This window comes from Dicentrarchus labrax, unplaced genomic scaffold (genome assembly GCF_905237075.1).
Source record: "Dicentrarchus labrax unplaced genomic scaffold, dlabrax2021, whole genome shotgun sequence".
NCBI lineage: Eukaryota > Metazoa > Chordata > Actinopteri > Moronidae > Dicentrarchus > Dicentrarchus labrax.
This window is the reverse complement of record NW_026136840.1, coordinates 1-71,211: the sequence shown is the minus strand read 5'-3', so window position 1 is coordinate 71,211 and position 71,211 is coordinate 1. Positions and strand designations below refer to the sequence as shown.

The window sequence follows — 71,211 nt, the reverse complement described above, 5'->3', positions numbered from 1 at the left end:
CCGTATTGATCCGAATATAAGACGATATTTTTTCCCTTGAAAAATGCCTGAAAATGACGCCTCGTCTCATATTCGGGGTCTAAGGAGTAACCCATGTAAAACAATAGGTAGCGCCATATGAGCGCTTTTCTCTCCGTCAGTGTTTAGTGCAGTGTGACCCTAACGTGATCCTGTAAACAAGCATGTACAGTAAACAAGTCAGCTGGAGTGGGTGTGTTAGCCTGCCGGTGGCAGCGGCAGAGAGCGACAACGAAAGTGCGAGTGAGGAGGAGGAACCCAGTGATACGGAGGATGCAGCTTAATGAAAGAAAGGGAAAAAAAAAACTGTTCGTGGTGTTTTTGGATGTTATTGTTCTCACATTTTGCAGACTGTTCTGACACTGTCAAGAAAATGTGCGCCGTTTATTGCACAAGTTAAGCCAGTAGGCTTATGCTCGTTTAATTGCACTGTTATATGGCATAGAACCGTGAAGTGCGTTCTGCGCTTTGCCTATTTGCGGAGCTATAGAAGATTTTATGATTTTTTTCCACCGCATGATAAACACCAAAGATGTTGAAATGTACAAGGAAAACAATGAATTTTTTTTATGCAAATTAAATTTTGTCCAAATAAAAAGTATTTTTCCAAATATGGGTCTTGAAAAAGAGGGGTCGTCTTATATTTGGGTCAATACGGTAATTAAGTTCTATGACACCTGACGTCTGACTCTTACCCCAACCGACAGTCAGAGTTGGTGTGGATCAGGTCATGCGCACTGATTGTTAGTGTAAGGTTAGCCAGAGCTAGACTAGCAGTCGTAAGATAAAGCCAATAGTCAACCAGTCGTCATGTTTCTGATATTACTGTATTGATTATTATATTATTATTATTATAATCTCTATATGTGAACAGCTAAACTCTAACAGAAACAGCAGTAATGATTGTGAATCAGAACAAACAGCAAGGAGACTGAACCTTTAGTTCATTTATTCCAACAGTGTAACATCACACAGTCTGTCAACACTAACACTAACTTCCAACTTCACTGAAACTGATCCTGACTGATCGATACGATGGATGATGGATAACGTTAAAGTTACTGAGTACAAACTGGCTCCTCTTCCTCCGTTTCATTCCTCTCCTGTCGCTGCCTGAACCTGCGGGTCTTCGTCCCCAGAGTCAGAGTCAGAGTCAGAGTCCTGGTCGGAGCCGCTGGACATCAGCCGGTCCATCCGGCTCTGGTTCTGTGTCTCATTCGGGCCCTGCTGGGTCATACAGCTAATAGGACCGCTAACTAGCTAATAGCAGCTAATACAGTTAGCATATGCAGCAGTAAGAGACTTACTGTGTCCGTACTCGGTATCGGCTGATAGACTAAATCTGTAGAGGTTGTTATAAGTTTTCACTAGTGTCTTGCTCTGGTTGTTGTTATGGTGTTCTTAGTGGGAAAGTTAAGCAGTTTCCAGTGTTTGACGTTCAAAACATTTTAAAATCTGTAATATTTAAATGAACGTGCTGTGCTCTGTTTCTAATGTCTGTTTTATGACAATCACAGAAAACTTCCTACCCAGTGTTGGGGGTAACGCGTTACAAAGTAATACGTTACTGTAATCAGATTACATTTGTCTGTAACGCAGTAATGTAACGCGTTACTGTTGATAACGTCAGTAATCACATTACAGTTACGAATCAAAAATGATCTTGTTACTTGTGCTTCTTTGGGAGGACCGAAAACACAAATTGTAGCAAACCCATTTTGTTTTGTGCTTGCTGTTTCTTGTTTTGTCCACCAGAGGACAGCTTGCATTGTTTGCAAGTTAATCTTGAAAAACAAATATCTGCTTTAGATGCATTTTTTGACATGATTTCTCTGCATATAAATTTCATGATTTGGGGTTATTTCTAAGAAAATGTAATTTCATCTGTTTTTACATATACAGTGGGTACGGAAAGTATTCAGACCCCTTTAAAATTTTCACTATTTGTTTCATTGCAGCCATTTGCTAAAATCAAAAAAGTTCATTTTATTTCTCATGAATGTACACTCAGCACCCCATCTTGACAGAAAAAAACAGAAATGTAGAAATTTTTGCAAATGTATTAAAAAAGAAAAACTGAAATATCACATGGTCATAAGTATTCAGACCCTTTGCTGTGACACTCATATTTAACTCACATGCTGTCCATTTCTTCTGATCCTCCTTGAGATGGTCCTGCTCCTTCATTGGAGTCTAGCTGTGTTTAATTAAACTGATTGGACTTGATTACGAAAGGCACACACCTGTCTATATAAGACCTTACAGCTCACAGTGCATGTGTGGAGAAAACCAGGCACTGCTCATCACCTGCCCAATACAATCCCAACAGTGAAACAAGGTGGTGGCAGCATCAGGCTATGGGGATGTTTTTCAGCTGCAGGGACAGGACGGCTGGTGGCAATTGAAGGAAAGATGAATGCGGCCAAGTACAGAGATATCCTGGAAGAAAACCTCTTCCAGAGTGCTCAGGACCTCAGACTGGGCCGAAGGTTCACCTTCCAACAAGACAATAACCCTAAGCACACAGCTAAAATAACAAAGGAGTGGCTTCGGAACAACTCTGTGACCATTCTTGACTGGCCCAGCCAGAGCCCTGACCTAAACCCAATTGAGCATCTCTGGAGAGATCTGAAAATGGCTGTCCACCAACGTTCACCATCCAACCTGACAGAACTGGAGAGGATCTGCAAGGAAGAATGGCAGAGGATCCCCAAATCCAGGTGTGAACAACTTGTTGCATCATTCCCAAGAAGACTCATGGCTGTAGTAGCTCAAAAGGGTGCTTCTACTCAATACTGAGCAAAGGGTCTGAATACTTATGACCGTGTGATATTTCAGTTTTTTTCTTTTTTAATAAATTTGCAAAAATTTCTGCATTTCTGTTTTTTTCTGTCAAGATGGGGTGCTGAGTGTACATTAATGAGAAATAAAATGAACTTTTTTGATTTTAGCAAATGGCTGCAATGAAACAAAGAGTGAACATTTTTAAGGGGTCTGAATACTTTCCGTACCCACTGTATATATTCTTGCCTGTGTTGAAGGTTAAGGTTTCGTTTTAAATAGTTTATTTTGAAGACCACTACTTCCTACTTCCTTCCTGTGTTGTATTACCGAACAAAACAAAGCCACTTGACAACGGAATGAATGAGCTAACAGTAAAACGGTAAAAGTTTAAGGTAAACTAAGGAGAATAAGGCAACAAAGCAGAAACAGCACCTTAATGATATAAACGTCAAAGGCCAGACATCAATGAAAGTGTTTCAGATCTGTGATCATTTGTTTATTTTGTGTTGCAGATTCGTTCAGAGAAGCCAATATTTTCTTCCAATCCTGAGCTGGATAACTTGGTACGATGCACACTAAAAGAACTAAATAACTTTTTTCACACATGCATTGTGGGATATGTGTCGATAATTAATGCACGTTCTCCTCTTTACAGATGATCCAGGCCATACAGGTTCTTCGCTTTCATTTGCTGGAGTTAGAGAAGGTTGGTGGGAGAGAAGCATGTTTTTATTTGAACTTATTTTATTAAATCTTAATTTTAATGGACGATTTTTAATGGACACTGTGTGTTCAGGTGCTTTAAGGAAGGTCTTAGTCCACAACTATAATCTTACCCTGTTAAGATAACTAGTAGTTAACTAGTATAACTAACAAGAAGATTTGCTATTTTTATATAGTTATTCTTAATACCTGCCAAAGAATCGGGCCGGATTTAGTCCCCTCAATCAATGAAACGGTGGAAACACTAGCGCTGTTGTCCACAGGAGCTGCCAGAATCAATACAAAATTAAAGTTCCTTGTTGTTCCTTGTTAATACTTTAGTTATTATAATTACGCATTTGTTTAAAAGTTTCCAAACCACTTTTGTAGGGAAGGTTTAAGGCAATTTAAGTGTTTTAATTTGGAAAATTTGGTCAGGATGTGAAAGACATTTAAGGAAAGGAAGGTGTTGTACTTCTGGTGCTTATGGTGTTTATTTGATGATTTGTATCAGAAAAACTCTTTTGCCTGCGTGTTTGGTGAATTAGCGGTTTATTGCTAGGTATAATGTTGAGTTGTCTGAGAAAGTACTGTGATTATTTACCATTTATTATGGACAGAAGTGGTAACAGAAATGTGATTGCTTTGTTTTTCTTTGTCAGTTCTCACGTTGGTTTATGGAGCTGATTTTCTGGAACAGCAATAAATGTTAAAACCATCAGTCGAGTCTCTTTCGGAGGGTATGCTACACAAATCAAACGTCCCTTTCTATGCGACCGTGAAATGTAAGCTGTCCCCGGGGCAGAAACAGCTGTCCACCGCTGCCAACACAACCTCTAACCTGACCAAGCACCTGCAGCGGCAACATGCTAGCGTAAAGCTAGGGGCTGCTAAAGATCAGACCGAGAGTGATGCTGAAGAGAAGATGTTGCCGAGTCCGACACCAACAAACCAGGCAAGGCTTGACTTTGAGCAAAAATTAGCAAAAAAAAGCGGAGACTTGTAGTATATTGTGGAATCGCCGCCTTTTCGAAACATACTGAGCAAAATACCCAGAACGCGGAGGAAAGGAAAACCTTTACAAGCTACCTGGACCAGCGTTATGTCAAGATGGAAACTGATCTAAAGAAAACATTGGCAATTAAGGTATGGTGCATCTCAGGTGATGTCATGGAGTAATCCAAAAGTAATGTAACTAGTAGTGTAACAAATTACTTTAAACAGCAAGTAACAAAGTAAAGTAAGGCATTATATATTAGTAACTAGTAATGTGTAATGGATTACTTTTTTTCAGTAACTAGCTTCGGGCAGGTCTTCAGAATGGCATCAGCTGTATTTTTCAGTGATTTGATGGCTTGAGTCACGCGATTCCTCTCGATCAGGTCTATCCAGTTGTCGATCTCCTCAGGAAGTTCAAACGGCAGTCCAACAACTCCTCCCACAAACTGATGATGAATATGAACAATACATGATTCATATTCAGTAATATCAGCCTCAAAGGAAAACAATTATCAAAATCACAAAAACAAAAACAACAAACCAGTAATAAATAATATTAATAATTTTATATAATGTTCTGTGTAATTATCAGACGTGTGTGTATAGTTACTGAATCTTACTTTGTCTCCTCCTTTCAGGTGTCCAGTTTTAGACGGGGGGACACGGTTGAGCATGTGGATGATGATCTGCTCCTCCACTTCACTTCGTCTGGCCATGGCTCTCACAACCTCAGCCATAATGTGTCGGTCCACTTCATCCGGGTCTGTGGAGGAACTCTCCGTCTTCAGTTGCTCGAACAGTTTCTGGATTCTTGTTTCTATTTGGTGGCGCTTCTTTTCTATGGCCTGCTTCACTTCAGTGATCTTACTGGAAAAATTAGCTAATAAATTTCTCATCTTGCGTTTCGTCCCGGGTGGCTCCAACTTCATCTCCAGGGCCAGAGTCGTCAGGTTCTCTGCAAAGAGCTCCTTCAGCTCGATCCAGGAGAACAGCTGCTTCAGCAGCTGGTCAGCGGTGGCCATGATGGAGGTCTCTGATCCCTGATTCTCCAAGCAAAGACCACAAAAGTGAGATCAAGTCTGAAAGAAGTCAGAGCTGCTGATGAAGACCATGAAATTAAAAAAAATCATGTTGATTTTTAGAATTTTCTCTTTTTTTAGATTTCATTGCAAAAAAATGCATAAAAAGCTTTTAACATGCTACTTTTTAAAGGGGACGTATTATGCAAATTATTATTATTTTTGACGGCAACGTCCGGCTAGAGTTGGAAAAAAACAGAACGTGTGTGTGAACCTTTGTGTCGGACTGTTTTCACAACCTCGGTCAGTACAACACCGGACTGGCTGAAAGACTGTTCCTGAAAGAGGGATTGTACCAACTGTCTGTGGAGAGACGGCAGAGGAAGTCACTGGAAGTATTTTAAAGAGTTTATGCTGTTTTTCATTGTTCGTGTAATGCTAGCTCATGCTAACCGCTGTTAGCTGCAGGGGCCTCAGTGATGCTAATGTAGTTATTGTTTGTTAAATGTTAAAAGATGAACATGAAACTTATAAGGTGAAGTTAATTTATTAACCAGCTGGTGCAGGAGTCTCCATATTCTCCCCTGCTGCTGGTTTTTATAGAGATTCACACAAAGTTTATGCCGTCAATCACCAAGCTTCGTGCGGTGGGGGGGGACTCCGTAAAGGTTACTGTTGTGGGTTTTGTGGCGGGGGGAAATTGGCTTTATGTTCGTCTGTATTTTCTTACAGTTTTTTTCCAATAGCTAACACACTAAAATGATATGCATAGCACAATTATTTAAACTGACACACAGAGAAAACTCTAAACACATTTTCTGCTTTACACACTTTTAAATGCACTGAACACAGTTCTCTGCATAAGACACAACAATCTGACATAAAGTCACATGTTTACAATTTCAAAATGACACTACATGAGCTCATTGACCAACAAATGTGCCACCTGGCCAAACAACTCAACGGTTAATGGTTACCACTTCAATCAGGAAGTAAGCACTAGAAAAAGACCAAAGGTAAGCACCTTTTTTTCTCTACACATTTTTTTAAAAGTTTTTTCTGCAAGTTTCTTTTCAGTTTACTGTTTTTGTGAGCATATTTTTGTTCACTCCAATGTAAATATATCTGCTGTGGAGATGTTGCACTGACTTGTTTGGTGAAAAATCAAAAAATAAATGTGTGTGTGTGTACTTGATTAAATAAATTACCGGTTATCATTATAGCACTGTGTGTATCTATCTTTTTTTCAATTCAGTTTTATTTGTATAGCGCCAAGTCTTAACAGAAGTTATCTCAGGACACTTTTCAAATAGAGCAGGTCTAGACCGAACTCTTTAACATTAATTACAGAGACCCAACAGTACCACCATGAGCAAGTATATCAGTATCTGCTGCCATTAGATAGACATTGTGTTGGTAAACTCAGTCTGTTTCAACAACACATCACTACAGTTAGCTGCAACAAGGAACCACCAGACACTGCTTTATTATTTTATTTTATAACATAGGACTACTGCGAGCCACAATGAGCTGTTGTACTTGTATTATATTACACTGTATTATATTATACTGTATTATATTATACTGTATATTATATGCTGTCTTACAAGTAACACTGAATCTTCCATGTCTTACAGGTGACCTGATGAAGCTCAGGTGTTCCTGGACCCATCAGAGGACAGAGACAGCTGCAGCATCAGGACAGTCTGGGTATCCAAAGGAGGACTCATCAAGATGAACACTGACTGCAGAGCTCCATCCTGCAAAACCCCGGCAACGCTGAGGAGGAAGTGGGAGGGGCCGGAGCACCATTCGCTAGGGTTGGGCGTATCGATCCTATTTATTTTACTTTTTGTTTTATTATGTATTGCACATAACACATTTGGGATACATGGCCAGTATTTGTCATGTGATTGTGAAAAATTGCCAATAAGAAATTATCAGTATCTGTATCGATGAAATTGCGAGAAAAAGACTCGGCATTGTATCAAATCCTAAAAGTGTGGTATCGCCCATCCCTACCAACCGCGTCATAATGCCGACCAATCAGAGCAGACTGGGCTTTTTGGGAGGGGGGCCTTAAAGAGACAGGAGCTAAAACCGAGCGTTTCAGACGCAGGCTGAAAAGAGCCCCTGAAGAGGCAGTATGAAAAAAACTAGAAAATTCCTAAAGAGATTTTGAGTGTGCCTGTCTCTGGCCCGTATATTAATACCATGTCTCCCTCTCTAGCACGCTAGCTAGCCAGCGCTAGGACATTGATACTACGTCATCCTCCCTAGCGCTAGCATATTAATACCAGAGAATGTCTAATAATGAGAAGTTCCACTCTCAGTAAACTTCCGGGTTCTGAACTGTTGCAGTTCCCCTCTGGTTCCACATGAGGGCGCTCACAGGATGAGAGCAGAATGAATGGAGCTCTATGGAGCTATACCCTCAAAATCCACTTTTCTCAGGATATCATTTTTGGTCTAGTAATTTGAATGTTGCATTCGAAAGGGGACGCAAAGACATGACACATTGCTGGGTGTTAGATTTTTTAGAGTCACTTATTTTCTTTAAAAAGTCTTTAAAATGTCAGTGACGTCACACACATCGTACGGCCAGAGATACCGCTTTACGGCGAGCCTCGAGTCTCTTTGTGCTTCCGCGCTTTGCACTTCCTTTTCTCTCGAGGCATCGACGACACAGACGTAACGATCGGCAGATAAAAGTACCAGCAACACAAAAAGAAGTTGCTATGTTAAAAAAAAAGAACTTGGGCGAAAAAATCGGCCTTAACATTGTGGTCGGGCTTCGGATGCCACGATGCCATCAAGCGGGATCTCTGGTCGTAATCAGTCCTTCACTGACCAATCAGCGTTCATTAGCAGAATGCTAGCGCGTTATGGGCAACAACAACTCGTCCTGTAAGAAATCTAAAGGACATCAGAACTTGTTCATTCAACTTTCGACCTATAACCCATGTTGAACTTTAAAAACTACAATCACATCTGAGCACGAGCACGTTACAAATGTGAACTCTATCGTATAAATGTAACAGCAGTAATACGAAACGTTTTACTGTCGTCTGATGCATTACTTACATGTCCTCACTGACTGAAGCTGACAGAATCATTTGGCGAGTTAATCAGCGTAACGTTACATGTTAATGCTACCTAGCTACCTCGCTACCCTAACCTGCGTTGGCGTCGGAGGCAACGTAGTTTCCACATGTTGTGAACTGAGCGGTAAATGAACGTGCAGAAGAATTTTTTTAAACAAAAGCCGGCATATATTTTTGGCGGGCTGGAAAATCGCGTTCACGTGTGTTGCGTTCGTCACGCTCATCCCGCTCGCCATTTCAGGTAAGTGTTCTAACATCAGTGTTCCTTTTGGGACAACACTAACCATCGAAAGTGGCACTACGGCAGTAAGTGGTCAGTGCACATTAGCAGTGTACTGACGGAAGTATGCAGAATGAGACACAGCCCAACTCTCTAGCAAGCTGGCTAGCATTAGCATATTAATACCATGTCATTCTTGTTAGCTAGCTAGCTAGCGCTAGCTTATTAATGCCTTAAATACTCCTCTCTGTATGTGTATGTAGTCATGGCGACTCCATGTCGTGTTGCACAACTTCCTCATACCTTACCATCTTAACCTGGGTGTAAACAGGAAGGGCTACAGAATAAAGCTGTGTCATTATACTGAAGATATCATCAATATGTTTTTGTGATCAGTTTATTGAGATTTAAACACATTGATATAGAGATGGAGTTTGTTAAAGCACAGAGAAAGTAAATGAATATCGTCTCAAGAGTCTGTTAACAAATGAAATCCACGAGCAGACAGAAAACGATACATAGGAGTCTTCGTTTCTCAATATCTGTTAAACAGATCAAAGATCTTCACAACCAAAGATCAGAGTCACAATCCAAACATCACAAACTCAGGTGGGTTAAATACACAGAAAGTGTTTTACTTTGAGATTTATTTAGTATAAATGAAGATAAGCAAAGGCAAAGATGTACCTCTTCCTGAATGTTCAGTTGGAATAAAGTTGAATAAAGTTTGTGAATAAAGTAAAGTCTCTTTACTTTATTCTTGAATTTCCCTCTGGATTAATTAAGTATCTATCTAAAGTTTTTTTCGTTGTTTGTTCTTCTGTCACTCGACAGCAGAATTCCTTTTGACCTGCGTGTACCGGGCGATACTTATTTATGTAACATGAACGGGTGTGGCCTTTGATCTCAGTAGGCAATAATCCAATAGTTACAATCCACGAGTAGGTGTGCATCTGTGAGAATCAAGAAATGTGTATCCAACCGGTTTTAGGCTTCAGTATGTCTGCGTCATCCAAGGCTACAACTATTTATTATTTAGTAACGTCTCTGGGCCCAGTCCAGGTGATATCGGGGCCTGATGGCTCTCCTCATAGACACACATCATTTTAAAATAAGATGATCATCTAGTTTCTAAAGTCAAGGTTCAGTTACAGCTCTGTACTGTGAGATATAAAACAGTGAACTGACATTGACTATTAATTAAATACTGAATTTAAAATGTTGATAGCTAGACATATTGATCACATCTCTCAATAAATAAAGTACAAGTACAGTAATATTAATTAATTTATTTAAAGCTGCAGCCTGTAGAATTTACATTGTATAAATAAGCAAACTTTATATTTCAGTTCTTGTTCATTTGTGTTGAAACATCACTTTTATTCATTTAAAACTATTGTTTGAGTATCTGTTGCAGGATTTTCAATAAATATCTTTCTACTTAATAACTTCAATTTATTTTCAGAAACTCGTGAACAATCGATAAATATCAATACTCACACGCTACTCATTTGGCATCGATTTCCTTAAACAAATATCGATATCAACTAACAAATCAGAATTGGGGGTACATGCATCACTTTCAACTGTTTTGGATAGCTTACTTCAATTACTATGTGCCGAGTCGCCCCCGTACCTGGCGGCATATTGAGCTGGCCCGCGTCACGTGACAAGGAAACTATATGAACGTCAAACGTGCGACTCAGCCGGCCCGGTCTTCAGCTGTCAATATCATAAAAGCAATAAAAAGCCCCAAAATACTTAAATTAACTTAAATAAATAAATACATGTAACAAATTTCTACTAACTCTGTTATTACTGTTCTGTTATCTGTTATGTGCTTTACAAAGTTAATGTTAAACACCTCTCTTGTTTCTGCTCTTTGTTACTTCAGTGAAAGGGTACAGTGTTACATGTTTACTTCAACATACAGGGTTTTTTTAAAAATAAGTGAGGAAAGTGCAAATGTGCTTGTTTTTGTTCATATTTAATTTATTTCATTCATAATTATGTTATTTATTTTACTTTTTGTTTTATTATGTATTGCACATAACACATTTGTGATACATGGCCAGTGTTTGTCATGTGATTTGCCTTAAGTGTAATAATATTTTGATTGAAAAAAAATTGCCAATAAGAAATTATCAGTATCTGTATCGAGGAAATTGTGAGAAAAAGACTTGGCATTCTGTCAAATCCTAAAAGTGTGATATCGCCCATCCCTACCATCCACGTCATAATGCGGACCAATCAGAGCAGACTGGGCTTTTCGGGAGGGGGGCCTTAAAGAGACAGGAGCTAAAACCGAGCGTTTCAGACGCAGGCTGAAAAGAGCCCCTGAAGAGGCAGTATGAGAAAAATAATGTGTTTTTTGAACATTAAAACATCTAACCTGTTGTAGTAGAGCCACAAAATACAATTATGAACCTGAAAAGGGACATAATATGACTCCTTTAAATGAAAACTGCTCTGAGAATCCCAAGACATACTTAGATTATCGCCCTGCTGGCACAGCTTCAACCACTGTACAACTGATTATACTCACATTACATTACATGATGTCCAAACAATAAAATCTACTTAGATGTCTTTATGCTGATATCAATGCAGACCACATGTACCAAGGTGTGAGTCCCGATCTTGAAGTCTGAACAGTTTCTTTTATTCATGGTGACTCCATGTCGTGTTGCACAACTTTCTCATACCTTACCATCTTAACCTGGGTGTAAACAGGAAGGGCTACAGAATAAAGCTGTGTCATTTGTGGAGGTGGGCGTGGTTTGCGCTCAGCTGCAGGAGGGAGAGGTGTGGGGAAGGCCTGGGAGAGTGGCACCAGGTGAGTTGATTACCTCACCTGCCAATGATTGTCTGATGACTCTACCTTTTATCTTGGCAGTAGTGTGCTGGATCCGGGGAGACACACGCCGAAAGACAGGCCTCTGGGCGGAAGCTGCCGCAGCGGTACAGCTGCGTTTTGTGCCTCAAATAAAGAGTTGCGTGAACCGACAGTCTGGTCCGGGAGTTTTGTGTGCTGGGAACCCCGTCTGCACGGCTTGCTACACTGGCGCCCAACGTGGGGCAGCACACGGAAATGTCCGATCCACAACCGCCCATGCAGCAGCCTCCACAGCAGCCGCCTCCGCAGCCGGTCCCGCAGCCGCCTACGGAGCAGCCATCACAGCTGATCACACTGCTGGGAGAGATGCTGGGGCAGATCACGGCAATACACAGCCAGCAGACGGCAACAAATAGACGGCATTTGGAGGCACTCCAGAACCAGGCGGGGAAGCAGAACCAGCTGCTGGAGGGGACTGCTGGCCCGGTCGGGGGCACAGTCTCCATCCCCTCCATGCTCCTCCTTTTCCGGCATCACCATGCACCGGATGACAGCGGCGGATGACCCCCAAACCTTCCTCGAAATGTTTGAGGCGACGGCGGAGGCCTGTGGCTGGCCGGCGGCGGAGTGGGCCGTGCGCCTGCTTCCCCTGCTGTCAGGAGAGTCCCAGACTGCGGCGCTCGGCCTGCCAGCTTCTGCTCGGGGGGAGTTCCGGAACGTCAAAAGAGCCATCCTTGACAGGATGGGTTTTTCCCCCGAGGATCACCGCCGCCGGTTCCGGTCCGCCACACTGGGATCCTCTGACCGTCCATTCGTCTTTGCGCAGCAGCTGAAGGACGCTGCCACCAGGTGGCTGCAGCCGGGAGGATCCAGCGGTGAGAGGCTGATGCTGGAGCTGGTGGTGCTGGAGCAGTTTGTGGAGGGGCTCCCGACCGGAACCGCGGAGTGGGTGCGGTGCCACCGACCGGCGGATTTGGAGGCCGCCATCACCCTCGCCGAGGATCATCTGGCTGTCCACGGTGGGGACCGAGCTCCGGGAGAGGCGGCCCTCTGCACCCGCCCGACCCGTGCCGGCGCCCCGCAGGAGACCTCCACCTCCGCTTACCCCCCGACTGGAAACTGTTGCCCGGCCTCTGCCTCTGCCACTCAGTAACCAAACCTCTTCTCTCTCTCCTTCCCAGGGTCCAGCCGCTACGGGTGCCGCTCTCGGCCCACAGAGGGTTCCTCAGGCGTCAGGGCAGGAGTGTTGGCGGTGCGGGCAGCCCGGGCATTTCCGCAGGGAGTGCCCTCTCATGGAGGTCGGACAGGTGGTCCGGGTTGCTGGCCCACCAACACCCTCCCCCGGTCCAGGAGGGACATACAGCGTCCCGGTAAGGATCCAAGGGGGTATACATCAGGCAATGGTGGATTCGGGCTGCACGCAGTCTATAATTCATCAGCACCTGGTTCGACCCGGGGCTTTGGTAGAGGCATCGTGGGTGGACATTAGATGTGTACATGGGGATATTCACAGATACCCGGTTGTACCCGTGGAAATTAGATATATGGGTAAAAAGCATATTGTTAAGGCTGCGGTTAGTTCCCGCCTGACGCACCCCCTGATTTTGGGCACGGATTGGCCTGGGTTTAATCGATTAGTGGGGCAGTGTGCGGGGGGGTGCGTTCACGGCCGGTAGGGACATGGGATATGTGCGCTGTGCTCAGTGGTGACGCGAGGTTGTCCGACGCTGCAGAGGGGGAGGGGGATCTGTGGTGCCTCCGCCAGAGGCTCCACAGGTCCCCATGTTGCGCTCCACGGAAGATTTTCCACTCGAGCAGTCTCGCGACAATACTCTACGCTTTGCCTTTGACCAAGTGATCAAAATTGATGGTCAGTTGGTGCACCCTGACGCAGCGCAGACATATCCGCATTTTGCATTGGTTAGGGACAGGTTATACAGAGTGAGTCGTGACACTCAGTCAGCAGAGGAAATCACCCAGTTGTTGGTGCCGGGAAAGCCGCCGGGAAACAGTTTTCCAGGCGGCTCATTATAACCCAATGGCGGGGCATATGGGGTATGAGAAGACACTTAACCGGATAATGGCCCGATTCTATTGGCCTGGCATTAGGGCAGATGTACGCCGCTGGTGTGCATCTTGCCCGGAATGTCAGTTGGTTAACCAACCGCCATCCCGAGAGCGCCTTTGCGCCCATTACCACTCATGGAGGTTCCATTTGAGCGTATTGGCATGGACCTCATCGGGCCATTTCACCGGAGCGCACGAGGATATCGCTTTGTATTAGTCCTAGTGGATTATGCAACTCGATATCCGGAAGCAGTGCCTCTGCGCACAATCTCTGCAAAGAGTGTGGCACAGGCACTGTTCCAGGTCATCTCCCGAGTTGGGATCCCAAAAGAAATCCTAACGGACCAGGGCACCTCGTTTATGTCACGTACACTCCGGGAACTTTATGGGTTATTGGGCATCAGGTCAATTCGGACTAGTGTGTACCACCCTCAGACCGACGGCCTTGTCGAGCGTCTGAACAAAACCCTGAAGTCCATGATCCGTAAGTTTGTGCACGATGACGGCCGTAATTGGGATAGGTGGCTAGATCCTCTGTTGTTTGCAGTGCGCGAGGTGCCCCAGGCCTCAACGGGATTTTCTCCCTTTGAACTGCTGTTTGGCAGGACACCACGGGGGGTTCTGGACCTTGTTAAAGAAAGCTGGGAGGAAGGTCCAAGCCCAAGTAAAAATGAGGTTCAGTACGTCCTGGACCTGAGAGCAAAACTCCACACATTGGGCCGGTTGTCACGGGAGAATTTGCTCAGGGCCCAGGAGCGTCAACAGCGCCTGTACAACAGAGGAACTAGACTCAGACAATTTGCACCGGGAGACAAAGTACTTGTATTACTCCCTTCTTCCAGCTCCAAATTACTCGCCAAGTGGCAAGGGCCCTTTGTGGTCACACGGCGAGTGGGTGATGTCGATTATGAGGTTGGGCGTTCTGACAGGGGAGGTGCAGCACAGATTTACCATCTCAATCTCCTTAAAGCGTGGAGAGAGGCGGAGCCTGTTTCTCTGGTGACCACGGTGAAAGAGAGAGATGAGTTGGGGCCTGAGGTCCCAAATTCCACCAATCCTGCCTCACTCCATTGTGGTGACCATCTCACACCGTCCCAGAGAGCAGACGTTGCCGCGTTGCAACAGCGTTTTGCTGACGTCTTCTCCCCCCTGCCAGGACGCACAAATCTCATACAGCATCATGTTGAGACTCACCCGGGCGTGACAGTGCGTTCACGGCCCTATCGGTTACCTGAACACAAAAGAAAGGTGGTTCAGAAGGAATTGAAGGCCATGCTGGAGATGGGGGTAATAGAAGAGTCCAACAGTGCCTGGTGTAGCCCCATTGTTCTGGTACTTAAGAAGGATGGGTCTATTCGGTTCTGTGTGGACTATCGCAAGGTGAATGATGTGTCACGGTTTGATGCTTATCCGATGCCTCGGGTCGACGAGCTCCTGGATCGGTTAGGCACTGCTCGCTTTTTCACGACACTGGATTTAACCAAGGGCTATTGGCAGATTCCCTTGTATCCAGAGTCTAAGGAAAAAAACGGCCTTCTCCACTCCGTATGGATTGTACCAATTTGTCACACTTCCTTTCGGGTTGTTTGGGGCCCCAGCCACTTTCCAGCGTCTCATGGACCGGGTCCTGCGTCCGCACTCTGCGTATGCGGCCGCCTACTTGGATGACGTTATCATCCATAGTAACAGCTGGCGGGAGCATGTGCAGAGTGTGGCGGCGGTGCTCGAGTCACTGAGGCAGGCGGGGCTCACTGCCAACCCGAAGAAGTGTGCAGTTGGACGGAGGGAGGTACGGTATTTGGGGTACCACTTGGGCAGTGGGCACGTGCGTCCTCAGGTAGACAAGACAGCAGCAATTGCAGCCAGCCCACGGCCCAAGACCAAAAAGGAGGTGAGGCGGTTCCTGGGGCTGGCAGGTTATTACCGGCGGTTCATTCCGCACTTTGCAGACTTGACCAGCCCCCTGACCGACCTCACTCGAAAGGGTGCCTCAGATCCGGTCCAGTGGACGGAGCAGTGTCAGCTGGCGTTTGAGAAGGTAAAACAAACCCTCTGTGGGAAGCCTCTTCTTCACACACCTAACTTCTCTCTCCCCTTTATCCTGCAGACTGACGCTTCGAACAGAGGGCTGGGGGCCGTTCTGTCCCAGCAGGTGCAGGGTGTCGACCGCCCGGTGTTATACATCAGCCGGAAGCTGTCGGAGAGGGAGTCTCGGTATAGCACGATCGAGAAGGAGTGCTTGGCGATCCGGTGGGCGGTCGAGGCTCTGCGTTATTACCTGCTGGGGCGCTCGTTCACCCTCTGTTCGGACCATGCCCCCCTCCAGTGGCTCCACCGCATGAAAGATGCCAACGCCCGGATCACTCGGTGGTATCTGGCCCTACAGCCATTTAAATTCAGGGTGGTCCATAGACCGGGGGCGCAGATGGCCGTGGCCGACTTTCTCTCCCGCTCCTATGGGGAGGGGGGGAGTAGGTTAGGCCGGATGACGCCCCGGCCTAAATCGGGCGGTGGGGGTATGTGGAGGTGGGCGTGGTTTGCGCTCAGCTGCAGGAGGGAGAGGTGTGGGGAAGGCCTGGGAGAGTGGCACCAGGTGAGTTGATTACCTCACCTGCCAATGATTGTCTGATGACTCTACCTTTTATCTTGGCAGTAGTGTGCTGGATCCGGGGGAGACACACGCCGAAAGACAGGCCTCTGGGCGGAAGCTGCCGCAGCGGTACAGCTGCGTTTTGTGCCTCAAATAAAGAGTTGCGTGAACCGACAGTCTGGTCCGGGAGTTTTGTGTGCTGGGGGAACCCCGTCTGTAGCACGGCTTGCTACATCATTATACTGAAGATATTATCAATTTGTTTTTGTGATCAGTTTATTGAGATTTAAACACATTGATATAGAAATGGAGTTTGTTAAAGCACAGAGAAAGTAAATGAATATCGTCTCAAGAGTCCGTTAACAGAAATGAAATCCACGAGCAGACAGAAAACGATACATAGGAGTCTTCGTTTCTCAATATCTGTTAAACAGATCAAAGATCTTCACAACAAAAAGAGCAGAGTCACAATCCGTACACTTCTCAGGTGGGTTAAATACACAGAAAGTGTTTTACTTTGAGATTTATTTAGTATAAATGAAGATAGGCAAAGGCAAAGATGTACCTCTTCCTGAATGTTCAGTTGGAATAAAGTTGAATAAAGTTTGTGAATAAAGTAAAGTCTCTTTACTTTATTCTTGAATTTCCCTCGGGATTAATAAAGTAACTATCTAAAGTTTTTTCGTAGTTTGTTCTTCTGTCACTCGACAGCAGAATTCCTTTTACCTGCGTGTACAGGGCGATACTTATTTATGAATGGGTGTGGCCTTTGATCTCGCTAGGCAATAATCCAATAGTTACAATCCACGAGTAGGTGTGCATCTGTGAGAATCAAGAAATGTGTATCCAACCGGTTTTAGGCTTCAGTATGTCTGCGTCATCCAAGGCTACAACTATTTATTATTTAGTAACGTCTCTGGGCCCAGTCCAGGTGATATCGGGGCCTGATGGCTCTCCTCATAGACACACATCATTTTAAAATAAGATGATCATCTAGTTTCTAAAGTCAAGGTTCAGTTACAGCTCTGTACTGTGAGATATAAAGCAGTGGACTGACATTGACTATTAATTAAATATTAAATTTAAAATGTTGATAGCTAGACATATTGATCACATCTCTCAGTAAATAAAGTACAAGTACAGTAATATTAATTAATTGGTAACACTTTATAATGAGTACACACTATTAAGCATTAGTTAAGCATGAATAAATACTGAATTCATAATTTATAACGCATGAATAAACATTAGTATGTAGTTTATGAACACAGTTAAAAATGTTTTATTCATCATTGATAAGCACATTAGTTATGGATTAGTAAATACTGAATTCATCATTTATAAAGCATGATTCTGCTGTAAATAGTCATTACTATGTGGTTTATAATCACAGTTATAAATGTTTTACTCTTCATTGTACTGTACATTTCTGCATGCACTTGCACATCCACTATTCAGACATGTATTAATGATTAGTGACTGTGTTAGCAGATGTTCTATAAAACCCACAACAAATTCATTTTTCTAATGATGGCCTATAAACAGTGATTAATGCAGGAATTCACAGTTACAAAGAATTTACTACTCATTAATTAAGTATTTTACGCGAGCTTATCTAAAGTGAGCACTATCTATGGCTTATTAAGCATTTACAAATGAGATATAAAGGCTGACAATGCCTCGAGACTCACAAATTGTTCAGTTATCTTAACAGACGAAGGAGAGAGCACGTCATCAACGTGATGACGTGCTGAGAGCGGGATGTTACGTCATATTTACGTTAACTCTCAGAAGTTTCTGACAGTGCAGCCAAGAGGAGCATGGAGAAGCACATTGGAGTCGGCGGCCGTCAGCGGCACTAGTGGAGAGTATGTGTCTTTGTTTGGTAGCACACATTATGGTTGAAAGATAACGTTAGCTTGTCACTTGACACTAATGACTAACGTTACCGACCCGCCCGCGGTGGCTAAGCCGACCTGCCGCTGCTAGGCCCTCACCTCGCCCGGCTAGACGAGACTAGGCTAGGTCGGCTTAGCCACCGCGGGCGGGTCGGTAACGTTACTAACATTAGTAACGTCAGTAACGTTAGTAACGTTAGTCGGGGAGCGAGGGCAAACACCTGCAGCTGCTGACAAGCTAACGTTATCTTTCAACCATAATGTGTGCTACCAAACAAAGACACATACTCTCCACTAGTGCTGCTGACGGCCGCCGACTCCAATGTGCTCCCTCCATGCTCCCCTTGGCTGCACTGTCAGAAACTTCTGAGAGTTAACGTAAATATGACGTAACATCCCGCTGGGATGCTCAGCGGGAGCTCAACGTACACGTCCCAAACAGATAAGATCACAACAATAGCATGTCTTCATAAACCACCCTTGTTCGTCTTCATACAATATGTTGGGAAGTTGCAATAAATATCAATACAATATGTTCTATATCCCTTTGTGTTGTTTCTCTTCTTCGTCTGTTAAGATAACTGAACATTTTGTGAGTCTCGAGGCATTGTCAGCCTTTATATCTCATTTGTAAATCCTTAATAAGCCATAGATAGTGCTCACTTTAGATAAGCTCGTGCAAAATACTTAATTAACGAGTAGTAAGTGCTTTGTAACTGTGAATTCCTGCATTAATCACTGTTTATAGGCCATCATTAGAAAATGAATTTGTTGTGAGTTTTATAGAACATCTGCTAACACAGTCACTAATCATTAATACATGTCTGAATAGTGGATGTGCAAGTGCATGCAGAAATGTACAGTACAATGAAGAGTAAAACATTTATAACTGTGATTATAAACCACATAGTAATGACTATTTACAGCAAAATCATGCTTTATAAATGATGAATTCAGTATTTACTAATCCATAACTAATGTGCTTATCAATGATAAATAAAACATTTTTAACTGTGTTTATAAACTACGTACTAATGTGTATTCATGCGTTATAAATGATGAATTCAGTATTTATTCATGCTTAACTAATGCTTAATAGTGTGTACTCATTATAAAGTGTTACCAATTAATTTATTTAAAGCTGCAGCCTGTTCTTAAATTTACATTTACATTTAACAAGCAAACTTTATGTCAGTTCTTGTTTATTTGAAACATCACTTTTATTCATTTAAAACTATTGCTTGAGCATCTGTTGCAGGATTTTCAATAAATATTTTTAAATTTTTTATTTTCAGAAATTTGTGAAACAATGAGGTCTCAAAAAAGATCACATATGTTATGACCCGGCTCGTTTTGGAGAGCAGTAACACATAATTGGGATTGGAAATGAGGTGGAATGCGACAACTGGACAGGTTCTGGTTAAAATCAGTTGTTTAATTAACCAAGGAGAGTGCGCTTGCACAAGGAAATATAACAGAAAGAGGCTAAGACACATAAGCTCACAAAATACAATGGACAAAAACAAACTAGCAGTTATTCTGCAACTTAGAGGTCTCAAACAAAAGAGTGTCCAACTCTTGCTACTCTGAATCAAACTAAACAAATTACAAAGATTTCAAAAGCACTGACTGAAACCACTCAGACAGGCAACAGCCAGGCAATACTAAAGAATGTAAACACTCTTAATTCTTTCTAGGCTAACATAATGGTATACAACCAACAGCGAGGCAAAGTGATCACTGGTTCACAGCCACCCTGAACTGTGGGCACACAAACTATTTAAAATGCAGCTGGAGTTGATTGAAGACTCCCGGTTGGTAGGTTTGGTCGAATCACAGCCACACCAATCACAGATGCCAGCGAACAGCAACCAGAAAGTAGGCGGTCTCAGCTCCAGAAAGACCAATCCTCAACAGGGGATCACACAGCTGGATTTGCATAGTTTGCATAGTTTTTTTGTGATTGTTGCAGGCGAAAATCCTTTATTATGCAGCATTTTTTCTTAAACAATGCGATGGAATATGCAGGATATTTATGCAATTTTATGCGATGAAATTGTGGGAACTTGCAAAAACTGCTATTGATGAAAAAGAGATAAAAAAGTGATTCCCCCAACGTCCTGTTCTCACTAGGCTACTACCTTAATGTAAAGAGTCATTTCTTATTACTTCCAATGATAAGCTACATCACAGAAAGTGCTGGGAATATTTGAGTTCTCCTCTTGTTTTATTTCAGACCTTAATAAACACATGGCTCAAACTTACAAAACATTGATGAGTCAAACAAGTTCTGTAGCTTTACAAAAGGAATATGCTACAACTTCTGTAAAAATGAATAAATAAAATATAAAAAAATAAAAAGTGTGCTTCCTGTTTTACAGAGATAGCTATACAAAACAGACAACTTCTGTTAAAATAACTGTAAGGTTTTTGAAACGAGTATGATTTAACCCACTGGTAACAAAAAGTGCAATCTCACAACTGTAAAGTTGCAACTCCTGAATGAAACTACAACAGTCCACTGTGAAAATGAAAGCTATAACTGCGTAGCCTCTAACACTGGCCAATCATTCGCCATCCTCATCCTCCATCCCCTCTCCCTCATCGTCCATCCATCGCGGGGTTTGCAGCTTTTCAATGATGTTCACGTCGCGTAATTACGTCACTTCATAATGTTCCCATGGCAACAGGGGGAAATGGCTGCTCTTGTGTGAAGTAAACGCAACATTCTGCTCTGCTAAGATATATGTGACTTTTTTGCAACGAAAATGCGGGGATTATGAAATCATGCAAGCCCCGCACATTTTGTGCGGAAATTGGCAATTTATGCGGCGAAAGTGCGGCGTATTTAAAAAAATGCAAATATGCGGACTTTGGCTGATTGTGCATTGAATTATGGGATCGCATAATCGTGTTTTTCTGGAGGGACTGTAATACACACTAAACGGCAGCAAGCGGCGGCCGTAACAACATAATGCTGATCTTAAATCAGCCCAGTGTGCTGCAGGCGCATCACGTGCCATCGTAACACGTGCGAACCACATCATGAACATTTCACGTGAATCAGATCAAAATCGCCATGCGGCGCTTTCTTCCTGTTGCCAGTAGGTGGCGCTATCACTATATCTGAATGTTGTATCTGTATTTAATAGACATGTTCAGGGCGGGACTCCTATCAAACGTGAAGTTTCATTGAGATTGGACGTTATGAGGATGTGTTCAGGGCGAGACTGTTATAGAATATATGACATTTATTGGAGATTGGACGTTGCACACTGAAGTTGAGTACTATATGTTCTGCAGGCACACTTTTCGACGTACAGTCACAAATAGCACAATTTTTCATCTACAGTTTGTTTTGACTGTACTGACCAATTTTGAAATTGATCCGATATACTATCTCGGAGGAGTTTGTTCAAATAAAACATGAAATATTGCCAAAAATTACCAAAAAAATTATAAATGGCCGACTTCAACACCACACCACGGACACGCCTCCAATGTACATGCATGGCGTGGCTAAGCCATTTTACAACGGCCATCTACAGGACCAAGGCAATACCTTAGCCTTCGCCACGACTGAATTTTTGCAAAGGTTTATGAGTTTTCTGGCATGTTTAGCCCCGAAAAAGGGTTAAGACAAAAGCAGATATTCGCCTGGATTTTGCTCCATTTGTCCACTGGAGCGAGCTGTACGTGTGAAAGGAGAATCATTTTTGATTAGTTAAAAGTGAATACAGTAAGATCTGTAAGATCTAAGACTGTGAGGGCCGTTCCATAGTTTGCAATGTTATCTTCCTCCTCCATTGATGCCTTTAAAATCTGTCTAAAGACCTTTTTTCTTAAACATCTTAATTACCATCATGAAGACATCCATCACCACAATCTGGTTTTAATTTTTTTATTATTCATTTTTATTGTCTGTGCTGTTTGTGTGATGATTATATTTATATAGTCAGTACATGACTAAAGATTGCTCGAGCAGCGAAGGCAGGACGGAAGGGACCTTGAAACTATTCGGTTAGTCCAAATTTCTTTATTTCCCTTTTTCCCCCAAGCAGTGGATCAGTGCAGCTAGTTTACAGTGAGGATCAGCTCGGCCCAAACCGAAGGAAACAACAAAATAAAAATGAAAAACAAGTAGACACAACTTAGGAAAAAGGTAACTAGAGGTATCAAAAATAACCTCAACTCTGCTCCGGGCCCTTTTAAGCTTGGGGCCCCTGGCAGCTAACAAACTGTCTCCTGCTCACCAACATCCTCAAACGTATTCTCCCCTGGAGAACCCTCAACTCCTGCTTATATGTGCGGTAGCTCCTCCCACCACAGGAAGCAACAATTAATAAAACAATTAACCTTTAGCATTCATTTATCTAAATACCCAATAGTTAAGTTTTATAGGTCAACAGTAGAAATAACTCACTACACATATTAAAAAGTAAAATAGATCCCAACTATTCAATACAACAAATCTCCTAAACACCTCCTAAATCTCCCCCTCATCTATAATACACTTGGCACATATATATAATTCAGTACATAACACATTAAATGACTTTATATTATTATTGTTAGTTTGCCTAAAGAGCTGTGATAAAGGAGTGGAGCAGCTGATTGAATTTGTGATTCTATTAATTACTGTATAACTCTGTGGATTATATTACCATTACCATGTTCAGTACAGTTCTTTTAATATCATTACACACTATTGTCACATATTCTCAAACACTCATGTCTGAATGAAGCTTCAGAGGGTTGTCAGTTTAACAAACACACTGGTGAAGTCTGTGCACGTGACAGAGAGTCTGATAGTTTCCACTGAATAAAGAAATGATCACAATTACTGAATACTAGGAATGTTCTGTGAACAGCATCCAAATTCATTTTCAGAAATTAAACAGCAAACATAACTTTCATTCAGGATGTTTCCAGGCTCACTCAACTAAAACTGACACACATTAAACTAAATATATTTATAGCCTCCTGACAAATACACATAATTTCACCATAAAGACAATCTCTTCATAATCGTAACTTCTCCACAGAAACAGTTACAACAAAAAGTACTGATAGTTGATGCAGACAGAGCTTGGACTCCATTATCCGTTAATGTAGCAGGTGGCTGTGGCTCAGAGGCAGCACACCCAAATGCAGTACCCGTTCACAGGCAGTCAGTTGATAATGACCTTCATCAACAAACAGAGCAGGAAGAGTGTTTAGAGTCTTTTGCAGGAATTGAAGAGCCGGCAGGTGAGTGTGCACACACAATGGTATGTGTGGCAATACACTCAGAGTCTCTGAACCACAGAGACTCACAGGAGAGGAGATGGTCGAACTCACGCTGTGTAGTCGTCGTGGGGAAACACCAGACAGCCCGGGAGAGAGGCAGACGGAAACCAGGAATGGAGAAACCAAGCGTGGGAGGGATGGTCAGAAACAGGCGGGGTCGAAACCGGGAGATCCATCCGAACAATGCTGGAACCTGGCAACGTGTGACTGGTGAGGAGCAGTTTATGAACCCGTTTGATTGGTGGTCAGGAGCAGCTTGCGTACACAGGTGAGCAGATTGGCTGATGTGGAGGCGTGGAGCAGGGGCAGGTTAGTGGAAAATAATTGAGATGGCAGTTGGGAGTTGAACAGGTGATGAGGAAAGCAGACTGTGACTCTCTCACCAGCGTTGTGCTTCTTCATGATGGAGACAAGTTGAATTTAACCTTTTTAAACAAACTGCAGTCAATGACAGAAGTATTCTATATCTTTCTAAACCTGATTCTCTATTCTTCCCCCTTTTTAAATTGTTTTGCCTGTTCATCTTTGACCCTTTTCTTTCTTTCCTCCCTCTGGCCTTGCAATGAAATATACAGTGTAATGATCTGATATTCTGTCGTTCCAGACAACGAGATCAGAGATTTCAACCTTTCTGGTGAGGACCAGATCCAGAGTGTTATCTTTATTGTGTGTCGGCTCCCGTACGTGCTGCTCGAGTTTGTTGTTCTGCAAAATAGGATAAAACTCATCAGTGAAGGACTTCTTTGTCTGATTGACCCAGATATTGAAATCTCCGGTCACAACGATGCTGTTGTAGTTGTTGAAATGTGCCAAGAGATCTTGAAACTCATCCAGGAAGGCTTTAAATTTGTCCCTGTTGTACCCCGGTGGGTGATACACGTTGATGAATGGGACCGGCTGGTTCCACTCATCATGTTCCAGAACTGTGACAACATATTCAAAGGTTGTTATGGAGTCAAACTTATTTTGTTTACTCTTCAGCTGCGGTGAGAACTGAATCGCTACCCCTCCTCCCCCTTTGACCTTCTCTCACCTGATAATAGTGATGGTAATCCGGTGGCGCAGACTTTGACAGGACTCTGTCTGCATTGTCTTCTTGTAACCACGTCTCTGTTGTGAGTAAGACGTCCAGGTTGTTTTTTGTTATGAGCTTTAAGATCTTTTCTGGTCTTCTTTTTTTATTCATTGAGCGAACATTAAGCAGTGCCACTTTTATCGCTCCAGGAGGTCTTTGCATGTTCTGAAAATGTAGTTTAGATATAATGTAGATGATGATATTGTATTGGTCCTCACTCCGCTCATAGTCCCAGTCTTTATCGTCCCTATCTGTCTCCTTATCTCCCTGATCACCCCCTCCCTGCTGATCACTTCCTGTTCCACCTTCTTGTTCATCCTCGTGTCTTTGATCTGTTTGAGCTTCAACAGAAGTCTGCTGGTTTCCACTCTGGTCCCGAGCTGGATTTGAACTCTTGTTTTCCTCGTGTTCTCGTTGACTTTTATCCACCTCTTCAATTATCTTCCTGTGAATAATACAAGTGAGAATACAGCATCAATACCCAAAGATCAATGGTGGCCGAAAAACTAATTTTACTTTATTAATTTAATTAATTAATTTCTATTACAACTGACCTCTGACTCTTACCCCAACCGACAGTCAGAGTTGGAGTGGATCAGGTCATGCGCACTGATTGTTAGTGTAAGGTTAGCCAGAGCTAGACTAGCTATCATTTGATAAAGCCAATAGTCAACTAGTTGTCATATTTCTGATATTACTGTATTGATTATAATATATAGGCACATATATATCTATATGTGAACAGCGGCTTGTTAAACTCTAACAGAAACAGCAGTAATGATTGTGAATCAGAACCAGCAGCAAGGAGACTGAACCTTTAGTTCATTTATTCCAACACAGTGTAACATCACACAGTCTGGTTGTTCAACACTCGGAATAAATAACTTCCAACTTAACTGAAACTGATCCTGACTGATCGATACGATGGGTGATTGATAACATTAACAGTTACTCACTAATTAACTGGATACAAACTGGCTCCTCTTCCTCCTATTCGGGCCCTTCTGGGTCCGCCGTTCCTACACTAGCAGTGCAGTGGTAAGAAACTTCCTGTGTTGGTACTCGGTATCGGCTGATAGACTAAATCTGTAGAGGTTGTTTAAGTTTTCACTAGTGTGTTGCTCTGTGGTTGTTGTGGTGTTCTTAGTGGGGCAGTTAAGCAGTTTCCACTACCAACGTTCAAAACCTTTTTAAATCTGTAATATTTAAATGAACCTGCTGTGCTCTGTTTCTAATGTTTGTTTCATGTAAATGTAACCGGGTTGAAATTATATCTTTACTTTTACGGTTGAAATGTCACCAAATCCTGATAAATATTGTTTTCTATATGTTTAAAATGTGTTTTATTGCCTATATTCATGCTTAAATGTTGTATTCAGACCAAGGTGTTAATACCTGTACTGTCACTTTAAGAGGTCGCAGGCCTTTTGCCGTCATTCAGGTGCTTCTCTCAGTCCGCGCCAGACTAGCTGAGAGGAGGTAATGTATTATTTTGCTCGTCATTTCTGAACATTTATTTCGGTTTTTGGACAATGCAAACTTTGTTTTATGCATGTATAAATGATAGTTTCTAGGTTGTGAACATGCAGTTAATGTGTCAATGGAATATAAACTCTGTAAACAGACTTTTTGCAAGCTTTAAAGTAGACATGTTTCCACATGCTAGTCTACAGGGGTTTCTGTATGTTTATCTGTTAACAGGAGCTTGAGACCTGTGTGCTGTGTGGAGGAGACTGCATGGTACAGAGCCTTATGTGTTTTTCTCTTAATTTGTACAGACAAATCTACCATCCTGCCTTCATTAAAAGAGCAACCAGCAGCTGGTCGTGGTCCGGGTCCTTTCTTCATTCAGCACAACATAGAACACAACGCAGAATATACAAGGGTTAATGGACGTGCATCCAATCTGATATGAACTGTTAAAGACAATGCACGCCCATTACATAAATCACAGAAAACTTCATACCTGATGTTGTCAAACTGTTCTCTCAGTGTCTGGCAGGACTCGAGAGTGGTGTCAGCTGTATCTCTCAATAATTGGCTGGCTTTAGTCACACGATTATTTTCGATCAGGTCTGTCCAGTTGTCGATCTCATGAAATTTAGATACCAGTCCAATAGCTCCTCCTACAAACTGATGATGAATATGATCAATACATGATTCATTTTCAGTAATATCAGCCTCAAAGGAAAACAATTATCAAAATCACAAAAACAACAAACCAGTAATAAAAAATATTAATAATTCTATATAATGTTCTGTGTAATTTTCAGACAAAGTGTGTGTATAGTTACTGAATCTTACTTTGTATTCTCCTTTCAGGAGTCCAGTTTTAGACATTTGTTCAATCAGTTGTTTAAGTCCATCTAACAGTTCGGGCTTCAGGTGGACACTGTTGATCACCAGCGATCGATCGTTATGCATGTGGATGGTGATCTGCCCCTCCACTTTACTTCGTCTGGCCATGGCTTTCAGAACCTCAGCCATAATGTGTCGGTCCACTTTATCCGGGTCTGTGGAGGAACTCTCCGTCTTCAGTTGCTCAAACAGTTTCTGGATTTCTTCTCTTATTCTGTTGCTCTCCTCTTTTGTGTCCTGCATCTCTTTCATGGTGTTGCTGTTAAAACTATCTAACAAACTCCTCGATGACTCCAACTTGTGGGCCAGAGTCGTCAGATTCTCTACACAGAGCTCCTTCTGTTCGATCAAGGAGAACATCTGGTCCAGCAGCTGGTCAGCAGTGGCCATGGTGGAGGTCTCTGATCCCTGATTCTCCATACAGAGAACAGAAAACTGATTAAGTCTGAAAGAAGTCAGTCAGAGGACATTTTGAATTATTTGGTGCAACTAAAAACATCTCCATGACACCTGAGTACACTCATGTCTAAAAAAAAATCATGTCTATTTTTATAATTCTCTTTTTTTAGATTTCATTGCAAAAAAATGCATAAAAAGCTGTTAACATGCAACTTTTTAAAAACTTAAATTTAGGAAATTTACAATCCCAAGACATACCTAGATTATTGAACTGCTGGTACAGCTTCAACCGCTGTACAACTGATTATACTCACATTGATGTCCAAACAATAAAAATCTACTCTGATGTCTTTATGCTGATATCAGTGCAGACCACATGTACTGAGGTGTGAGACCAAACATACAAATTATAGGAAAACATGATGATGATCATATTGTGAGTATTATTCAGTGCCCTGTAAAATCCAGGTCAAATATCAGAGTTTTTAGGAGTCCCGATTTTGAAGACTGAACTGTTTTCTTTTATTCATAGCGACTCCATGTCTGGATTTTTTTGCACCACTTCCTCATACCTTACTGCCTTAACCTTGGTGTAAACAGGAAGGGCAACAGAATAAAGCTGTGTCATTATACTGAAGATATTATGAACATGTTGATCAGTTTATTGAGATTCAAACCCATTGATATAGAGATGGAGTTTGTTAAAGCACAGAGAAAGTATTTATATATGTTAAGAGCAGAGTCACAATCCATACACTCTCAGGTGGGTTAAATACACAGAAAGTGTTTTACTTTGAGATTTATTTAGTATAAATGAAGATAGGCAAAAGCAAAGATGTACCTCTTCCTGAATGTTCAGTTGGAATAAAGTTGAATAAAGTTTGTGAATAAAGTAAAGTCTCTTTACTTTATTCTTGAATTTCCCTCGGGATTAATAAAGTATCTATCTAAAGTTTTTTATCGTTTGTTCTTCTGTCAGTCGACAGCAGAATTCCTTTTACCTGCGTGTACAGGGCGATACTTATTTATGTAACATGAATGGGTGTGGCCTTTGATCTCGGTAGGCAATAATCCAATAGTTACAATCCACGAGTAGGTGTGCATCTGTGAGAAAATCAAGAAATGTGTACCCAACATGTTTTAGGCTTCAGTATGTCTGCGTCATCCAAGGTTACAACTATTTATTATTTAGTAAGGTCTCTGGGCCCAGTCCAGGTGATATCGGGGCCTGATGGCTCTCCTCATAGACACACATCATTTTAAAATAAGATGATCATCTAGTTTCTAAAGTCAAGGTTCAGTTACAGCTCTGTACTGTGAGATATAAAGCAGTGGACTGACATTGACCATTAATTAAATATTGAATTTAAAATGTTGATAGCTGGACATATTGATCACATCTCTCAGTAAATAAAGTACAATTATAGTAATATTTATTTATTTATTTAAAGCTGCAGCCTGTAGACTTAAATTTACATTGTGTAAATACAAAATAAATAAAAAACTTTAAATGTCAGTTCTTGTTTATTTGTGTTGAAACGTCACTTTTATTCATTTAAAACTGCTGCTTGAGCATCTGTTGCAGGATTTTCAATAAATATCTTCAATTTGTGCATTTATTTTAAGAAACTTGTGAAATGTGGTTCAATAAGATCAGATAAAGCTGATCATAAAATCAGCCCTTTCCTGTCTATCTCCAATTGTCACTATCAATTAAAGGCAATAAAAGACCAAAAAAATTAAAGCTGCAAGCAGCAATGAACGGGCCCTCGCACTCGGCGCAGTAGTCTCAAGAGTCTGTTAACAGAAATGAAATCCACGAGTAGACAGAAAACTAAACATACACATTCTGAGCAGAACTACAGGAAGGATTTTAGACTTTTTATGAGCTGAGGAGTCTTCGTTTCTCAATATCTGTTAAACAGATCAAAGATCTTTACAACCAAAGAGCAGAGTCACAATCCGTACACTTCTCAGGTGGGTTAAATACACAGAAAGTGTTTTACTTTGAGATTTATTTAGTATAAATGAAGATAGGCAAAGGCAAAGACTTACCTTTCCTGAATGTTCAGTTGGAATAAAGTTGAAAAAGTTTGTGAATAAAGTAAAGTCTCTTTACTTTATTCTTGAATTTCCCTCTGGATTAATAAAGTATCTATCTTAAGTCTTTTTGTCATCTGTTCTTCTGTCAGTCGGCAGCAGAATTCCTTTTTACCTGCGTGTACAGGGCGATACTTATGTATGTAACTTGAATGGGTGTGGCCTGGGATCGGTATGCGATAATCCAATAGTTACAATCCACGAGTAGGTGTGCATCTGTGAGAATCAAGAAATGTGTACCCAACAGGTTATAGGCTTCAGTATGTCTGCGTCATCCAAGGCTACAACTATTTATTATTTAGTAACGTCTCTGGGCCCAGTCCAGGTGATATCGGGGCCTGATGGCTCTCCTCACAGACACATCATTTTAAAATAAAATGATCATCTAGTTTCTAAAGTCAAGGTTCAGTTACAGCTCTGTACTGTGAGATATAAAGCAGTGGACTGACATTGACTATTAATTAAATATTAAATTTAAAATGTTGATAGCTAGACATATTGATCACATCTCTCAGTAAATAAAGTACAAGTACAGTAATATTAATTCATTTATTTAAAGCTGCAGCCTGTAGAATTTACATTGTATAAATAAGCAAACTTTATATTTCAGTTCTTGTTCATTTGTGCTGAAAAATCACTTTTATTCATTTAAAACTATTGTTTGAGTATCTGTTGCAAGATTTTCAATAAATATCTTTCAACTTAATTACTACTTAAAAACTTCAATTTATTTTCAGAAACTCGTGAACAATCGATAAATATCAATACTCACACGCGACTCATTTGGCATCGATTTCCTTAAACAAATGTCGATATCAACTAACAAATCATAATTGGGGGTACATGCATCACTTTCAACTGTTTTGGATAGCTTACTTCAATTACTATGTGCCGAGTCGCCCCTGTACCTGGCGGCATATTGAGCTGGCCCGCGTCACGTGACAAGGAAACTATTTGAACGTCAAACGTGCGACTCAGCCGGCCCGGTCTTCAGCTGTCAATATCATAAAAGCAATAAAAAGCCCCAAAATACTTAAATTAACTTAAATAAATAAATACATGTAACAAATTTCTACTAACTCTGTTATTACTGTTCTGTTATCTGTTATGTGCTTTACAAAGTTAATGTTAAACACCTCTCTTGTTTCTGCTCTTTGTTACTTCACTGAAAGGGTACAGTGTTACATGTTTACTTCAACATACAGGGTTTTTTTTAAAATAAGTGAGGAAAGTGCAAATGTGCTTGTTTTTGTTCATATTTAATTTATTTCATTCATAATTATGCTATTTATTTTACTTTTTGTTTTATTATGTATTGCATATAACACATTTGTGATACATGGCCAGTATTTGTCATGTGATTTGCCTTAAGTGTAATAATATTTTGATTGAAAAAAATTGCCAATAAGAAATTATCAGTATCTGTATCGATGAAATTGCAAGAAAAAGACTCGGCATTGTGTCAAATCCTAAAAGTGTGATATCGCCCATCCCTACCAACCGCGTCATAATGCCGACCAATCAGAGCAGACTGGGCTTTTCGGGAGGGGGGCCTTAAAGAGACAGGAGCTAAAACCGAGCGTTTCAGACGCAGGCTGAAAAGAGCCCCTGAAGAGGCAGTATGAAAAAAATAATGTGTTTTTTGAACGTTAAAACATCTAACCTGTTGTAGTAGAGCCACAAAATACAATTATGAACCTGAAAAGGGCATAATATGACTCCTTTAAATGAAAACTGCTCTGAGAATCCCAAGACATACTTAGATTATCGCCCTGCTGGCACAGCTTCAACCACTGTACAACTGATTATACTCACATTTACATGATGTCCAAACAATAAAAATCTACTTAGATGTCTTTATGCTGATATCAATGCAGACCACATGTACCAAGGTGTGAGTCCCGATCTTGAAGTCTGAACAGTTTCTTTTATTCATGGCGACTCCATGTCGTGTTGCACAACTTCCTCATACCTTACCATCTTAACCTGGGTGTAAACAGGAAGGGCTACAGAATAAAGCTGTGTCATTATACTGAAGATATCATCAATTTGTTTTTGTGATCAGTTTATTGAGATTTAAACACATTGATATAGAAATGGAGTTTGTTAAAGCACAGAGAAAGTAAATGAATATCGTCTCAAGAGTCCGTTAACAGAAATGAAATCCACGAGCAGACAGAAATCGATACATACGAGTCTTCGTTTCTCAATATATGTTAAACAGAACAAAGATCGTCACAACCAAAGAGCAGAGTCACAATCCGTACACTTCTCAGGTGGGTTAAATACACAGAAAGTGTTTTACTTTGAGATTTATTTAGTATAAATGAAGATAGGCAAAAGCAAAGATGTACCTCTTCCTGAATGTTCAGTTGGAATAAAGTTGAATAAAGTTTGTGAATAAAGTAAAGTCTCTTTACTTTATTCTTGAATTTCCCTCGGGATTAATAAAGTATCTATCTAAAGTTTTTTATCGTTTGTTCTTCTGTCAGTCGACAGCAGAATTCCTTTTACCTGCGTGTACAGGGCGATACTTATTTATGTAACATGAATGGGTGTGGCCTTTGATCTCGGTAGGCAATAATCCAATAGTTACAATCCACGAGTAGGTGTGCATCTGTGAGAAAATCCAGAAATGTGTACCCAACATGTTTTAGGCTTCAGTATGTCTGCGTCATCCAAGGCTACAACTATTTATTATTTAGTAACGTCTCTGGGCCCACTCCAGGTGATATCGGGGCCTGATGGCTCTCCTCATAGACACACATCATTTTAAAATAAGATGATCATCTAGTTTCTAAAGTCAAGGTTCAGTTACAGCTCTGTACTGTGAGATATAAAGCAGTGGACTCACATTGACTATTAATTTAATATTGAATTTAAAATGTTGATAGCTAGACATATTGATCACAATATAACAGAAAGAGGCTAAGAGGCTATGCTGATAAATAACCAATATACAAAATTAAGCTGAATAAATGACAGTTACATAGCTCTTGGCTCAAAAATACACTAAAGAACAAAAAGAGGTCAGCACACATAAGCTCACAAAATACAATGGACAAAAACAAACTAGCAGTTATTCTGCAACTTAGAGGTCTCAAACAAAAGAGTGTCCAACTCTTGATACTCTGAATCAAACTAAATAAATTACAAAGATTTCAAAAGCACTGACTGAAACCACTCAGACAGACAACAGCCAGGCAATACTAAAGAATGTAAACACTCTTAATTCTTTCTAGGCTAACATAATGGTATACAACCAACAGCGAGGCAAAGTGATCACTGGTTCACAGCCACCCTGAACTGTGGGCACACAAACTATTTAAAATGCAGCTGGAGTTGATTGAAGACTCCCGGTTGGTAGGTTCGGTCGAATCACAGCCACACCAATCACAGATGCCAGCGAACAGCAACCAGGAAGTAGGCGGTCTCAGCTCCAGAAAGACCAATCCTCAACAGGGGATCACACAGCTGGATTTGCATAGTTTGCATAGTTTTTTGTGATTGTTGCAGGCGAAAAAATTATGCAGCATTTTTTCTTAAACAATGCGATGGAATATGCGGGATATTTATGCAATTTTATGCGATGAAATTGTGGCAACTTGCAAAAACTGCTATTGATGAAAAAGAGAAAAAAAGTGATTCCCCCAACGTCCTGTTCTCACTAGGCTACTACCTTAATGTAAAGAGTCATTTCTTATTACTTCCAATGATAAGCAAGCATACTACATCACCGAAAGTGCTGGGAATATTTAATATTATGGCTCAAACTTACAAAACATTGATGAGACAAACAAGTTCTGTAGCTTTACAAAAGGAATATGCTACAACTTCTGTAAAAATGAATAAATAAAATATAAAAAAAATAAAAAGTGTGCTTCCTGTTTTACAGAGGTAGCTATACAAAACAGACAACTTCTGTTAAAATAACTGTAAGGTTTTTGAAACGAGTATGATTTAACCCACTGGTAACAAAAAGTGCAATCTCACAACTGTAAAGTTGTAACTCCTGAATGAAACTACAACAGTCCACTGTGAAAATGAAAGCTATAACTGCGTAGCCTCTAACACTGGCCAATCATTCGCCATCCTCATCCTCCATCCCCTCTCCCTCATCGTCGATCCATCGCAGGGTTTGCAGCTTTTCGTTGATGTTCACGTCGCGTAATTACGTCACTTCATAACGTTCCCATGGCAACAGGGGAAAATGGCTGCTCTTGTGTGAAGTAAATGCAACATTTTTCAACTTTCTGCTCTGCTAAGATATATGTGACTTTTTTGCAACGAAAATGCGGGGATTATGAAATCATGCAAGCCCCGCATATTTTGTGCAGAAATCGGCAATTTTTGGCAAATTTATTACGTAATCACACCGGAAACTAAAGCTGCACTCTGATTGGTCAGCGTTGCTAAGATACAATCAATGTTCCGGAACTAGAATCAGCTTGCCTTCAAAATAAGTTACATAGTTAAATTAATTCAATAATTTCTTCATTTTCAATCTTTACTTTCACAAATCTGCTTCAGTTTTAGCTCGATAAAATATTATTTAATTATGGGACGTTCCTAATCAGAAAGGTTTGTACATATTAATTACATTAGGAAATAGCAAAAGCAATTAAAGTGAATGAAAGCGACACTGTAGGTCGATAAGGGACAGTGAATCAACATAAAACCAGACAGAATCAGCCATTTAACTCTTTCATATATTCATTATTACTATAAAGTTCGAATTTCATTCCGAAAGCCTCAAATATATATAGCTATATATTTATATAAAATATAAATACACTAACTGTTACTCACATTATCTGAACTAAATATTGTTTTTGTTACAAAAACTGCAGGTTACCTCCAACATAAATCAAATTACTGCCATAAAAAACACTGCAGATGAAACCTTTTCATATAGAACAGCAGACATTTTAGTTTAAATATATCCAGTGATGCATGAAGTCAATTTGTAATAATTGATTCATTCTAACACTTCAGTCTTTACATCGAGGTCGTACACTATTACTCCAGCAGGTGGTGCTCTAGTGCTGCTGTGGATCCATTAGAGAGACTGTAGCTACAAGCTCTGCACATGTACAGCTCAGAAATAAACAAGCTCTGACATGATCAAGATAACTTTCATCATCTCTCTATCAATCCACAGTTTATATATTGGCCACACAGTGCTCCCTAGCCTGTGTAACCCTTGCTGCTGGTCCAGATTCCCCCTAGGTCTGGTGTCGGTAACACTGGCCAGTGGGTGGCGGCGTATGGGATGATGATAACTGACAACTATACGGCCAAACCCCTCGTATGTACAAGCAAACAGCTTTTGAATAGCTGTCCATTGGAGCGAGCTGTACGTGTGAAAGGAGAATCATTTTTGTTTAGTTAAAAATGAATAAAGTAAGATCTACAGAGGAAATGGACTGCAGGTGTTATTACAAAGGAAGAACTAGGGACCTACAGCTGTATGCAAAGGTTTGGGCACTCCTTGATAAATAACTGATTTAGGTAATTATTTTAATTGAAAAGATGTAAACAACCTCTCTGGATATGGAACATATAATACATTTTACTAGCAGCTAAAAGTCGTCACTTCTTATATTTGGGATTTTTTCACATTAATTGAAAATCTTTTAAGATCTACCATCAGATTTTTAAATGATAAAGTTTAAAGGATTGTGAGGGCCGTTCCATAGTTTGCAATGTTATCTTCCTCCTCCATTGATGTCTTTAAAACCCGTCTAAAGACCTTTTTTCTTAAACATCTTAATTACCACCATGAAGACATGCATGACCACAATCTGGTTTCATTTTTTAATTATTCAATTTTATTGTCTGAGCAGTTTGTTTGATGATTATATTAATATAGTCAGTACATGACTGTAAGATTGCTCGAGCGGTGAGGGCAGGAAGGAAGGGACCTTGAAACTGTTCAGTTAGTCCAAGTTTCTTTATTTCCCTTTTTTCCCCAAAGCAATGGATCAGTGCAGCTTATTTACAGTGAGGATCAGCTCGGTCCAAACCGAAGGAAACAACTATTAAGAGCAACAAGAGAACTGCAACAATTAAGAAAACAATTAACCTTTAGCATTTCATTTATCTAAATACCCAATAGTTAAGTTTTATAGGTCAACAGTAGAAAGAACTCACTACACTATCAAAAGAGTAAAATAGATCCCAACTATTCAAAACAACAAATCTCCTAAACACCTCCTAAACCTCCCCCTCATCTATGCTACATCTATTCCCCCCGGAACCGACCATAATAATAGAAGATGGCAGAAGAGTGCAATCTAGAGTAGAGGTGAGAAACACACTAAATAATCAAATGGAAAACATTAAAACCCAAATATTTTCTTAGGCTTCCTTCCAGATCTAACGTAACTCAAACATAATACAATTTCCCTTTACCATATTTCAACCCAACATCTGTACTAATTACTGAACCCCAGACACCGGCCGGCTAGATTCTATGTTAGTGGCTGAGCTGGACAAGCACTCTATATTGTGTCTCATTTAAGTTACAAGACACGGGGCATCCCCATGACAATGACCTTATAATGCAGTACATTATACATTATATGACTTTATATTATTATTGTTAGTTTGTCTAAAGAGCTGTGATAAAGGAAATAAAGGAGTGGAGCAGCTGATTGAATTTGTGATTCTATTAATTACTGTATAACTCTGTGGATTATATTACCATTACCATGTTCAATACAGTTCATTTACTATCATTACACACTATTGTCAGATATTCTCAAACACTCATGTCTGAATGAAGCTTCAGAGGGTTGTCAGTTTAACAAACACACTGGTGAAGTCTGCGCACGTGACAAAAAGTACTGATAGTTGATGCAGACAGAGCTTGGACTCCATTATCCGTTAATGTAGCAGGTGGCTGTGGCTCAGAGGCAGAGCGCTGCACGTCGAAGTATCCTTGAGCAAGATACTGAACCCTAACTTGCTGTGCATCGGTGTGTGACGATGAAGAGGAGAAAGGCACGATACAAGTTTGGTCCATTAACCATCAGCAAACACCTCTGTCTGTAACCGGTCGGTTTAGGACCCAATTGCAGCACACTTAGGCAGGTAGTCAGTTGAGCTTGTGTGTACAGGTGAGCAGATTGGCTGATGAGGAGGCGTGGCTGACTGGCAGAGTAGAAAGGAACTGAGATGGCAGTTGGGAGGTGAACAGGTGATGAGGAAGACAGACTGTGACACCCTCACCTACTTCAGACTTACTTTCTCTTTTCCCCGACTTATTTCAATAAATCTTTGAAAATAAAATCACCAGCGTTGTGCTTCTTGATGACGGAGTCAAGTTTAATTTAAATTTTTTAAACAAACTGCAGTTAATGTAATTCTGTTCTTCCCCCTTTTTGAATTGTTTTGCCTGTTCATCTTGATCCTTTTCTTTCTTAGTTTCCTCCCTCTGGCCTTGCATTGAAATATACGGTGTAATGATCTGATATTCCGTCGTTCCTGACAATGAGATCAGAGATTTCAACGTTTTTGGTGATGACCAGATCCAGAGTGTGACCTTGATTGTGTGTTGGCTCCTGTACGTGCTGCTCGAGGTTGTAGATCGGCAAAATATGATCAAACTCATCGGTATAGGACCTCTTTTCCTGATCGACCCAGATATTGAAATCTCCAGTTACAACGATGCTGTTGTAGTTGTTGAAATGTGCCAAGAGATCTTGAAACTCATCCAGGAAGGTTTTAAATTTGGGCTTGTCGTACCCCGGTCGCAAATAAACATTGATGAATGGAACCAGTTGTTTCCACTCATCATGATGCAGAACTGTGACAACACATTCAAAGGCTGTTAAGGACTCAAAAGGAATCCTTTCACCGTGCAGCTCCTGTGAGAACTGAATCGCTACCCCTCCACGTATCATATTAACCCTCACCTGATAAAAGTAAAGGTAATTTGGTGGCGAAGCCTCACTGAGGACTTTGTCTGCATTATTGTCTTGTAACCATGTTTCTGTTGTGAGGAAGACGTCCAGGTTGTTTTGCGTTATGAGCTCTAAGATCCTGGATTGTTTCTTATTCATTGAACAAACATTAAGTAACCCAACTTTAATTGTTCCAGAAGATCTTTGGTCTTTATAGTCACTATCGGTCTCCTTATCTCCCTGATCACCCCCTCCCTGCTGATCATTTCCTGTTCCACCTTCTTGTTCATCCTCGTGTCTTTGATCTGTTTGAGATTCAATTATCTTCCTGTGAATAATACAAGTGAAAATACAGCATCAATACCCAAAGATCAAGGGTGGCCAAAAAACAAATTTTACACTGAAATTAGATTTCTATGACACCTGACGTCTGATTCTTACCCCAACCGACAGTCAGAGTGGGTGTGGATCAGGTCATGCGCACTGATTGTTAGTGTAAGGTTAGCCAGAGCTAGACTAGCAGTCGTAAGATAGCACTAAACTTAAGATCTTTAATTTAAAAAAAGAAATAGATGTAATCAATACACTTGAGATACAAAAAAAGCTTCTATTTACGAAGCAACAATATTATGAGGCGGGGGGAAATCACTGAAACTCCTATCATTTAAGCTACGAAAACAGTAAGCAGACAGAACAATACATAAAATAAGAAACCCTACAACAAATGTCATAGAAACTGACTAAGAAAAAATCTAAAAATCCTTTGAAAACTATTACAAACATTATATTCTCAAACTCAAACGAACAACGATCAACAAATAGATACTTTCCTATCATTAATCCATTTACCAAAGGTCACAGAGGAACAAAATGATGAATTAACTGCCAAAATAACAAAAGAACTACAATCAGCAATAGGAAAACTACAGGGAGAAAAACCCCGGGAACAGAATGAAAGACCAATTAGTTCCGACACTACTGACAACATTTAACTGGGTGCTTAGAAATAAAACAATCCCCCCATCATGGAGAGAAGCAATAATCTCTATTATTCCACAGGAGGGAAAGGACAGACTGGACTGTGGGAATTAGGGTTAGGGTTACATATAAACAATATATTTGGCACCAAGGTCCCTTTCAAGTGTGAAACGGTATATCTGGCTGATATGAATTTTGACAATTGGAAAACTAACAAAAAATTACTTTGTATACTGACAGCAAGGAAAAAAACAATAATAAAAAAATGGTTAAAGGGAGAACACCCACCATTGAGGAATGGATTAATATTTTGTACGAGATATACATTATGGAAAAACTGTCATTTTCTCTTAAAGTACAAACAGAAAAGTTTTATCAGATCTGGACTTAATTTATGTTCCTTCTTTTTATAGTGTAAGCCTATTCACAAAAGTGTCATTCATCAATTCAATTCAATTCATCCGCAGCTATCACCTTTTTATGTATATAATGTGTGTGTCATTAAGATAATCAGTCAGTAAGCTCCCCAGTTCAACTCTGTTCTGTTGATTGCTAACACTACTTAAAAATGGAAAACGGGAAAAGCAATAGACGTAATGTTGTAGTAAATTGTTTGCAACTGTACTTGTAATGTTTTGCTTTTTCAAATAAAGAGAAATTAAAAAAAAATAATAATCTTTTATATTTAAATGAATGTGCTGTGCTCTGTATCTTTTATGAGAATCCAAGAAAACTTCATACCTGATGTGGTCAAACCTTATCCTCAGCGTCCGGGAGGTCTCTAGAATTGCTTCAGTCACATGATTCCTCTCGATCAGGTCTGTCCAATAGTCGTTCGCCTCAGGAAGTTCACATGCCAGTCCAACAGCTCCTCCCACAACCTGATGATGAATATGATCAATACATGATTCATTTTCATGATTATTAGCCTCAAAGGAAAACAATTATCAAAATCACAAAAAATATTAATAATTGTATATAATGTTCTGTGTAATTATCAGACAACGTGTGTATAGTTACTGAATCTTACCTTGTCTCCTCTTTTAAGGAGTCCAGTTTTAGACGGGGGGACACGGTTGAGCATGTGGATGATGATTTGCTCCTCCACTTTCCTTCGCCTGGCCATGGCTCTCAGAACCTCAGCTATAGCGTGCTGGTCCACTTTATCCGGGTCTGTGGAGGAACTCTCCGTCTTCAGTTGCTCAAACAGTTTCTGGATTTCTTTTTCTATTTTGTGGCACTCCTCTTTTATGTCCTGCGTCTCTTTCATGGTGTCACTGGAAAAACAATCTAACAAACTCGTCAGCTTCTCTACACGGCGCTCCATCTGCTCGTACCAGGAGAATATCTGGTCCAGCAGCTGGTCAGCAGTGGCCATGATGGAGGTCTCTGATCCTTGATTCTCCAACCAGAGACCAGAAAACTGAGATGAAGTCTGAAAGAAGTCAGTCAGAGGACACTTTGAATTGTTTGGTGCAATTAAAATCATCTCCCTGACACCTGAGTAAACTATCTGCTGATGAAGACCATTAAACACAACAAAAATCATGTCGCTTTTTACAATTTTCTCTTAGATTTCATTGCAAAAAAATGTAAATGAAAACTGCTGTGAGGAAATTTTAAGCTGCAACAATCCCAAGACATACTTAGATTATCGCCCTGCTGGCACAGCTTCAACCACTGTACAACTGATTATACTCACATTTACATGATGTCCAAACAATAAAAATCTACTCAGATGTCTTTATGCTGATATCAGTGCAGACCACATGTACCGAGGTGTGAGACCAAACATACAAATTATAGGAAAACATGATGATGATCATATTGTGAGTATTATTCAGTGCCCTGTAAAATCCAGGTCAGATCTGGACTAAGAGCTACAGAAAAGAGCTGTGTCATTATACTAAAGATATCATCAATATGTTTTTGTGATCAGTTTATTGAGATTTAAACACATTGATAAAGAGATGGAGTTTTTTAAAGGAAAGAGAAAGTAAATGAATGTCGTCTCAAGAGTCTGTTAACAGAAAAAAAATCCACAAGCAGACAGGAAACGATACATACGAGTCTTCCTTTCTCAATATATGTTAAACAGAACAAAGATTGTCACAACCAAAAGAGGAGAGTCACAATCCGTACACTTCTCCGGTGGGTTAAATACACAGAAGGTGTTTTACTTTAAGATTTTTTTAATAAGAATCAGGTTTAATAAAGTTTGCCAATAAAGTAAAGTATTTTTGTGGTTTGTTCCTCTGTCCGCGGGCAGCACAATTTCTTTTACCTGCGTGTACAGGGGTAGAGCTCTTTTGCATGTTATTTGAATGGGTGTGGTCTGGCAGGAGACTGCGGTCCACCAAGTCCCAAATCTCACGCCACAAAAACAGTTTCACTCCATCTGCAGCTGGTCTCATTAAAAAGGCCCTGACACTGACTCCTAAACCCACCCTGTATATATTCATTACACATTGTAAATATATTCCCAGTACAATTTGGATCTTTCTATCTTTATCCTTATCTTTATTTATTTATATTTTAAAAATAACTTTATTTTGTGCAATTTTTATGCACCAAGACAAATTCCTTGTATGTGTAAAAACTTACTTGGCAATAAACCCGATTCTGATTCTGATTTATTATTTAGTAACATCTCTGGCCCCCACTCCAGGTGATATTGGGGCCTGATGGCTCTCCTCATAGCCACGCATCATTTTAAAATAAGATGATGTTCTAATTTCTAAAGTCAAGGTTCAGTTACAGTTCTGTAACGTGAGATAGAAAGGAGTTCAATTCAATTCAATGTTATTTGTATAGCGCCAATTCATAACAAAAGTTAATTTTTCAAATAGAGCAGGTCAAGACCGAACTCCTTAAAACATTATTTACAGAGACCCAACAGTACCACCATGAGCAAGCACTTGGCGACGGTGGCAAGGAAAAACTGCCTGTCAAAAGGCAGAAACCTAGGACAGATCCTTCGGCTCTGGGTGGGTGGGAGAGAGAGAGAGAGAGAGAGAGAGAAAGAGAGAGAGAGAGAGAGACAAAGGTGCACAGCAACAACAGTAGCAACAACTACACTAATAGTAGTGACTGATGATGATGAACATGAAGAAGATGATGACGACAACAACAGCAACGGGGGGGACAATGAGGAGTGACAATAGTAATAATCATAATAACAAATATATCCGTATCAGATATTAGCAATGGCAGTCCAGCAGGACCATGGCAGGAGGCTCCACCAGGATCCATGAGAATCTGCGAGACAAGAAAGCACAAGAACTCCGGGGAAGAAGTGAAGTTAGTAACATGCATTAATGGGACATGAATGAGTGCAGAAAGAGAGAGGAAGAGAGGACCTCAGTGCATCATGGGAAATCCCCCTGATAGTCTAGGCCTATAGCAGCATAACTAAGGGATGGTTCAGGACTCACCTGATCCAGCCCTAACTATAAGCTTTATCAAAGAGGAATGTCTTAAGCCTACTCTTGAATGTGGTGAGGGTGTCTGCCTCCAGAACCACAACTGGAAGCTGGTTCCACAGGAGAGGAGCTTGGTAACTGAAGGCTCTGGCTCCTGTTCTACTTTTAGAGACTATAGGAACCACAAGTAGCCCAGCATTCAGAGAACGTAGTGTTCTAGAGGGGTAATAGGGTACTATGAGCTCTTTAAGATATGAAGGGGCCTGACCATGAAGAGCTTTATAGGTGAGGAGGAGGATTTTAAATTCTATTCTACATTTTACAGGGAGCCAATGCAGAGTAGCTAGTACAGGAGAGATGTGATCTCTTTTTCTAGTTCCTGTCAGTACTCGTGCTGCAGCGTTCTGAATTAATTGGAGCATTTTAATGGACTTATTGGGGCAACCTGATAATAAAGAATTGCAGTAATCCAGCCTTGAAGTAACAAATGCATGGATTCGTTTTTCTGCATCTGTCTGTGATAGGATGTGTCTGATTTTTGTAATATTACGTAAATGAAAGAAGACAGTCCTAGAGGTCTGCTTTATGTGTGAGTTAAATGACAAATCCTGATCAAAGATAACTCCAAGATTCCTGACAGTGGTGCTAGAGGCCAAGTTAATGCCATCTAGAGTAACTATATCTTTAGGCAGTGAGTCTCTAAGGTTTTTGGGGCCAAGAACAAGAATTTTTTTTTCAGAATTTAACAGAAAATTGCAGCTCATCCCGGATTTTGTGTCCTGTAATTTAGATAATTGATTAATTTCATCAGGCTTAATCGATAGATATAACTGTGTATCATCTGCATAGCAATGAAAGTTAATGGAGTGATTCTTAATAATGTTGCCTAAAGGGAGCATATATAAAGTAAATAGTATTGGTCCAAGTACAGAACCTTGTGGAACTCCATGACTTACTGTAGTATTTATTGAAGATTCATCGTTAACATGTACAAACTGAGAACGATCTGATAAATATGACTTAAACCAGCTTAGTGCGGTTCCTTTAATGCCAATTTGATGCTCAAGTCTCTGTAAAAGAATATCATGGTCAATGGTGTCAAATGCAGCACTAAGATCTAATAATACAAGTACAGAGACAAGTCCATTGTCTGAAGCAATCAAAAGGTCATTATTAACTTTAACCAGAGCTGTCTCTGTGCTGTGATGAACTCTAAATCCTGACTGAAAATAGAAAAGAAAAGAAAGTTACACAACTGTTTGGCGACTACTTTCTCCAGAATCTTAGGGCCTGTCCTCACGAATAAGTTTTTTCTTGAATCCGGATAAATACGTTATGGTTTAGGCCTCGCGTCCAGATGCATACGGTATTTTCGTTGTGTGAAAACGGTATTTTTTTAAACTAGGTCCCAGAGTGGGGAAATCAGAAAAGGACTTGTCTGGACGGCGAAAAAAGATTTCCCCCGAAACATTACGTATTAGCCCCGCCTCTCTAGCCTTTAACCTCAGCCGCCACCGCTAGACCCGTCAACAACAATAATGGCGGACTACAGGCTTGTGCTCGTATTAGAGCAACTACTCAGTCTATTACGGCTGCTACAGCAAAACCTCCGGTTTCTATATTACTGCAAGGAGCAACAGCTTGTTTGTAAACAGCGCGGGACCTTTTTACGCATGCTCCATGGCTTCTCTTCTGGTTTTAGTGTATTGGTGTGGTGGCGTCACAGCGCCACATACAGGCCTTGCATATATACTACAGCGTTATGAGTCGTTTCAGTGAATCTGTGCGGACGCAGATATTTCTGGCAACGACGCTGTGTTTATGGAGAGACGACATCGTATTGGGTAAAGCCACGTATTTGTGAAGACAGGCCCTCAGAGAGAGGAAGGGAAGGTTAGAAATCTGTCTATAGTTGGCTAAAACCCCTGGGTCAAGAGTGGGCTTTTTAAAAGGGGGTTTAATTACAGCTACTTTAAAGGACTGTGGTACACATCCTGATAATAAAGAAAGATTAATCATATCTAATAAAGAAGTGCCGATTAAGGGTACAACTTCTTTAAGCAGCCTAGTTGGGATCGGGTCTAATAGACAGGTTGATGGCTTCAAATTATTGAAGTTAGTTGATGAAGGTCGATAGCAGAAAAACAGTCTCAATATATTTCTGAGTTTACATTAATTAAAGTTCCTGAACTTGGAGAGACAGTGATACCTGTTGAGGGCATTTGGTTATTCATTTTGTCTCTTATAGTAATAATTTTATTATAAAAGAAGCTAATAAACTCATTGCTAGTTAACGTTATGGGGATATGTGGCTCAATAGAGCTGTGACTCTCTGTCAGCCTGGCTACCAGGTGATACACCAGGTCCTTCCTCAAACAAATCAGGAAGGACAATGGAAAATAATTGAGATGGCAGTTGGGAAGTGAACAGGTGATGAGGAAGTCAAACTGTGACACCCTCACCAGCGTTGTGCTTCTTGATGACGGAGACAAGTTGAATTTAACCTTTTAAACAAACTGCAGTCAATGACAGACATATTCTATGTCTTTCTAAACCAGATTTTCTATTCTTCCTACTTTTTGAATTGTTTTGCCTATTCATCTTGGGAAGGACTTCCTGACCACGAGACCAGAGGACAGGAGAAAAATGATCCCATTAATCACCACCTACTTGACATATAGTGTAGCAGCAAAAAACACGTTTCACGGGTTAGCCCTAACCCTAACCCAATGTAAGAATACAAGACCTAATCTTGAAAATGTCCTAGAAATGTGGGAACAATAGGCTGTGGGAACATAGGGCTGACCCTGACTGTTCTAGTGGAAGCACAGAGAAGTGTGTAAAGGCTAGGACACACCAATCCGATTATCAGCCGTCGGACGTCGTCGGACAGTCAGGTGAGGTTGGTGACTCGAGTTGAGAATGTAGAATCGGCCAGTGGCTGTCGGCCTGAATGACCAATCTGATTGGTGGAGTGTTAGCCCTTGACTAGCGAATCAGTGAGTGCACAGGAAAACCGGAAGTATCTTGTTATTATTAGCCATCATATTTTCCGTTCAGCGAGTAATGACAATAACGATCCTTCTTGTCTACTATCAACACTCTCTGATGAAAACAATGACTGACGACAGCGTGCTCTGTGTTTACTAGGTCTAGAGTAATCCGTCATTTCCAGTTTTAATTTTTTTTGGGCGACAACACAGATTAGCGCCGCCTGCTGCTATGGGGACGTATTACACCTCGCGCACGCGCAGAACGTACACCCCAGTCGGCGTCGGTTTGGTGTGTTCAGAGGCACCTTTTGACCGACTCGAGAGACAGGAGCCGACTGATCAGTCCAACTGCTTTTCTGCCGACGGTCGGCCGTCGGGTTGGTGTGTCCTGGTCTTAGATCAGCAGCTCTGCTTCCTGGTCCCAACTCTGGACTGTCAGGTTTTAGAAATAAACTTGGTCATATTTCTAGATAAGAGAGCTGCTCCGTCCAAAGTGGGATGGATGCCATCTCTCCTCGACGATTTCTCCTAAAGATATCTCTGTGGTGCGGTGCCATGCCTCTTGTTCGCTGAGCCTCGTCTCTAGTGCAGTAAGTAATCTACACTTAATCCAGGTTCCATTATCACTAAAGGAGGCAGAGGAATACCTAAACATCTGACACACTGAATAGGACAGAGCAGCAGAGAAGGAGGGAGAAGCCATCACTAACTGCAAATGCTAATGAAGCAGAGAAAACTTTTTTTAGCAAAAACTTGCTAAAAGAGGGAAGTGGCTCTGAGGGCTTAGGTAGAACTAATCTACATTTAAATATTAAGCTGATAAAAAAAACGCTGTAACGAGTAAAACACTGTACACAGGAGCAGGAAGTAAACCAGAAATGACACAGTACACTTACCGTTGCACGTCAAAACGTCCTAAATATCAGCAAACATCTCCCTCTGTAACAGGTCAGTTTAGGACCCAAATGCAGCACACTTAGGCAAGTAGTCAATTGATAATGACCTTTATTTTCAGCTCGTGGAACAAACAGAGCAGGCAGAGTCTTTACAACAGCCCGGGAGAGAGGCAGACGGAAACCAGGTATGGAGAAACCAACCTCGTGATCGGGGACAGAAGGCTGAGGTGATATCCGGGGAAGAGACAAGATGGGATGGTCAGAAATAGGCGGGGTCAAAACCGGGAAATCCATCCGAACAATGGTCTTGCATGACAACCTGGCAACAAGAGACTGGTGAAGAGCAGTATATGAACCGGTTTGATTGGTGGTCAGGAGCAGTTTATGTGCACAGGTGAGCAGAGTGGCTGATGAGGAGGTGTGGCTGGCTGGCGGAGTGGAGCAGGGACAGGTTAGTGGAAAAGAATTGAGATGGCAGTTGGGAAGTGAACAGGTGATGAGGAAGTCAAACTGTGACACCCTCACCAGCGTTGTGCTTCTTCATGACGGAGACAAGTTGAATTTAACCTTTTAAACAAACTGCAGTCAATGACAGACATATTCTATGTCTTTCTAAACCAGATTTTCTATTCTTCCTACTTTTTGAATTGTTTTGCCTGTTCATCTTGATCCTTTTCTTTCTTAGGGCGTTTTCACACCTGCCTTGTTTAGTTCGGTTGAATCGAACCCTGGAGCATTTACCCCCTTGGTGCAGTTTGTTTGGGAAGGTGTGAACACATCAGTTGCACTCAGGTGCGGACCAAAACAACCGGACCGAGACCGTGTTGAGGAGGTGGTCTCAGTCCGGTTCCAAATCAACTCCGGTTCCAAATCAACTCTGGTACCCTTCATTTGTGGTGCAAACATGATCCAACCTCGATCCGACCCAACTGCAGGAAGTAACGTTACCTGATGGAAACATTTTCGGCTGATGAGCATGTCACAGTTCAGGAGGATTAATGCATGCCACCACCTGAACTGTCTTAATATGCGTCGTCGGCGACTCCAGTGCATCATGACATTATTTTCCAGCCTTAGCCTTGCCTCATTTACTAACTGTACTGTTTGCCTACAGTGATAAGTGCAAACTATGTAATACACGATGACCAGGGCCAAGAGCAAGTCTGCTCTTCTTTGTTTACTTCTGGGAGTTTTCCTGCATGGAAATTCTGACCAATTAGAGAGCAGTTTCCTCGCGCATCACACATTTTGGTCCGCTTATAAATGCTGCCGTGTGAACACAAACCAAACTCGAAGCCATATGCAACATAATAACAAGTTGGTCCCTGATTCGGACCAGAGCAAACAAACTATAGGTGTGAAAACGCCCTTATTTTCCCCCTCTTTTGAAACTGGCCTTGATATCCTGTCGTCCCAGACAACGAGATCAGAGATTTCAACGTTTCTGGTGAGGACCAGATCCAGAGTGTGACCTGCCTCGTGTCTCTGCCCCCGTACGTGCTGCTCGAGTTTGTGGATCCACTCAGGATCATACTCATCGCTGAAGGACTTTGTTGTCAATACAGACTAACTGTATTATTTATTGAAGATTCATCGTTAACATGTACAAACTGAGAACAATCTGATAAATATGACTTAAACCAGCTTAGTGGAGTTCCTTTAATGTCAATTAGATGCTCAAATCTGTAAAAGAATATTATGGTCAACGGTGTCAAATGCAGCACTAAGATCTAATAATACAAGTACAGAGACAAGTCCATTGTCAGAAGCAATCAGAAGGTCATTATTAACTTTAACCAGAGCTGTCTCTGTGCTATGATGAACTCTAAATCCTGACTGAAAATCCTCAAATAAACTATTGTTATGTAGAAATTCACACAACTCTTTGGTGACTACTTTCTCCAGAATCTTAGAGAGGAAGGGGAGGTTAGAAATCGGTCTATAGTTGGCTAAAACCCCTGGGTCAAGAGTGGACTTTTTAAGAAGATAGCTGGACATACTGATTACATCTCAAGTACAGTAATATTAATTTATTTATTTAAAGCTGTAGCCTGTAGATTTAATTTAAATTGTATAAATAAGCAAACTTTTTATGTAAGTTCTTGTTTATTTGAAACATCACTTTCATTCATTTAAAACGATTGCTTGAGTATCTGTTGCAGGACATTCAATAAATATATTTTAATTTGTGTATTTATTCTGAGAAACTTGTGAAACAATGAGGTCTCACTAAGATCAGATAAAGCTGATCATAAAATTATACTGTGGATTAAATGTAAAATAAAAGGAAAATAAAGAAAGCGATCCAAACAGCCTCAGACTCATAATTAAAAGGTCCAAATATGATGAAACAGCTTCTACAAAAGTGAATAAATATTCCTGAATAAAAGTTTCTTTTATCTTTCTGTTTTCTTTCTGTTGAATGTTGGAACCAGTGAATAAAAACAATTAAATTAAACTATGAGCTGAAAGTGCTGAAGTTTCTGGATTTTGCTCCATTTGTCTAGAAAGTTCTCACACTCCTTTTATTACGTAATCACACCGGAAACTAAAGCTGCACTCTGATTGGTCAGCGTTGCTAAGATACAATCAATGTTCCGGAACTAGAATGAGCTTGCATTCAAAATAAGACAAAAATGTGTAAGTGACCCTCTTATTTAATCAGTGTTATGAAGCAAGATGCTTTTATTTTGAAATGTGCAACAGGAAGCTGTCTCTGCCACAGACTCCTACTTGATGGTGTGTGTGTGTGTGTGTGTGTGTGTGTGTGTGTGTGTGTGTGTGTGTGTGTGTGTGTGTGAAACGTCTAGAAGCAGCCAGACAGCTTCCACAGATATAAAGCTGCTGGTCGGAGAGCGGAGACAGCAACAGAAACAGATCAGACCGCAGCAGAAGATCCAGAGAGGAAGGAGAAGATCAATCCTCTTCACAACACAGACCACTCAGCACTCAACTGTAAGTCCAACACTCATTTCTCAAAGCTTCATGCTTTCATATCTGCTCCATTCATATCTGCGTTTTATTTTGAAGGGATGTAAGTGGAGCAAACTGTTTAGTTTTTAAATGTTTTCTTGAACACGAGAAGCTCAGAAAACATTTTCTGCTGCATTTTTACACAATTTGACCCAAAGTGAACAATATTGAACTAAACTAATGATGATAAATATGACTGTAGACTGTGACATCACCATCCGAAATACTTTATTGATCCCTTTATTGGGGACAAGACATCACAAGAAATAGAAATAATAATAAAGAACTTTAAAATATGTGCATTGTAGTACAAAATATAACAACAAAGTATAAAGAAATAGAAAATCAGACATGTAAAATATGTGTTGTAACTGTTATATAACAGAAGTGTAATGAATCGTAATAATTAGTGTTGATAATGTTGAGCAGTGGATGAATAAGTGTGCTAATGAAGAGCAGAACAGTATAATGGCAGTATTAATGATGTGCTGTGAGTCAGTGCACATGTGCAGTAATGTGCTGATGTTTACTTCCTCCAACTTGTTTCTAAAATGTTGTTTAACTGTTTGACAGACGAGCGTCTCCAGTGAAAATGTCTGCAGCTAAAGGCGTAGCGATCGGCATCGACCTGGGCACCACCTACTCCTGTGTGGGGGTTTTCCAGCACGGAAAAGTAGAAATCATCGCCAACGACCAGGGCAACAGGACCACCCCCAGCTATGTGGCGTTCACCGACACCGAGAGGCTGATCGGGGACGCGGCCAAGAACCAGGTGGCTCTGAACCCCAGCAACACTGTGTTTGATGCCAAGAGACTGATTGGAAGAAAGTTGGATGATCCAGTGGTGCAGGCTGACATGAAGCACTGGCCCTTCAAGGTGGTTGGAGATGGAGGGAAGCCCAAAATCCAGGTGGAATACAAAGGGGAGGACAAAACCTTCTACCCCGAGGAGATCTCCTCCATGGTCCTCCTGAAGATGAAGGAGATCGCCGAAGCCTACCTCGGCCACCAGGTGTCCAACGCGGTCGTCACGGTCCCGGCGTACTTCAACGACTCCCAGCGACAGGCCACGAAAGACGCGGGCGTCATCGCGGGACTGAACGTCCTGAGGATCATCAACGAGCCGACGGCGGCCGCCATCGCGTACGGTCTGGACAAAGGCAAGAGCGGAGAACGCAACGTCCTGATCTTTGACCTGGGCGGAGGCACCTTCGACGTGTCCATCCTGACCATCGAAGACGGTATCTTTGAGGTCAAAGCCACGGCCGGAGACACTCACCTGGGCGGGGAAGACTTTGACAACCGCATGGTCAACCACTTTGTGGAGGAATTCAAGAGGAAACACAAGAAGGACATCAGCCAGAACAAGAGAGCCTTGAGGAGGCTGCGCACAGCTTGTGAGAGGGCCAAGAGAACCCTGTCCTCCAGCTCCCAGGCCAGCATTGAGATTGATTCTCTGTTTGAGGGCATCGACTTCTACACCTCCATCACCAGGGCTCGCTTTGAGGAGCTGTGCTCCGACCTGTTCAGGGGAACGTTGGAGCCGGTGGAGAAAGCCCTGAGGGACGCCAAAATGGACAAGGCGCAGATCCACGACATCGTCCTGGTGGGAGGCTCCACCCGCATCCCCAAAATCCAGAAACTGCTGCAGGATTTCTTCAACGGCAGGGAGCTGAACAAGAGCATCAACCCAGATGAGGCGGTGGCTTACGGTGCCGCCGTCCAGGCCGCCATTCTCACGGGCGACACCTCTGGCAACGTTCAGGACCTGCTGCTGCTGGACGTAGCGCCTCTGTCCCTGGGTATCGAGACCGCCGGAGGAGTCATGACCTCCCTGATCAAACGCAACACCACCATCCCCACCAAACAGACCCAGACCTTCAGCACCTACGCCGACAACCAGCCCGGGGTCCTGATCCAGGTCTACGAAGGGGAAAGAGCCATGACCAAGGACAACAACCTGCTGGGCAAGTTTGAGCTGACGGGAATCCCGCCCGCTCCACGAGGGGTCCCGCAGATCGAGGTCACCTTCGACGTGGACGCCAACGGCATTTTGAACGTGTCTGCGGTGGACAAAAGCACCGGCAAAGAGAACAAGATCACCATCACCAACGATAAGGGCCGTCTGAGCAAAGAAGAGATCGAGAGGATGGTGCAGGACGCCGACAGATACAAAGCCGAGGACGACCTTCAGAGGGAGAAGATCGCTGCCAAGAACTCCCTGGAGTCCTACGCCTTCAACATGAAGAGCAGCGTGCAGGACGAGAACCTGAAGGGCAAAATTAGTGAGGAGGACCAGAAGAAGGTGATTGAGAAGTGTGACGAGATCATCGGCTGGCTGGAGAACAACCAGCTGGCTGATAAGGAGGAGTACCAACACCAGCAGAAAGAGCTGGAGAAAGTGTGTAACCCTGTCATCAGCAAGTTGTATCAGGGAGGAATGCCCACTGGTAGCTGCAGAGAGCAGGCACGAGCCGGCTCCCAGGGGCCCACCATTGAGGAGGTGGACTAAAGTGGCCCTTCATATGGACCCTATGACCACTGGGACTGTTTACCCTTTACCTGTAACTTCCTGCCCTGTGTTCATATGTTTGCTCCCTTTTTTAATTCAATGAATAAGTTGTAAAGATGCAAATGTTTTAGAGACGTTCCCTGTAAATATTGTGATTACTACTGCGACTGTAACTTTATATCTCACCTTCATTCTGTGTTTCTCATCTTATCTATAAAGAAACTTTATTAAACTTTTGGATAATAAGTTACATTTGATGGATTTTTCATCTCTGCCTTGTTGGACTTTGCAATAAAGATGAAAAATAAATTGAAATTTTCTGGTTTCTATGTTTTTATAATGATTTATTAATTATTAAATGGTCCAGACATTAAATGACAAAATGTTTCTGATGTTAAAATACATTTAAAGTTGATTAAAAAAGGATAATTAATGTTAATATAAATCAGCTTTTCCAGATTTCTGACCTTGAAATTTAAAATAATTGCTTTAGAAAATGTGCAGATAAAGTGTTAATTAATGTAGATCAACTCTTCTGTGAGTAAAATCTAAAATCATATAAATCCGACACTGCAGCTGATTTGTAAACTACCATCAGATTTAAAAAGGGTTTTCATGTTAACTGTAGAGCGATAAATAATAATAAGTCTGTCTACAACCTGTAAAACCTGACAACACATCTTAATAAAAAGAAGTAAGATAACATAAATTAAAAACATTAGAGTCACTCATTCACATAAATTAAACACAACTTAGTGAACTTACATTTGTTCAGTAATTTTAAGTTCAGGTGATTTAATTCTAGTTTGTTTCACTGACTCATTTTCCCGAAGTCCAATTTATATCTTTTTAAAAATATAAGAATTATGATGCTGAAGGATTTGATGTTTGTCACATAAAACAATATAGAAAACTAATCGGCTACAATTCTGATAATCAATTAATCATACATTGTTTTTATCGTACGTCAGCTGTTTTGACAGGTAATGTAATACCTAATAAATTCAACCTAACATTTGTATAAAGATTAATTTAAGTGACTTTATTCAGATAAATTCTGTTCACACATCTTAAATAAGTTTGGAGAAATGCTGCATATGAGTTTAACTTCAATTAACTGAATGGAATTAGTTCAATTAACTTCATTTACCCGAGTTACCAAAGTTAAATAACCTCCATGATTAAATTGTGTGAGTTAATAAACTTAAAAAGTTTAAGACGATCAGTTTCCTCAGTGTGAGGTGAACTAACTCATCAGGTTTTACAGTGTATACAGATGGCTTCAACATAATGTAGGAAATACTCAGGAAACCAAACTGAAATGGGAATTAAAGATTTATATTATAATGACTGATAAAATATGCCTAGGAGACAGAGTTAAACCAGAATGAGAGTATTTAAACTCTTCTTTGTGTTGGAGGGCATTCTGTAAGTTTGGTGATCATATTCACATTTTCTGGGATTGTTTCAAACTATATAAACACCGGAGAGACATTCAGACAGAGATCATGTAAACCTTGTGGGTCGACCTTCCTCTGGAATCAGCCTTCTTTATATTGAGAGATCTCAGAGGAGGTAGACACCAAAAAACAGCCATATTTACTTGCTTTGGTGCTGCTGATCACCAAGTCGATGATTATGGATTGATGTAAAGCTACTGTCCAACACTGGAGGGAGACGTTAATATTACAGTTACTGCGACTCATTAAAGACACAACTTCATACACATGAAGAAATATTTTTAAGTCAAACGTAACTGAAATTAATGTAATCAAGATTGTACTTATTCAAAAAAATAAACATAACGTAAATATTTTCTTCAGATGAACTGAATGCAAACCCATAAGGAGGCTGTGCACTCCTTTACATTGTACTTGTGTAATAAAATTATATGTAATTAAAATACTTAAAGTCAGTGTTTTATGGGATAAATATTGTTTGATTGTTCTGTTTAATCTCAACAGAGGGGAGAAGTTAAATGTGTGTGTGATTGGAGACATGTACATAGCTGGAGCAGCAGTGCTGATTGAAGCTGTGTAAGTATTCAGCTTTTAGTTAATAACAGACATTAAATATGTTGGATAAGCAACTGTCAACTACTTTGATTTCTAAACAAGACGCTTTATAATTAATAGACTGTGTAAGTCATTTTTGTGTACGCATTAGATGCCTTTACACAAATAAAGTTCTTAACAGATCATAAAGTCATTTTCATTTGATTTGATTAAACCAGAATTTAAAATGTTGAGACTGAAAAATAAAGACTAAAATATATATTAGAACAGATGATGATCAGAATCAGAATTAAACAGTCTAAACTTGTTATACAACTTAGTTTTTATGTGTTTTCAACCCTGATTGATTATTTCTGCCCTCAGACGCTCGATGTGGTGTTAACTGTTGTTTAATCCATTAAAACTAATCAACATTTAATCATCATAAGTTAATATGTAAAATCTCAATCTGAGCAGTAAAGTTTAAAGTACATTTTTTGTGCTTGTATTGAATCAATTGTTTAACTGGGAAAGACCATTTGGATGTAAACAACTACAGGCCTTTAAGTTTTCTTCATAATGACGACAAAGTGCATAAAATAGAAGCGAAACATTGAGATAAAGTTGTATCCAGTTTAATTCACTTGGATCAGGAGGGCTTTATACCCGGACGCCTCTTATCCAACAATATGAGGAGGCTTCTCCAAATGATGCTCATGGTCGCTCTCTCCGACATCCACTGGTAGCGACGTCACTGGATGTTGGAGGGAGCATTTGACACAATAGAGTGGCCGTACCTGTTTTATGCTCTTTCTGGATATGGTTTTGGTCCAAGGTGCTTAGAATGGATTGAAGCATTGTATCATGGACCTGTCTGAACCACTATAGAACGTACAGCTGTTCTAATGAGTGGTCATGAGTTCAAATTAAATATTTATGCAGATGATATTTGGTTGACACGTACATGACGGATCTTGGACGAAGCAGAGGGGATGAAATATTTGGGGGTATTGATTATAACACCAATAATAAGATATTTGATTTGACTGCACAACCTTTATTATACTCTGTAGAGACCATAGAAGGTGCTCAACCCTGCCTCTGTCCTTATGGAGCAGAGCTGAAGTGCTGAAGATCAACATTGTCCCAAGATTATCTTTTTTATTTTCTTCAGTTCCTCTGTATATTCCAAAATCTTGGTTCGATGATATAAACAGAACGTTTTATTCTGTTTTGTGGAAGGATAAAAAGCATAGGATTAATTGGTAAAAAAGATGATTACAGAGAGAAAGTGGGGGTCTTGGACTCTTATAATCCCTTTAATGGGGGGCTATAAAGAGGAGAGAAGCACCGGTAGTAACGATCTCATTATCATCCCCTACAAAGTGAGGTAATAGTACTGTTAAGTTTTTCTGTGACATTATTAAAAGCAAACAGCGATACTGAATATAATTTTGGAATAAACTGGGATAAAGTTTTGAAACATGCTCTGATATTTTGGGTTCCTCTGAGGATCAAGTGCACACTATGATAATGAATTGTGAGGCTCTGCACTGTACCCCCACCTCCTTTTTATTAATCTTTGGTTGTGTTAGTTGCTGTTATTTGTAGTTTTGGTGTTTGTCTTGATGTGAAAAGTGTAAATAAAATAATAAAACTTAGCATTGTTTTTAATCTTTTAGTCTCTTGTGTATTTTAGGGTCCTGTAAATCTTCACAGTAACTAATGATCAAATGAGAGAAAATTCATTTCTGTCTGGATTTTGCTCCGGTTGCCTAGAAAGTTCTGACAGGAGCCAGAAACTTCGGTCCATGATGTCATCACACAGGAAACAAAAGCTGCACTCACATTGGAGCAAAATACAGGCAGTCAAATGATGTACCCTTCAAAATAAGATGAATGAGTCTTGAGTTGAGTCACTTACACAGTATTATTTCTTGAATGCTTTTATTTTGAAATGTGCAACAGGAAGCTGTCTCTGCCACAGACTCCTACTTGATGGTGTGTGTGTGTGTGTGTGTGTGTGTGTGTGTGTGTGTGTGTGTGTGTGTGTGTGTGTGTGTGTGTGTGTGAAACGTCTAGAAGCAGCCAGACAGCTTCCACAGATATAAAGCTGCTGGTCGGAGAGCGGAGACAGCAACAGAAACAGATCAGACCGCAGCAGAAGATCCAGAGAGGAAGGAGAAGATCAATCCTCTTCACAACACAGACCACTCAGCACTCAACTGTAAGTCCAACACTCATTTCTCAAAGCTTCATGCTTTCATATCTGCTCCATTCATATCTGCGTTTTATTTTGAAGGGATGTAAGTGGAGCAAACTGTTTAGTTTTTAAATGTTTTCTTGAACACGAGAAGCTCAGAAAACATTTTCTGCTGCATTTTTACACAATTTGACTTAAAGTGAACAATATTGAACTAAACTAATGATGATAAATATGACTGTAGACTGTGACATCACCATCAGAAATACTTTATTGATCCCTTTACTGGGGGTAAGACATCACAAGAAATAGAAATAATAATAAAGAACTTTAAAATATGTGCATTATAGTACAAAATATAACAACAAAGTATAAAGAAATAGAAAATCAGACATGTAAAATATGTGTACTAACTGTTATATAACAGAAGTGTAATGAATAGTAATAATTAGTGTTGATAATGTTGAGCAGTGGATGAATAAGTGTGCTAATGAAGAGCAGAACAGTATAATGGCAGTATTAATGATGTGCTGTGAGTCAGTGCACATGTGCAGTAATGTGCTGATGTTTACTTCCTCCAACTTGTTTCTAAAATGTTGTTGAACTGTTTGACAGACGAGCGTCTCCAGTGAAAATGTCTGCAGCTAAAGGCGTAGCGATCGGCATCGACCTGGGCACCACCTACTCCTGTGTGGGGGTTTTCCAGCACGGAAAAGTAGAAATCATCGCCAACGACCAGGGCAACAGGACCACCCCCAGCTATGTGGCGTTCACCGACACCGAGAGGCTGATCGGGGACGCGGCCAAGAACCAGGTGGCTCTGAACCCCAGCAACACTGTGTTTGATGCCAAGAGACTGATTGGAAGAAAGTTGGATGATCCAGTGGTGCAGGCTGACATGAAGCACTGGCCCTTCAAGGTGGTTGGAGATGGAGGGAAGCCCAAAATCCAGGTGGAATACAAAGGGGAGGACAAAACCTTCTACCCCCGAGGAGATCTCCTCCATGGTCCTCCTGAAGATGAAGGAGATCGCCGAAGCCTACCTCGGCCACCAGGTGTCCAACGCGGTCGTCACGGTCCCGGCGTACTTCAACGACTCCCAGCGACAGGCCACGAAAGACGCGGGCGTCATCGCCGGACTGAACGTCCTGAGGATCATCAACGAGCCGACGGCGGCCGCCATCGCGTACGGTCTGGACAAAGGCAAGAGCGGAGAACGCAACGTCCTGATCTTTGACCTGGGCGGAGGCACCTTCGACGTGTCCATCTTGACCATCGAAGACGGTATCTTTGAGGTCAAAGCCACGGCCGGAGACACTCACCTGGGCGGGGAAGACTTTGACAACCGCATGGTCAACCACTTTGTGGAGGAATTCAAGAGGAAACACAAGAAGGACATCAGCCAGAACAAGAGAGCCTTGAGGAGGCTGCGCACAGCTTGTGAGAGGGCCAAGAGAACCCTGTCCTCCAGCTCCCAGGCCAGCATCGAGATTGATTCTCTGTTTGAGGGCATCGACTTCTACACCTCCATCACCAGGGCTCGCTTTGAGGAGCTGTGCTCCGACCTGTTCAGGGGAACGTTGGAGCCGGTGGAGAAAGCCCTGAGGGACGCCAAAATGGACAAGGCGCAGATCCACGACATCGTCCTGGTGGGAGGCTCCACCCGCATCCCCAAAATCCAGAAACTGCTGCAGGATTTCTTCAACGGCAGGGAGCTGAACAAGAGCATCAACCCAGATGAGGCGGTGGCTTACGGTGCCGCCGTCCAGGCCGCCATTCTCACGGGCGACACCTCTGGCAACGTTCAGGACCTGCTGCTGCTGGACGTGGCACCTCTGTCCCTGGGTATCGAGACCGCCGGAGGAGTCATGACCTCCCTGATCAAACGCAACACCACCATCCCCACCAAACAGACCCAGACCTTCAGCACCTACGCTGACAACCAGCCCGGGGTCCTGATCCAGGTCTACGAAGGGGAAAGAGCCATGACCAAGGACAACAACCTGCTGGGCAAATTTGAGCTGACGGGAATCCCGCCCGCTCCACGAGGGGTCCCGCAGATCGAGGTCACCTTCGACGTGGACGCCAACGGCATTTTGAACGTGTCTGCGGTGGACAAAAGCACCGGCAAAGAGAACAAGATCACCATCACCAACGATAAGGGCCGTCTGAGCAAAGAAGAGATCGAGAGGATGGTGCAGGACGCCGACAGATACAAAGCCGAGGACGACCTTCAGAGGGAGAAGATCGCTTCCAAGAACTCCCTGGAGTCCTACGCCTTCAACATGAAGAGCAGCGTGCAGGACGAGAACCTGAAGGGCAAAATTAGTGAGGAGGACCAGAAGAAGGTGATTGAGAAGTGTGACGAGATCATCGGCTGGCTGGAGAACAACCAGCTGGCTGATAAAGAGGAGTACCAACACCAGCAGAAAGAGCTGGAGAAAGTGTGTAACCCCGTCATCAGCAAGTTGTATCGGGAGGAATGCCCACTGGTAGCTGTAGAGAGCAGGCACGAGCCGGCTCCCAGGGGCCCACCATTGAGGAGGTGGACTAAAGTGGTCCTTCATATGGACTCTATGACCACTGGGACTGTTTACCCTTCACCTGTAACGTCCTGCCCTGTGTTCATATGTTTGCTCCCTTTTTTAATATAATGAATAAGTTGTAAAGATGTAAATGTTTTAGAGACGTTCCCTGTAAATATTGTGATTACTACTGCGACTGTAACTTTATATCTCACCTTCATTCTGTGTTTCTCATCTTATTTATAAAGAAACTTTATTAAACTTTTGGATAATAAGTTACATTTGGATTTTTCATCTCTGCCTTGTTGGACTTTGCAATAAAGATGAAAAATAAATTGAATTTTTCTGGTTTCTATGTTTTTATAATGATTTATTAATTATTAAATGGTCCAGACATTAAATGACAAAATGTTTCTGATGTTAAAATACATTTTTAAAGTTGATTAAAAAAGGATAATTAATGTTAATATAAATCAGCTTTTCCAGATTTCTGACCTGGAAAATTAAAATAATTGCTTTAGAAAATGTGCAGATAAAGTGTTAATTAATGTAGATCAACTCTTCTGTGGGTAAAATCTGAAATCCTATAAATCAGACACTGCAGCAGATTTGTAAACTACCATCAGATTTAAAAAGGGTTTTCATGTTAACTGTAGAGCAATAAATAATAACAGTCTGTCTACAACCTGTAAAACCTGACAACACATCTTAATAAAAAGAAGTAAGATAACATAAATTAAAAACATTGAAGTCGACTTTATATCTTTATAAAAATATAAGAATTATGATGCTGACGGATTTGATGTTTGTCACATAAAACAATATAGAAAACTAATCGGCTACAATTTTGATAATCAATTAATCATACATTGTTTTTATCGTACGTCAGCTGTTTTGACAGGTAATGTAATACCGAAGAAATTCGACCTAACATTTGTATAAAGATTCTTTTAAGTGACTTTATTCAGATAAATTCTGTTCACACATTTTAAATAAGTTTGGAGAAATGCTGCATATGAGTTTAACTTCAATTAACTGAATGGAATTAGTTCAATTAACTTCATTTACCCGAGTTACCAAAGTTAAATAACCTCCATGATTAAATTGTGTGAGTTAATAAACTTAAAAAGTTTAAGACGATCAGTTTCCTCAGTGTGAGGTGAACTAACTCATCAGGTTTTACAGTGTATACAGATGGCTTCAACGTAATGTAGGAAATACTCAGGAATCCAAACTGAAATGGGAATTAAAGATTTATATTATAATGACTGATAAAATGTGCCTAGAAGACAGAGTTAAACCAGAATGAGAGTATTTAAACTCTTCTTTGTGTTGGAGGGCATTCTGTAAGTTTGGTGATCATATTCACATTTTCTGGGATTGTTTCAAACTATATAAACACCGGAGAGACATTCAGACAGAGATCATGTAAACCTTGTGGGTCGACCTTCCTCTGGAATCAGCCTTCTTTATATTGAGAGATCTCAGAGGATGTAGACACCAAAAAACAGCCGTATTTACTTGCTTTGGTGCTGCTGATCACCAAGTCGATGATTATGGATTGATGTAAAGCTACTGTCCAACACTGGAGGGAGACGTTAATATTACAGTTACTGCGACTCATTAAAGACACAGCTTCATACACATGAAGAAATATTTTTAAGTCAAACGTAATTGAAATAAATGTAATCAAGATTGTACTTATTCAAAAAAATAAACATAACATAAATATTTTCTTCAGATGAACTGAATGCAAACCCATAAGGAGGCTGTGCACTCCTTTACATTGTACTTGTGTAATAAAATTATATGTAATTGAAATACTTAAAGTCAGTGTTTTATGGGATAAATATTGTTTGATTGTTCTGTTTAATCTCAACAGAGGGGAGAAGTTAAATGTGTGTGTGATTGGAGACATGTACGTAGCTGGAGCAGCAGTGCTGATTGAAGCTGTGTAAGTATTCAGCTTTTAGTTAATAACAGACATTAAATGTGTTGGATAAGCAACTGTCAACTACTTTGATTTCTAAACAAGACGCTTTATAATTAATAGACTGTGTAAGTCATTTTTGTGTACGCATTAGATGCCTTTACACAAATAAAGTTCTTAACAGATCATAAAGTCATTTTCATTTGATTTGATTAAACCAGAATTTAAAATGTTGAGACTGAAAAATAAAGACTAAAATATATATTAGAACAGATGATGATCAGAATCAGAATTAAACAGTCTAAACTTGTTATACAACTTAGTTTTTATGTGTTTTCAACCCTGATTGATTATTTCTGCCCTCAGATGCTCGATGTGGTGTTAACTGTTGTTTAATCCATTAAAACTAATCAACATTTAATCATCATAAATTAATATGTAAAATCTCAATCTGAGCAGTAAAGTTTAAAGTACATTTTTTGTGCTTGTATTGAAACAATTGTTTAACTGGGAAAGACCATTTGGATGTAAACAACTACAGGCCTTTAAGTTTTCTTCATAATGACGACAAAGTGCATAAAATAGAAGCGAAACATTGAGATAAAGTTGTATCCAGTTTAATTCACTTGGATCAGGAGGGCTTTATACCCGGACGCCTCTTATCCAACAATATGAGGAGGCTTCTCCAAATGATGCTCATGGTCGCTCTCTCTGACATCCACTGGTAGCGACGTCACTGGATGTTGGAGGGAGCATTTGACACAATAGAGTGGCCGTACCTGTTTTATGCTCTTTCTGGATATGGTTTTGGTCCAAGGTGCTTAGAATGGATTGAAGCATTGTATCATGGACCTGTCTGAACCACTATAGAACGTACAGCTGTTCTAATGAGTGGTCATGAGTTCAAATTAAATATGTATGCAGATGATATTTGGTTGACACGTACATGACGGATCTTGGACGAAGCAGAGGGGATGAAATATTTGGGGGTATTGATTATAACACCAATAATAAGATATTTGATTTGACTGCACAACCTTTATTATACTCTGTAGAGACCATAGAAGGTGCTCAACCCTGCCTCTGTCCTTATGGAGCAGAGCTGAAGTGCTGAAGATCAACATTGTCCCAAGATTATCTTTTTTATTTTCTTCAGTTCCTCTGTATATTCCAAAATCTTGGTTCGATGATATAAACAGAATGTTTTTTATTCTGTTTTGTGGTGGAGATAAAAAGCGTAGGATTAATTGGTAAAAAAGATGATTACAGAGAGAAAGCGGGGGTCTTGGACTCTTATAATCCCTTTAATGGGGGGCTATGAAGAGGAGAGAAGCACCGGTAGTAACAGTCTCATTATCATCCCCTACAAAGTGAGGTAATAGTACTGTTAAGATTTTCTGTGACATTGTTAAAAGCAAACAGCGATACTGAATATAATTTTGGAATAAACTGGGATAAAGTTTTAAAACATGCTCTGATATTTTGGGTTCCTCTGAGGATCAAGTGCACACTATGATAATGAATTGTGAGGCTCTGCACTGTACCCCCCACCTCCTTTTATTAATCTTTGGTTGTGTTAGTTGCTGTTATTTGTAGTTTTGGTGTTTGTCTTGATGTGAAAAGTGTAAATAAAATAATAAAACTTAGCATTGTTTTTAATCTTTTAGTCTCTTGTGTATTTTAGGGTCCTGTAAATCTTCACAGTAACTAATGATCAAATGAGAGAAAATTCATTTCTGTCTGGATTTTGCTCGGTTGCCTAGAAAGTTCTGACATGAGCCAGAAACTTCGGTCCATGATGTCATCACACAGGAAACAAAAGCTGCACTCACATTGGAGCAAAATACAGGCAGTCAAATGATGTACCCTTCAAAATAAGACGAATGAGTCTTGAGTTGAGTCACTTACACAGTATTATTTCTTGAATGCTTTTATTTTGAAATGTGCAACAGGAAGCTGTCTCTGCCACAGACTCCTACTTGATGGTGTGTGTGTGTGTGTGTGTGTGTGTGTGAAACGTCTAGAAGCAGCCAGACAGCTTCCACAGATATAAAGCTGCTGGTCGGAGAGCGGAGACAGCAACAGAAACAGATCAGACCGCAGCAGAAGATCCAGAGAGGAAGGAGAAGATCAATCCTCTTCACAACACAGACCACTCAGCACTCAACTGTAAGTCCAACACTCATTTCTCAAAGCTTCATGCTTTCATATCTGCTCCATTCATATCTGCGTTTTATTTTGAAGGGATGTAAGTGGAGCAAACTGTTTAGTTTTTTAATGTTTTCTTGAACACGAGAAGCTCAGAAAACATTTTCTGCATATTGAACTAAACTAATGATGATAAATATGACTGTAGACTGTGACATCACCATCAGAAATACTTTATTGATCCTTTTATTGGGGGAAAATAAATAGAAAATAAATAGAAAATAGAAATAATAATAAAGAACTTTAAAATATGTGCATTATAGTACAAAATATAACAACAAAGTATAAAGAAATAGAAAATCAGACATGTAAAATATGTGTACTAACTGTTATATAACAGAAGTGTAATGAATAGTAATAATTAGTGTTGATAATGTTGAGCAGTGGATGAATAAGTGTGCTAATGAAGAGCAGAACAGTATAATGGCAGTATTAATGATGTGCTGTGAGTCAGTGCACATGTGCAGTAATGTGCTGATGTTTACTTCCTCCAACTTGTTTCTAAAATGTTGTTGAACTGTGTGACAGACGAGCGTCTCCAGTGAAAATGTCTGCAGCTAAAGGCGTAGCGATCGGCATCGACCTGGGCACCACCTACTCCTGTGTGGGGGTTTTCCAGCACGGAAAAGTAGAAATCATCGCCAACGACCAGGGCAACAGGACCACCCCCAGCTATGTGGCGTTCACCGACACCGAGAGGCTGATCGGGGACGCGGCCAAGAACCAGGTGGCTCTGAACCCCAGCAACACTGTGTTTGATGCCAAGAGACTGATTGGAAGAAAGTTGGATGATCCAGTGGTGCAGGCTGACATGAAGCACTGGCCCTTCAAGGTGGTTGGAGATGGAGGGAAGCCCAAAATCCAGGTGGAATACAAAGGGGAGGACAAAACCTTCTACCCCCGAGGAGATCTCCTCCATGGTCCTCCTGAAGATGAAGGAGATCGCCGAAGCCTACCTCGGCCACCAGGTGTCCAACGCGGTCGTCACGGTCCCGGCGTACTTCAACGACTCCCAGCGACAGGCCACGAAAGACGCGGGCGTCATCGCGGGACTGAACGTCCTGAGGATCATCAACGAGCCGACGGCGGCCGCCATCGCGTACGGTCTGGACAAAGGCAAGAGCGGAGAACGCAACGTCCTGATCTTTGACCTGGGCGGAGGCACCTTCGACGTGTCCATCTTGACCATCGAAGACGGTATCTTTGAGGTCAAAGCCACGGCCGGAGACACTCACCTGGGCGGGGAAGACTTTGACAACCGCATGGTCAACCACTTTGTGGAGGAATTCAAGAGGAAACACAAGAAGGACATCAGCCAGAACAAGAGAGCCTTGAGGAGGCTGCGCACAGCTTGTGAGAGGGCCAAGAGAACCCTGTCCTCCAGCTCCCAGGCCAGCATCGAGATTGATTCTCTGTTTGAGGGCATCGACTTCTACACCTCCATCACCAGGGCTCGCTTTGAGGAGCTGTGCTCCGACCTGTTCAGGGGAACGTTGGAGCCGGTGGAGAAAGCCCTGAGGGACGCCAAAATGGACAAGGCGCAGATCCACGACATCGTCCTGGTGGGAGGCTCCACCCGCATCCCCCAAAATCCAGAAACTGCTGCAGGATTTCTTCAACGGCAGGGAGCTGAACAAGAGCATCAACCCAGATGAGGCGGTGGCTTACGGTGCCGCCGTCCAGGCCGCCATTCTCACGGGCGACACCTCTGGCAACGTTCAGGACCTGCTGCTGCTGGACGTAGCGCCTCTGTCCCTGGGTATTGAGACCGCCGGAGGAGTCATGACCTCCTTGATCAAGCGCAACACCACCATCCCCACCAAACAGACCCAGACCTTCAGCACCTACGCCGACAACCAGCCCGGGGTCCTGATCCAGGTCTACGAAGGGGAAAGAGCCATGACCAAGGACAACAACCTGCTGGGCAAGTTTGAGCTGACGGGAATCCCGCCCGCTCCACGAGGGGTCCCGCAGATCGAGGTCACCTTCGACGTGGACGCCAACGGCATTTTGAACGTGTCTGCGGTGGACAAAAGCACCGGCAAAGAGAACAAGATCACCATCACCAACGATAAGGGCCGTCTGAGCAAAGAAGAGATCGAGAGGATGGTGCAGGACGCCGACAGATACAAAGCCGAGGACGACCTTCAGAGGGAGAAGATCGCTGCCAAGAACTCCCTGGAGTCCTACGCCTTCAACATGAAGAGCAGCGTGCAGGACGAGAACCTGAAGGGCAAAATTAGTGAGGAGGACCAGAAGAAGGTGATTGAGAAGTGTGACGAGATCATCGGCTGGCTGGAGAACAACCAGCTGGCTGATAAGGAGGAGTACCAACACCAGCAGAAAGAGCTGGAGAAAGTGTGTAACCCCGTCATCAGCAAGTTGTATCAGGGAGGAATGCCCACTGGTAGCTGCAGAGAGAGCAGGCACGAGCCGGCTCCCAGGGGCCCACCATTGAGGAGGTGGACTAAAGTGGCCCTTCATATGGACCCTATGACCACTGGGACTGTTTACCCTTTACCTGTAACTTCCTGCCCTGTGTTCATATGTTTGCTCCCTTTTTTAATTCAATGAATAAGTTGTAAAGATGCAAATGTTTTAGAGACGTTCCCTGTAAATATTGTGATTACTACTGCGACTGTAACTTTATATCTCACCTTCATTCTGTGTTTCTCATCTTATCTATAAAGAAACTTTATTAAACTTTTGGATAATAAGTTACATTTGATGGATTTTTCATCTCTGCCTTGTTGGACTTTGCAATAAAGATGAAAAATAAATTGAAATTTTCTGGTTTCTATGTTTTTATAATGATTTATTAATTATTAAATGGTCCAGACATTAAATGACAAAATGTTTCTGATGTTAAAATACATTTAAAGTTGATTAAAAAACGATAATTAATGTTAATATAAATCAGCTTTTCCAGATTTCTGACCTGGAAATTTAAAATAATTGCTTTAGAAAATGTGCAGATAAAGTGTTAATTAATGTAGATCAACTCTTCTGTGAGTAAAATCTGAAATCATATAAATCCGACACTGCAGCTGATTTGTAAACTACCATCAGATTTAAAAGGGTTTTCATGTTAACTGTAGAGCGATAAATAATAATAAGTCTGTCTACAACCTGTAAAACCTGACAACACATCTTAATAAAAAGAAGTAAGATAACATAAATTAAAAACATTAGAGTCACTCATTCACATAAATTAAACACAACTTAGTGAACTTACATTTGTTCAGTAATTTTAAGTTCAGGTGATTTAATTCTAGTTTGTTTCACTGACTCATTTTCCCGAAGTCCAATTTATATCTTTTTAAAAATATAAGAATTATGATGCTGAAGGATTTGATGTTTGTCACATAAAACAATATAGAAAACTAATCGGCTACAATTTTGATAATCAATTAATCATACATTGTTTTTATCGTACGTCAGCTGTTTTGACAGGTAATGTAATACCGAATAAATTCGACCTAACATTTGTATAAAGATTAATTTAAGTGACTTTATTCAGATAAATTCTGTTCACACATCTTAAATAAGTTTGGAGAAATGCTGCATATGAGTTTAACTTCAATTAACTGAATGGAATTAGTTCAATTAACTTCATTTACCCGAGTTACCAAAGTTAAATAACCTCCATGATTAAATTGTGTGAGTTAATAAACTTAAAAAGTTTAAGACGATCAGTTTCCTCAGTGTGAGGTGAACTAACTCATCAGGTTTTACAGTGTATACAGATGGCTTCAACGTAATGTAGGAAATACTCAGGAATCCAAACTGAAATGGGAATTAAAGATTTATATTATAATGACTGATAAAATATGCCTAGGAGACAGAGTTAAACCAGAATGAGAGTATTTAAACTCTTCTTTGTGTTGGAGGGCATTCTGTAAGTTTGGTGATCATATTCACATTTTCTGGGATTGTTTCAAACTATATAAACACCGGAGAGACATTCAGACAGAGATCATGTAAACCTTGTGGGTCGACCTTACTCTGGAATCAGCTTTCTTTATACTGAGAGATCTCAGAGGATGTAGACACCAAAAAACAGCCGTATTTACTTGCTTTGGTGCTGCTGATCACCAAGTCGATGATTATGGATTGATGTAAAGCTACTGTCCAACACTGGAGGGAGACGTTAATATTACAGTTACTGCGACTCATTAAAGACACAACTTCATACACATGAAGAAATATTTTTAAGTCAAACGTAACTGAAATTAATGTAATCAAGATTGTACTTATTCAAAAAAATAAACATAACGTAAATATTTTCTTCAGATGAACTGAATGCAAACCCATAAGGAGGCTGTGCACTCCTTTACATTGTACTTGTGTAATAAAATTATATGTAATTAAAATACTTAAAGTCAGTGTTTTATGGGATAAATATTGTTTGATTGTTCTGTTTAATCTCAACAGAGGGGAGAAGTTAAATGTGTGTGTGATTGGAGACATGTACGTAGCTGGAGCAGCAGTGCTGATTGAAGCTGTGTAAGTATTCAGCTTTTAGTTAATAACAGACATTAAATATGTTGGATAAGCAACTGTCAACTACTTTGATTTCTAAACAAGACGCTTTATAATTAATAGACTGTGTAAGTCATTTTGTGTACGCATTAGATGCCTTTACACAAATAAAGTTCTTAACAGATCATAAAGTCATTTTCATTTGATTTGATTAAACCAGAATTTAAAATGTTGAGACTGAAAAATAAAGACTAAAATATATATTAGAACAGATGATGATCAGAATCAGAATTAAAACAGTCTAAACTTGTTATACAACTAAGTTTTTATGTGTTTTCAACCCTGATTGATTATTTCTGCCCTCAGACGCTCGATGTGGTGTTAACTGTTGTTTAATCCATTAAAACTAATCAACATTTAATCATCATAAGTTAATATGTAAAATCTCAATCTGAGCAGTAAAGTTTAAAGTACATTTTTTGTGCTTGTATTGAATCAATTGTTTAACTGGGAAAGACCATTTGGATGTAAACAACTACAGGCCTTTAAGTTTTCTTCATAATGACGACAAAGTGCATAAAATAGAAGCGAAACATTGAGAGAAAGTTGTATCCAGTTTAATTCACTTGGATCAGGAGGGCTTTATACCCGGGACGCCTCTTATCCAACAATATGAGGAGGCTTCTCCAAATGATGCTCATGGTCGCTCTCTCCGACATCCACTGGTAGCGACGTCACTGGATGTTGGAGGGAGCATTTGACACAATAGAGTGGCCGTACCTGTTTTATGCTCTTTCTGGATATGGTTTTGGTCCAAGGTGCTTAGAATGGATTGAAGCATTGTATCATGGACCTGTCTGAACCACTATAGAACGTAGAGCTGTTCTAATGAGTGGTCTCGAGTTCAAATTAAATATGTATGCAGATGATATTTGGTTGACACGTACATGACGGATCTTGGACGAAGCAGAGGGGATGAAATACTTGGGGGTATTGATTATAACACCAATAATAAGATATTTGATTTGACTGCACAACCTTTATTATACTCTGTAGAGACCATAGAAGGTGCTCAACCCTGCCTCTGTCCTTATGGAGCAGAGCTGAAGTGCTGAAGATCAACATTGTCCCAAGATTATCTTTTTTATTTTCTTCAGTTCCTCTGTATATTCCAAAATCTTGGTTCGATGATATAAACAGAACGTTTTATTCTGTTTTGTGGAAGGATAAAAAGCGTAGGATTAATTGGTAAAAAGATGATTACAGAGAGAAGTGGGGGTCTTGGACTCTTATAATCCCTTTAATGGGGGGCTATAAAGAGGAGAGAAGCACCGGTAGTAACGATCTCATTATCATCACCTACAAAGTGAGATAATAGTACTGTTAAGTTTTTCTGTGACATTATTAAAAGCAAACAGCGATACTGAATATAATTTGGAATAAACTGGGATAAAGTTTTGAAACATGCTCTGATATTTTGGGTTCCTCTGAGGATCAAGTGCACACTATGATAATGAATTGTGAGGCTCTGCACTGTACCCCCACCTCCTTTTATTAATCTTTGGTTGTGTTAGTTGCTGTTATTTGTAGTTTTGGTGTTTGTCTTGATGTGAAAAGTGTAAATAAAATAATAAAAACTTAGCATTGTTTTAATGTTTTAGTCTCTTGTGTATTTTAGGGTCCTGTAAATCTTCACAGTAACTAATGATCAAATGAGAGAAAATTCATTTCTGTCTGGATTTTGCTCCGGTTGCCTAGAAAGTTCTGACAGGAGCCAGAAACTTCGGTCCATGATGTCATCACACAGGAAACAAAAAGCTGCACTCACATTGGAGCAAAATACAGGCAGTCAAATGATGTACCCTTCAAAATAAGACGAATGAGTCTTGAGTTGAGTCACTTACACAGTATTATTTCTTGAATGCTTTTATTTTGAAATGTGCAACAGGAAGCTGTCTCTGCCACAGACTCCTACTTGATGGTGTGTGTGTGTGTGTGTGTGTGTGTGTGTGTGTGTGTGTGTGTGTGTGTGTGTGTGTGTGTGAAACGTCTAGAAGCAGCCAGACAGCTTCCACAGATATAAAGCTGCTGGTCGGAGAGCGGAGACAGCAACAGAAACAGATCAGACCGCAGCAGAAGATCCAGAGAGGAAGGAGAAGATCAATCCTCTTCACAACACAGACCACTCAGCACTCAACTGTAAGTCCAACACTCATTTCTCAAAGCTTCATGCTTTCATATCTGCTCCATTCATATCTGCGTTTTATTTTGAAGGGATGTAAGTGGAGCAAACTGTTTAGTTTTTAAATGTTTTCTTGAACACGAGAAGCTCAGAAAACATTTTCTGCTGCATTTTACACAATTTGACTTAAAGTGAACAATATTGAACTAAACTAATGATGATAAATATGACTGTAGACTGTGACATCACCATCAGAAATACTTTATTGATCCCTTTATTGGGGGTAAGACATCACAAGAAATAGAAATAATAATAAAGAACTTTAAAATATGTGCATTATAGTACAAAATATAACAACAAAGTATAAAGAAATAGAAAATCAGACATGTGAAATATGTGTTGTAACTGTTATATAACAGAAGTGTAATGAATAGTAATAATTAGTGTTGATAATGTTGAGCAGTGGATGAATAAGTGTGCTAATGAAGAGCAGAACAGTATAATGGCAGTATTAATGATGTGCTGTGAGTCAGTGCACATGTGCAGTAATGTGCTGATGTTTACTTCCTCCAACTTGTTTCTAAAATGTTGTTGAACTGTTTGACAGACGAGCGTCTCCAGTGAAAATGTCTGCAGCTAAAGGCGTAGCGATCGGCATCGACCTGGGCACCACCTACTCCTGTGTGGGGGTTTTCCAGCACGGAAAAGTAGAAATCATCGCCAACGACCAGGGCAACAGGACCACCCCCAGCTATGTGGCGTTCACCGACACCGAAGGCTGATCGGGGACGCGGCCAAGAACCAGGTGGCTCTGAACCCCAGCAACACTGTGTTTGATGCCAAGAGACTGATTGGAAGAAAGTTGGATGATCCAGTGGTGCAGGCTGACATGAAGCACTGGCCCTTCAAGGTGGTTGGAGATGGAGGGAAGCCCAAAATCCAGGTGGAATACAAAGGGGGAGGACAAACCTTCTACCCCCGAGGAGATCTCCTCCATGGTCCTCCTGAAGATGAAGGAGATCGCGAAGCCTACCTCGGCCACCAGGTGTCCAACGCGGTCGTCACGGTCCCGGCGTACTTCAACGACTCCCAGCGACAGGCCACGAAAGACGCGGGCGTCATCGCCGGACTGAACGTCCTGAGGATCATCAACGAGCCGACGGCGGCCGCCATCGCGCGTACGGTCTGGACAAAGGCAAGAGCGGAGAACGCAACGTCCTGATCTTTGACCTGGGCGGAGGCACCTTCGACGTGTCCATCCTGACCATCGAAGACGGTATCTTTGAGGTCAAAGCCACGGCCGGAGACACTCACCTGGGCGGGGAAGACTTTGACAACCGCATGGTCAACCACTTTGTGGAGGAATTCAAGAGGAAACACAAGAAGGACATCAGCCAGAACAAGAGAGCCTTGAGGAGGCTGCGCACAGCTTGTGAGAGGGGCCAAGAGAACCCTGTCCTCCAGCTCCCAGGCCAGCATCGAGATTGATTCTCTGTTTGAGGGCATCGACTTCTACACCTCCATCACCAGGGCTCGCTTTGAGGAGCTGTGCTCCGACCTGTTCAGGGGAACGTTGGAGCCGGTGGAGAAAGCCCCTGAGGGACGCCAAATGGACAAGGTGCAGATCCACGACATCGTCCTGGTGGGAGGCTCCACCCGCATCCCCAAAATCCAGAAACTGCTGCAGGATTTCTTCAACGGCAGGGAGCTGAACAAGAGCATCAACCCAGATGAGGCGGTGGCTGACGGTGCCGCCGTCCAGGCCGCCATTCTCACGGGCGACACCTCTGGCAACGCTCAGGACCTGCTGCTGCTGGACGTGGCACCTCTGTCCCTGGGTATCGAGACCGCCGGAGGAGTCATGACCTCCCTGATCAAACGCAACACCACCATCCCCACCAAACAGACCCAGACCTTCAGCACCCTACGCGGACAACCAGCCCGGGGTCCTGATCCAGGTCTACGAAGGGGAAAGAGCCATGACCAAGGACAACAACCTGCTGGGCAAGTTTGAGTTGACGGGAATCCCGCCCGCTCCACGGGGGGGTCCCGTAGATCGAGGTCACCTTCGACGGGACGCCAACGGCATTTTGAACGTGACTGCGGTGGACAAAAGCACCGGCAAAGAGAACAAGATCACCATCACCAACGATAAGGGCCGTCTGAGCAAAGAAGAGATCGAGAGGATGGTGCAGGACGCCGACAGATACAAAGCCGAGGACGACCTTCAGAGGGAGAAGATCGCTGCCAAGAACTCCCCTGGAGTCCTACGCTTCAACATGAAGGGCAGCGTGCAGGACGAGAACCTGAAGGGCAAAATTAGTGAGGAGGACCAGAAGAAGGTGATTGAGAAGTGTGACGAGATCATCGGCTGGCTGGAGAACAACCAGCTGGCTGATAAAGAGGAGTACCAACACCAGCAGAAAGAGCTGGAGAAAGTGTGTAACCCCGTCATCAGCAAGTTGTATCAGGGAGGAATGCCCACTGGTAGCTGCAGAGAGCAGGCACGAGCCGGCTCCCAGGGGCCCACCATTGAGGAGGTGGACTA

At 41.3% G+C, this 71,211-nt stretch overlaps 4 protein-coding genes and 3 pseudogenes across 7 annotated transcripts; 5 read left to right on the top strand and 2 right to left on the bottom strand.

Annotated features, from left to right (window-relative positions):
- The first annotated feature begins 12,220 nt into the window (after window positions 1-12,220).
- On the top strand, window positions 12,221-16,496 carry LOC127360052 (uncharacterized). Its single transcript, XM_051394306.1, has 5 exons — window positions 12,221-12,531; window positions 12,596-12,701; window positions 12,864-13,052; window positions 15,857-16,275; window positions 16,406-16,496. Exons 1-5 carry the CDS (start codon window positions 12,221-12,223, stop codon window positions 16,494-16,496), a joined length of 1,116 nt encoding a protein of 371 aa, XP_051250266.1.
- Window positions 16,497-22,163: 5,667 nt separating this feature from the next.
- Window positions 22,164-29,982, bottom strand: LOC127360053 (uncharacterized). 2 transcript variants are annotated; one of them, XM_051394307.1, is made up of 4 exons: window positions 29,414-29,982; window positions 26,906-27,404; window positions 26,568-26,734; window positions 22,164-25,046 (listed from the first exon to the last, which is right to left on the bottom strand). In XM_051394307.1, the coding sequence occupies exons 2-4, from the start codon at window positions 27,377-27,379 to the stop codon at window positions 24,497-24,499; spliced, it is 1,191 nt and encodes a 396-aa protein (XP_051250267.1). In that variant the 5' UTR covers window positions 27,380-27,404; window positions 29,414-29,982; the 3' UTR covers window positions 22,164-24,496. The 2 variants fall into 2 exon arrangements, with proteins under 2 accessions (XP_051250267.1, XP_051250268.1); XM_051394308.1 differs by having other exon boundaries at window positions 26,906-27,373.
- Window positions 29,983-35,744: 5,762 nt separating this feature from the next.
- LOC127360050 (uncharacterized) lies at window positions 35,745-46,047 on the bottom strand. Of its 2 annotated transcripts, none has more exons than XM_051394305.1 (4): window positions 45,655-46,047; window positions 39,374-39,778; window positions 39,085-39,224; window positions 35,745-37,693 (listed from the first exon to the last, which is right to left on the bottom strand). In XM_051394305.1, the coding sequence occupies exons 2-4, from the start codon at window positions 39,719-39,721 to the stop codon at window positions 36,883-36,885; spliced, it is 1,299 nt and encodes a 432-aa protein (XP_051250265.1). In that variant the 5' UTR covers window positions 39,722-39,778; window positions 45,655-46,047; the 3' UTR covers window positions 35,745-36,882. The 2 variants fall into 2 exon arrangements, with proteins under 2 accessions (XP_051250265.1, XP_051250264.1); XM_051394304.1 differs by having other exon boundaries at window positions 45,856-46,047.
- Window positions 46,048-48,452: 2,405 nt separating this feature from the next.
- LOC127360049 (heat shock 70 kDa protein 1) lies at window positions 48,453-51,454 on the top strand. The gene is made up of 2 exons (XM_051394303.1): window positions 48,453-48,609; window positions 49,201-51,454. The coding sequence occupies exon 2, from the start codon at window positions 49,220-49,222 to the stop codon at window positions 51,137-51,139; it is 1,920 nt and encodes a 639-aa protein (XP_051250263.1). The 5' UTR covers window positions 48,453-48,609; window positions 49,201-49,219; the 3' UTR covers window positions 51,140-51,454.
- Window positions 51,455-55,200: 3,746 nt separating this feature from the next.
- Window positions 55,201-58,201, top strand: LOC127360047 (heat shock 70 kDa protein 1-like; annotated as a pseudogene).
- Window positions 58,202-61,815: 3,614 nt separating this feature from the next.
- Window positions 61,816-64,785, top strand: LOC127360048 (heat shock 70 kDa protein 1-like; annotated as a pseudogene).
- A 3,750-nt stretch (window positions 64,786-68,535) lies between these two features.
- Window positions 68,536-71,206, top strand: LOC127360046 (heat shock 70 kDa protein 1-like; annotated as a pseudogene). The gene is made up of 2 exons (XR_007883147.1): window positions 68,536-68,680; window positions 69,271-71,206. The product of XR_007883147.1 is annotated as a heat shock 70 kDa protein 1-like (transcript).
- Window positions 71,207-71,211: the final 5 nt, after the last annotated feature.

Excerpts from the sequence above, each read along its gene's own strand:
- LOC127360052 (XM_051394306.1), top strand. The coding sequence starts at position 12,221 with ATGCACCGGATGACAGCGGCGGATGACCCCCAAACCTTCCTCGAAATG. Across the intron at positions 12,532-12,595 it reads CTGAAGGACGCTGCCACCAG|TTTGTGGAGGGGCTCCCGAC; the intron begins GTGGCTGCAGCC and ends GTGCTGGAGCAG. Across the intron at positions 13,053-15,856 it reads GAGGGACATACAGCGTCCCG|ACTGACGCTTCGAACAGAGG; the intron begins GTAAGGATCCAA and ends TTTATCCTGCAG.
- LOC127360049 (XM_051394303.1), top strand. The coding sequence starts at position 49,220 with ATGTCTGCAGCTAAAGGCGTAGCGATCGGCATCGACCTGGGCACCACC.
- LOC127360053 (XM_051394307.1), bottom strand. The coding sequence starts at position 27,379 with ATGGAGAATCAGGGATCAGAGACCTCCACCATGGCCACTGCTGACCAG. Across the intron at positions 26,735-26,905 it reads TCCTGAAAGGAGAATACAAA|TTTGTAGGAGGAGCTATTGG; the intron begins GTAAGATTCAGT and ends ATTCATCATCAG. Across the intron at positions 25,047-26,567 it reads GAACAGTTTGACAACATCAG|GAAGATAATTGAAGAGGTGG; the intron begins GTATGAAGTTTT and ends TATTATTCACAG.
- LOC127360050 (XM_051394304.1), bottom strand. The coding sequence starts at position 45,948 with ATGGATTTCCCGGTTTTGACCCCGCCTATTTCTGACCATCCCATCTTG. Across the intron at positions 39,779-45,855 it reads CTTCTGTCCCCGATCACGAG|ACTTCATCTCAGTTTTCTGG; the intron begins GTTGGTTTCTCC and ends GACTTCTTTCAG. Across the intron at positions 39,225-39,373 it reads TCCTTAAAAGAGGAGACAAG|GTTGTGGGAGGAGCTGTTGG; the intron begins GTAAGATTCAGT and ends ATTCATCATCAG.